General features: G+C 44.3%; 1 long non-coding RNA gene and 1 pseudogene across 1 annotated transcript; one reads left to right on the top strand and one right to left on the bottom strand.

Moving 5' to 3' along the window:
* Nucleotides 1-41181: 41181 nt before the first annotated feature.
* LOC106824910 (follitropin subunit beta-like) lies at nt 41182-43343 on the bottom strand (annotated as a pseudogene).
* A 4553-nt stretch (nt 43344-47896) lies between these two features.
* On the top strand, nt 47897-63328 carry LOC139041164 (uncharacterized). Its single transcript, XR_011495972.1, has 3 exons — nt 47897-50028; nt 50352-50594; nt 54322-63328. It is a non-coding gene; the product is annotated as an uncharacterized lncRNA (long non-coding RNA).
* Nucleotides 63329-72089: the final 8761 nt, after the last annotated feature.

The raw sequence follows: 72089 nt of genomic DNA, 5'->3' as shown, positions 1-72089 counted from the left end.
TGTGCAGGGAGGTTGGAGAGCGAGAGGGAGGAAGTCGGAGTATTTCTCTCCTTACACTCTTCTTTCCTGAGCAGTAGCTGCATCTTCTCCCTGGGTCCAGGTCGCAGCAGACAGCACCTCCCTCCGTGTTCCCAGCTTTGGTGAGGAAACCTGTGGCGGCTTGAACTTCTGCCGGGTGGTCTCACCTCTGGCTCTGGAAACCCCCCACGTGTCCCTCCAAGCCTGACGTAAATGGGGCTCCCCGCTGTTGCTGGTCCATGGCTTGCCTCGCTTCCCTGTCTGGCTTCTCAGCAATCCTAACACTTGGGTCATCAATTCCCTGGATTAGATTCCCTCTGTTTTACGAATAGGAGAGGCTTCTGTTTCCCTGGTTGGAGTCTGACAGATCACACTGAGCTTTATTTCTAGCTGTCTATTGTGCCGTTTAGTGTGGTAATACTAACTCAATATTTAACAAACTGTTGAATGTTATCCGGGGGGACCCTATGTCAAATTCTCATTTTACTGGCTTGAAGCACCTCCCCACTTCCCAAAATCACATGCGTTGTTTCCCTCCTCCTTGTGGGGAAAAAGTTCTCTTCCCTAGGCCTGAGGTATGTTTCTCACCTCCTTTCCATCTGGGCTACGCCTACAAGCGAGTCTACAGGCCTCCTGTCCGCGAAGGCGCTCCCCGCTCCGCTGTGCACAGGCTCCCCCACTCACCCTCGGCCCAGGCCCTGCATTCTCTGTCCTGGGCGTCCCCAGTTCCCAGAGCCCGCCTCAGCGTGAGCGCTCCTCACAGTGTGTTTGACGTGCACACGGACTTTTCTCAAGAATTCTGTGACCCACCATCGTCAACTGCGTGCAGACCCCTAGAATTTCCACCTGGATATACACTTAATGACCTCCTTTCATTCATAAAGAATTTTTTCCAAATCATTCCTTTATGTTCAGGTTTAAAAATAGGAAATTTAATACCTGTGCTCATGTCTTGATGAATTACCTGCCCCTTCCGTGGTCTGGTCTCCTTTCTTCTTTTTATTTTGCCCATGTGATGTTTGTAATGTAAATTTAAAAAAATGTTTAATGCATTTAATTTTCTTTTTAATTTAAATTTATCCATTTGAGTCACTTAAATTTATTTTATTTAGATTTATTTCCTTTTTTAAATTACAAAGTAATACATAAAATATATGCTATACTATTTCCATAGAAAGGGCTAAATTGTTATTAAGTTTTTACCCTATATTACCCAATGGTTGTTTACAGCTGCACCGTCCAGTGTGGTAGCCACTGGCCACGTGTGGCTATCAGGCACTTCAAATGCAACTAGTCCGCAGTCAGATGCACTGTGAGTGTAAAATACACACTGGATTTCAAAGGCAAAACAAGAGAGCATGGGAACTGAGGGCTGCCCCGTGGCTGAGCGGTTAAGTTCACGCTGTGCTTCGGGAGCCCACGGCAGCCCAGGGTTTTGCAGGTTCGGATCCTGGGCACAGACCTAGTACTGCTCATCAAGCCACGCTGAGGCGACGTCCCACATGCCACAACCAGAAGGACCCACAACTAAAAACTATACCACTATGTACTGGGGGGCTTTGGGGAGAAGGAGGAAAAATAAAATCTTTAAAAAAAAAAAGAAAGCATGAAAACTCTCTCAATGATTTTTGTATTGATTACATTGAAATGAAATTATTTTGGATATATTAGGCCAAATAAAATATGTTATTAAGTCTCACCTATTCCTTTTACTTTAAAAATACTTTAAAATGATTGCTAGAAATTTTTCTTTTTTTTTGAGGAAGATTAGCCCTGAGCTAACATCTGCTGCCAATCTTCCTCTTTTTGCTGAGGAAGATTGGCCCTGAGCTAACATCCGTGCCCATCTTCCTCTCCTTTATATGTGGGACGCCTACACAGCATGGCTTGCCAAGCAGTGCCATGCCCGCACCTGGGATCCGAACCAGCGAACCCTGGGTGGCCGAAGCGGAACGTGCTAACTTAACTGCTGTGCTACTGGGTCGGCCCCTGCTAGAAAATTTTAAATCACATGAGTGGCTTGCATTATATTTCTGTTGGACAGCGCTAGTTAGAACTTGCCAGCTAATGAGTAAATTTGCAGAGGCCACAAGACCTGCTTACTGGTCCAATGTCTGGCCCTTGTGGATTACACGCCTGGCTGGGTCAACTGATACAACCGTGAAAAATAATAAGCTGAAGAGCCCACTGGTTGCCAATGTCGACTAGTATGAAGACAGTGATGTACTTTCTATTTCTTAGCGAGGGGGTCAGGAGGGTCAGTCTTTGTCTTAGCAGGTCAACTTCTTGTTCTCATCCACTGGGGCAGTCAGATGGAACTTTATTTCATCAGATGAGACAGTAACACACTGTGAACAACAAAACGAAATCTAATGCTCATCTGTTGCATTTGCTTTTCCTCAGAGCAAGATGGAGCAAAGTAGCACAGAGTTCTCCTGATAGGAACTCGTTGAAAAGGAGAAATGGCACTCAGAATATTCCATGTAGTGTTCCAGTAAGAAGTCAGTACGTCTGGTGTCAGTCAACTGATAATGCATGAAGCTAAAAATATTTCCTGGGCTTTACAGCAATTACATCTCCAATGGAGTAGCATTCAGTAAATACTTATGGATTTGATTTTTGTTTTGATGCTGGTTGGCACGTTTCTAGAAACTAAAGCATAACGCACTAAGAATGGGCTGCACATCCAAGTAACTGACAATTATGGATGCTTGATGGGGGCTGTGCTGAAAAGATAGTGATCTACTGACGGGCTGGCAGTTATCCCCAGCACAAAGTGCAGACTGCAGTTCTTTTTACATCTTTTTGTTTTAGGAAGGAGCACCTCATATATATGTACACACGTATACAAAGAGACGTAGGTAGAAAACATGATGTAACTGTTTATGGAAATGGTTTGCTTTCACAGCCTCCTTAAGCTCAGGCGTGTCCTTTAGGAAAGTGGTGTCGTCGTCATTTCACAGAGCACAAACCTTTCCTGAGCACTTACTCTGCATCAGTCACTGTGCTCAGTGTGCACATGCATGACACCACCGAGTGTTCTCAACAGCCTTATGAGGAACATGCATTGCTATCCACACATTACAAATAAAGGAATGAGGGTCAGAGTGGTGCATTAAGATGCACAGTGTCACAGTAAGCAAGTAGCAGGGCATCAACTCCAGACCATGCAAGGAGACTCCAGAGCCCCTGGTACTTTTCCTTCAGTCACAAAGCTATTTGCTAGACAGACTGGACTAGTGGAGGAGAAGTCTTAGAATCTTAGGATGGGAGAAGGAAAAGGTAAGGAAACTCTATGATGAATCATTAATCCAAGCAGGCTTGTTAGAAAGCCAGATATGAAATTGAGGCAATAGGGTAAAACCCCAGGACACCAAAGAATGAGTTAACTGTCATTGGACATGTCAGTGCTAAGCTTAGTGCTAAGTACTTCATATGTACCATTTTAATTAACTGGATCTGCACAGGAACCATAAAGTAAGTGCTATAATTATGTCTGTTGTAGAGACGAGGAAACTGTAGCATGTTGGGGCCTTGTGACTATTTCTGGCCAGTGGGCTATGAGCAGAAGTGAAGCGTATTATTTGTGGGCTGAGTGGTAAAAACCTCTCACGTGACTCTCCAGCGCTCTCACTCTTTTCTGTGGCTTCTGCAGAGGCTGTGTCTTCCAGGTGGCACAGCTAGACATTGGTAGAGACTCTGACAGCTATGGCCTTGGGTGTAGGTACAGAGCAGTCTCCTCTGACTCATCTTAGACGTGTAGCATGGGAAAGAAACGAACATTTATTGTGTTAGGTCATTGAGAGTGTGAGGTTCTTTTGTTACTGCACCGTAACCCAGCCTAGTCTGACTAATAAGTCTCTGCCAGGTCACCTGGAGGGAATGTCAACAGTCTGCTTGACTTTGTGTGACACCAAACCACAGGGAGAGGAAAAAATTACACCAAAATCCGGGGATCTGCTCCAAGATGATTTTCAGAACTGTCCTCTTTGCTGTTCCAAAGCTGTCAATCCCCACCACACCTTCGGCTCACTCTGTGCTCTCTGTGCCACCAGCAGAGCAGGGCAGAACCGTAGCATCTATACAAGTTGCCTTTGACGAGACTCCCTTTGCCGGATTTTCTTCCTCCCTTGATGCAGTTTAGCATTACTAGGTGCTTTCCAGGCATTCCGTCTTTCCACTGGTTTTCAACAAACAACAACAGAAGCAACAATAATGGCAGCAAGACTAAACACTCCAGAAAATTACAAAAAACACCAACTGATTTTATAGCTGCTCTGCTTGTCTTAAATGGCCAGGGTAGCTTCCTTTGCAAAACAGAATGGCTAGAACCGAGAATTTTGCTTAAGGAATAATAACTTCTGTTATGAAGATCTAATCGATATCTAATAATAACAATTAAATACAGGAAGAAGGTTGAGAGATGAGTTGATGGTGTGAGTCTTCATCAGTATTGGCAATTTCTAGAGAAACTAATGACCCTGTCTGAATCATCTAATACCGGACCACGCACCTTTGTTTCTGGTCCTTTTTCCTTTTGACGTCCACCTGCCACATTTTCTTAAGGAACCTAAAAGGAGAGTGGAGATAATTTGAATGAGAGACACATATGTTTAAAGGAGACAAAAGATGATTTATTGCTTTACCTCAGCTTTGCCTTGAGAGTTATTCCTATCACACTTCAAAAATTACTTTCACCTTCACTATCTCAGTTTATTTCCAGCCGATCCTTAGAACAATCTTTTAAGGTGGCAGGACCGACATCACTAACACAATAAGGCAGGGAGTTAAGCCCCTGAGTGACTCACCTACAGTTCTACTGAGTGACAGGATTTTGACTCGTACCTCAACTTTTTATAAAAACATGGAATTTGAAGCATTCTAATTTAGGTGACTCCAGAGTTTATTCTTAGCACAGAAAAAGGTAGTGATTTCAGGAGTACCTTGTGACAGAGACTGCTAGTTGTCCCCTGATATCCCTTCTCCCATAGGAATAGACTTTTTAGCCGGGGATATGGCTGCCCAGAACAAAGAGTTAAATGTCCCTACCACCTACAGCCAGGGATGGCCATGTTCTGAACAAAAAGATGTACTTAAAATGTTGTGTGACAGCCTTCAGGGACTTCGGGAGACAGGTGGTAAGCACCTTTTGCCCCTTTTCCTTCTTCTTTTTCATGCTTCCTCCGTCCTGCTCCTTGTAAGGAGGATGCGTCATCTTTGCACAGAGGATGAGGGCCACGCTCTAGCGTTGGCGGTGCAGTGACCTGGAAAGCCCAGGAGCTGCCCGTCCCACCGCACACGGCACAGCTTCAGAATTGCACGTGCAAGGGAAGGCAATCCCTCTCTTGTCTAGGGGCTGTTGTTTTGGGTCTCCATGACTGGAAGCTGAATGAATTTAAGTGACACATGTGGTCAGAGCCATGCCCTCAGGGAATAGCTCCCATTCTAGGGTCAAATGCTTGGGATGACCAGCTGTCGTCAAGTCTGTGGAGGGCAGGGGGTGCCTGTTGTACTTGAGATGAGCCTGAGGTTGAGTCTTGGCCCCACGATCTTGGAAACAACAAAACTAGGGAACTTGCTACTTTAAACCTGCAAATTTCGTCTTCTACAAGATGGAGATTTTGATCATCTTTGGTGCAGTTAGACAAACATGCATGTGACAGGAGGGATTTTCTGTGTCCACTTCTTTCATTCTTTTCCCTTCTTGCACTGGCAGAAAAGAGGTCTTTTGTTAAAATGCAGCAAACGGAATGTTTGGCTTATAGATGCTCAGCTATGAAGAATTTGAAAAACCCAATCTACAACAATTGAGGAGCTAGAAAGAAAGGTATATAAGGCCTTGGTCTGGGAGAGAGCATGGAAACTAGCAGGCCGGGGCCGGAAGGGTGGGAAAGAGAAGCCAGAGGGAGATGAAGGAGAGAGAAGATTCCCAGATGCTCCTTGAGCTGACGCGGTGTGAAGAAGTGATCAGGATGCGTGAGGGGATGGATAGAAGCCTCTCCGAGGACTCCTGAGAGACTAATAAGATCGTTGTTTCCAATAATACATCCATTCACCTTTGCGTCTGCCCATGCTGTGGGTCATAGGAGAAGAGGTTACATAAAGCCAAATATTTCCTGTGATAGGGACATGTTTGTGGAGGTGTGATGGGGAATGATTGGGAGGAAAATACTGTGTTGGTAAAATGAGAACATGGGGAAATCTATTTTTAAATGACTAGGTTTAGACTGTCCCAATGAGGAAGAACTGTTGCATATTGTCCGAGAAAGATGTGTGAGTTCTTGTTTGGGGAATTGCTCCCAGAAGATAAAAGAAATGTTGTCTTTGGGGCCCGAGTGACTAAGTGTGGCACAGAGCTGAAGGGAGAGGAACGTTTTCCTACCTCTGCATGGCAGCCAGCATCCCTCTCTTTCCCCGCTGAGTGGTCTCAGCAGCAACGTCCTTGGCAAGAACTTTGGCGTTCATTCGACTGGCATCGTGTCCAGTGGAGACGGCTCTTGAGTCCTGGACAGGGAGAGCCAGGGCTGAGAGGAGCAGGCAGACACGGGCAGAGAGTGAAATTGGACGACTGGTTTACGGCAGGTGAGGCATCCCTTGGTGGACCTCCTAAAGAGTCGGTACCACTTTGTGGAGGAGGCGAGGATCCTCCCTGAGATGGTGGGAAAGGGAGGGGGTGAAGGGTCATTAAAATCTGGGCGGACGGTGAATCATGGGGCAGTGGAATGGGAATCCATCAGAACAGCGGACTTGGGGCAAAGGGAGGAGTCTGTGCAAAGCCAGCGCCTCCTAAGAGCTCTAATGTGAGCGCTCTGAGGGGCCCCTGGGGGACTGACTTCATATGGGACTCTCGACTATCATAAATGCCAGCTAATCAGCAATGGGTTAGCCCTCAGCTCCTCTTCGGGACCAGCATTCTGCAGAGACTCTGACGGGGTTATTATTTTTAAAAACAAAAAGAAACTGGCTACAGTCAACAGAGAATCTTCTTACTTAGATTTTAAAATATGAGTTGGGATTTTTATAGCAAAAAAAATCTCCCTTTTGTCCCACAGTGTTTTTATTCAGTATCAGTCCTTTTTCCACTCTCACACCAGCAAATTTCTCCCAAAAAACTAATAAAACAGTTTCAGTTGAGTACTTCTACCTCTGAGCAATTTCTTTTGATGTGACATTTTTGCAGATATTGCTATTTTAAAAAGGCAGAAGCCTGAAAGTATAGTTAGAAAAAAAAAAAGACAGTGCTTCTATGTGGATTGGCACATTTGAAGATTTAAAAAAGAAAATGGGTCACAGGGCTTTTGAAGAGGGTGAAAAGAGCATATATGACAGTGTCGTGTACCATTCTGGAGGACGACAGGCAGCGTAATTTTCATAAACTCAGTTGATCCTAGAATGATGAAAGACGTGAAAGCCCACTTTGATCTGTAACTCGAGCCGAGAGGCGTGAGAAACCTCCCCTCTGTTTCTCACTCTTCCGGATAAACTGAAATAACGCCAACCTTCACATAAAAAGTTCTTTGAAATTTCTTACTGCTTCATGAGGATCTTTCCAGACGCATCTTTCCACACGAGACTACGATAAGCAACCATATGGAGGCAGGGCTGGAAATGACCTCTGAGGCTGCATGGTCTCCACGGTAGGCTAATAATGCCCCCCACCCACCCCCGTGTCTACGTCCTAATTCCCTTAGCTTGCCATATTGCCTACGTGACAAAGGGACTTTGAAGATGTGATTAAAGGCCTTGAGCCGGGGCGACTGTCCTGGATTTTCTGGATGGGTCTCCTGTAGTCATCAGGGCTCTTACAAAAGTGAGGCATGAGGGTCATAACAGGAACATAGTAGGTGAGGCCATGTGACCACAGAGGTAGAAGCAGAGAGAATGTGATGATGAAGCAGAGGTTGGAGTGATGCCAGAGCTGGAAGGGGCCACAAGCCAAGGAATGCAGGTGCCTCTTAGAAGCTGGAGAAGGCAGGGGAATGCATTCTCCCCTAAAGCCTCCAGAAGGAACGTGTCTCTGCCGACACCTTGATGTTGACACAGTGAGACTCATTTCATTTCATTCTTCATTTCTAGCCTCCAGAATTATAAGACAGTAAATTTCTGTGGCTTTAAATCACTAAGCTTATAATTCTTTTTAAGCTTGGAATTGCTTTTATTGGGGGCAAGAGCTGCAGAGCCCCCAGTTACGATTGAGTTAGTGTTCTGCCCTCATGGAAGCAGCTGGAAGCCTGGTACCTCTACCCACTGTGTGCCCTGCTTAGTGGACCACGCAAAGCTCAGTCGGAGGTGGAGGCAGGGGTGGAAGCCACCAAGGCCAAGGGCTGGGTGGAGCAGGAGGGTGGAGTGGCACTGGGCTGGGGTGCCTGGGTCAGTGCAGACAGCCCAGCCAGCATCCCTGGGCCATGAAGGGGCTGAGGCTGTTCTGGGGGCTGAGGATCCCTGGGAGAGATGGGCAGGCAGCACCCCAGGGTGGGTTCACAGGCTCCAAGGGGCCATCAAGCCCCCAGAGGAGGATAGCTCTGCAGAAGTCCCGCAGCCGTACCCAGCCTGGCCCTGGGCTGGCACACCTGAGAGTGTGGGATAATTGGTTATAGCAGCCACGAGAAACCAATACAGTCACTCTCCTGACTCCTTTCTTCTCATGCCTGCTCCTCCGCTTCTCTCTTCATGGGCTCTCACTGTCATTTATCCTGTATTTGACTCTGTATACCATCAGCTTCCAGTCTGTATCCTGATCTTTTAGCTCCACCTTCTTCCAATTCCTGGAACTTTCCTATTTTATTCAGATTTCCAGGTGAGAAAAATTTTGATTGAATCAGATCATTTTATGAATGAACCTCCTCTAGGGTCAGTTAACCTGCTGCCATCAGCTCTGCTCCAGGATTAGGTTCACCCGGTTAGTGTCAGATTGGCAGAAGCTGAGAATGGGTCAGGCAATTATAAATATGTTTAGCATGCAGGAAATGGGAAAGAAAAGATTATGGTCTAATATTTGGTAGTTACTGTGCTAGACTCTTTACAGGGATTATGCCCATTCTACAGGTGAGAAAACTGAGGATCAAAGCTGAAGTAATCTATCCAATGTCTCATATGTGGTGGAGTCAAGACTTAAACCCACGTCCAGCCCCACTGTGCGCTTTCCTCTGCATCTAACTCTCAGAGAACCCGGGAGCTGGTTAAACACTCAGAAAAGCAACTGTCTGTTTCTAAAGGTGTAGACAAAGAAAAAATACTTTTGCCAAGGATAAGTCTGACCTCCTAAATGCCAAATTGATAAACTATTCACTTCTTAGACTTTATCTTGTATGACTTTTGTATATTATTTGTACTATTGACTACTTTCTTCTTTTTTAAAAAATAATTTTTATTTTTTCCTGCATTTTTCCTCTCAACACTTTGTCGTGAACTTTCATTCGACATGCTAATCGTTCTTATAAAACTTGTTTTCAATTGTCGTGTGTACTTTGGTTGATCTAACAACCACTTTCCTACAATTAGACGAGTTGTTTTCATTTTTTTCACTATTACAAGGAATATTGCAAACATATTGCGCATGGCTCTTCATCTGCGTCTCTGATTTTTTCCTTAGGTCAGATGTCTAGAGGTAGGAATATGGGATATACGGATGCGGGATGCGGGCGCTCGAGCACACAGACATTCGCACCCACACACACACTTAAAGTTGATGAGGATAATTATAGCAACGCCCCCCTTCCCCTGCTGGCAATTTACATTGAAAAGAAGATGTATATATATCTGTGTGTGTGGAGTATTTGCCAGTTTGCCACTCAAAAAATTGTAACTTGTTTGTATTTTCTTTCTGAACTACTAGTAAGGTTGAATGTTTTCTCATTTATTTGTGGTTTTTTGGTGATTTGCTAGTTGATCTAATTTGCTTGTTTTTAAAATATGAGTAAAAGGATTATATCTTTATTTTAATAAAGAATCTTTAAATTTTAGTATAGTTGAATATAGCAATATTTTCCTTCATAGTTTCCTTCTAATGCTTCAATGCAAATCAGTCACAATTCAAGTCACTAGCTTACTGTATCCTAGGTTGAGATGGGCAGTTCATGGTCCCCACCCTTAGGGATCGCGCACCCTGTGGAGGTGGACAGATATGTGGATAAGGGCAATACTGCAATAAGGTCACAGGAAAGGGAGCAGCTACTCCCAGTTAAGGTCAGATAGGTCTTCTCAGAAGATGTTCGCAGGTATTTTCTGATGGGACATGGGAGTATTTCTTAGAGAAATATCTGTGGGGCGTGATCGGAGCATCACAGAGCAAGAGGACAGTCAGGTACTAAAGCGGGAGGCCTTAGAAGCCCAATTTCCTGAGATCAAAATTTGCCCAAGGCCAACCATGGGTTTCCTCAGGAGGTGCTTCAGAGCTGTGACTGTAGCTTTCATTTCTCCTGGCGCTCGACTATGCAAAAAGCTCTGTCAAATAAATGAGAGCAGACAGAGCACACCTGTGCAGCCTGCAGAGCTCAGGTGCCCTCGGACCAGCTGCTGAGGATAAGCCACAGAGTAGTCCTTGGTGCTTTGTGGCCTGGAAATGGGAAAGGTGTCCCTGGCCATGGCTGTGGCATTTTGGAGGAATCCTATTAGCAGTCTAGTTGGAACTGTCCCAAGGTTCACCTCTTGGTCACTTACATTCTTGACCTTTAAGTGAGTTGCAGTCTAAATTTCCAAGGTGAGGTGAGGGGTGGGAAGCTGACACCAGGGGCCTGAATGGTCTCTGCTGATCTCCGCTGTGATCAGAGGCTGTTGCGAACAAGGATCAGGGACAGGCATCCTAAAGAGAAGTTGATGACATTAGGGAGGTGCGGGCTCTGGGTAAGTGGGAGAAGAGTCATGGTGATTGCACGATTTGGAATCACAGAGAAGACAGGAGGACCAACATATAGTGTACGAGGGATGTTGGACTGAAACTTGATAAATCTACCTCACGAACTTCATGGATGGAGGCCAGCTTTGCCTTGTTCTTTCCTGAAGAGTCAGTAAGCATTTACGGAACCGAGAAACCATCTCCATTCTAGGCACTGTTCACGACCAACAATTATGCTTCATGAAGAAATACTTTCAAAACGTAAACACGTTTAAATCTGAAATGCAGATATCAACATCAGAGGTTGTTTTAGTTCCTTTCCGCACTTGGAGTTTGGAGGTTTAAGACTTGAAACTTGCAATCGAGACTTAGTTTCTTCCTAGGAGATTTACCTCCTGCAGGTGGCTGCCACCGGGTGAGAGATGGAGCTGGATGTTGCCATAAGCTGTCGAGGCTTCCTGCTGTCTGGCAGGTGCATCTGAACACACGCCTGCCACAGCCTGGATCCTGCTGTACTGGCCTGTAAGTGAAACATGGGCAGCAAAAGTGAGCCCTATTCCTGAATCACAGATGCCCCCGCCGGAAGGCCCCTTGCAAAACAACAAGAATGTTCTTAAGTGTTAGATGATCTGTCACCTGTCTGAGCGGATGACTCTCACTATGTCCCTGATAGCATCTTACTCTTTCCCAAAGCCTCTTTCCATGGAAACTTTCCCCACAGTTGTCCTCTGTCTACATTTTGTTGGTTTCCCCACTAGCACATCATTAATTTAGATAAAAGCCCTTATGAGAAGAACTGGACTAGTTACGTTGTTTTTGGAGATTCTCTAAGTCCATGTTGGAGTAAGGTGAGGTGTAAATAGTGATGCTCTGCCAGAGGCAAGCTATCCTTCTTCCAGGCCTGGACTGACACTCTGGGTGCACCTGAGACATTCTGGGCCTTGGAGGAGGTTCTGGGAAGGACGGATGGAGCCACAGCTGAGGCAACGCTCTATGAGTCTGTCAATCTGGAGCTTCTGGAGCATCGACAGCTTTCCTCCCTTGTAGACGAGTGTGGTATATACAGAACTAGCTTTAGGAAGCAGCGGGGTCCTGGGGTCCTGGCCCTCCAGCCAGCCTTGAGGTCTGAGGGAAACCACTGCAGAAGGAATAAAGAGCTGGGTTTGTAGGAGGTGGAGGAGTTTTGGGACATTCTGCTGGAGTAGGGCAAATTCTCAGCAGGCGGGCATCTCCACCTTGCTCAAGCCCCATGGCTGATGTCTTAGCCAATCATGATGTCTCCACTTGCCTTTGCCCACGGAGTTCCAACACTTCTTCAGAATCCTACCGTCCAGCACCCCAGCCAGTGACTGCTGTGCCCACCACGGAGATGCCACTCAGGCCCCCTTGCAGGGAAGGAATCGCTGTCAGTCTCTGCCGGCAAGAGTGTGGTTGGTTAACGGCCCTCAGCTGTTAAATCCCTCAGCGTCTGTCTCAGCTTTGAGCTGAGGGTGTACCTTTCTCTGGGTCCTATCATCTTCATAACATCTACTGAGCACCTATCATGTGCCAGGAATCGTTCTGCATTGGCTCCTTTCCAATCCCCGAGCAGGGCTGTGGCATGAGGGCCCAGCCATTTCTGCCCAATGCAGGACACCTCTAAGGGGCAACCTCTGCTCCTGAGCCGCTAGATGGGCTGGCAGAGAGAGCTCCCGCTGTCTACCCCGCTTCCTCTCCATGTCCTTTACAGAGATTCCTCCTTAAGAAACCTTGTGCATTCCTAACTCTGCAGCATGTCTGCACCCAAGTAACCCCAGCCAGTATAACTAGTAATCAGCTTAGCAAGAAAGACACACTGACATCTACTGAGCACCTATCATGTGCCAGGAATCGTTCTGCATAATCAATATGTATTCTTTTTATTTATTTATTATTATTTTTATTTTATTTTATTTTATTTTATTTTTGAGGAAGATTAGCCCTGAGCTAACATCTGCCGCCAATCCTCCTCTTTTTGCTGAGGAAGACTGGCCCTGAGCTAACAGCTGTGCCCATCTTCCTCTACCTTATATGTGGGACGCCTACCACAGCATGGCTTGACAAGCAGTGAGTAGGTCCATGCCCAGGATCCGAACCGTTGAACCCCGGGCCGCCAAAACGGAACGTGTGAACTTAATCACTGTGCCACTGGGCCAGCTCCAATATGTATTCTTTGTAAATCTTCACACAACCTTCTGTGCTAGGAACTATTTTAACTGTCTTTATTTTGAAAATGGAGAAACTGAGGGACAGAAAACAAAGGACTTGCTCAAGCTCAAACAACTAGTTGGATTCGACTTGAGGCTCAACAGGCTGACTCGAGTGTTCCTAACTGTTTACCTCAGCTAGCTTATTTGCCATTCCCAGGCCGAATCAACCACTTTAGCCAACTCTCAATACCACCATTTAAGCAGGCAGATTTGCCCAGGTGGCAGATGGTTATTATGTGAGTGGGAGAAGATGGGCCTCTTCATTCTCTTTCTGGGACTTCCAGCCCATAGTGTGTTTCCTGGCACATAATAGGAACCCAATAAAGTTTTGCTGTTGAATAGACAAAGGAGAATTGAACATCCTAGCACCCTACCTGGGATAAGGAACACGACACAAATGAGAGCGATTACTGTGGGAGGAGATGATGACTGTGTGGGGCAGGTGTGATGTGGAAAGAGAGAATCTGGAGGCTGAAAATTATCTGTGCGCTTTTGTAATTTTGAGCTGACTCTAGTTTGAACATAGCTTTAGCTCCCATTAGTCTGGCCGGTGTGCTGATGTGGGAGGGACCAGAAAGCAGTGAACTCAAATATGTTTGACCGTGTTGTGTGGATCCGTACTCTCCCCTAACCAAAACAGAACAGTGTCCTTTAAAATTCAGCGGGGATATTGACAGGGAAGTTTCTCCGAGAGGGAAGCTGAATTCATGTTTTAAGATGTAGTTTGGAGTCATCCAACTACCTTCTTTCTCCTTCTTCTCATTCTCCTGCTGAAATCCACACGGGGTGGGGACTCTGGAGGTACTGGTTAAGATGCAGACACCTCCCTAGACACCAACCCTGGGTGTCTGCTTAGGGATAGGATGGCTGGGGCCCTGCCAGCGAACCTAAACCATGGTGTGTTCACAGTTTGTGTGCTCGTCAGTCTGAATGTGCCGTCGGTGCATCTCTGAAAAGACCACCCCCTCCAGACCTGTGATGAGCGCGGGTCTGAGTCGTGGCCCCTCCTTTGCGCTTCCTTTCTTCACTTCTCTTCCTGCTTTCTGAGCACAGTTGTTTGTCTCTCCTCCAGGGCTGTAAATTCCCAGCGGATAGGAACTATATCTCAATCACCACTGTTTCTCTGGCTGATTCCTAATCAATTTAAAATGATGTGCTTCTGTAAATTTTTGTTGAGTAAATGAAAAATAGCAGCTTGTGACAGCAAAGGGGCTTGGGCTCTGGGTCTTGAATCTGCCTTTGTATTTCACTAGCTGTGTGACCACAGTCTTATTCACTTTTTTCTGAGTCTCTGCACCATTTTAGGTTAATAAGGAATAATATTCTTGGTGATAAGGTTGTGTGAAGAGTAACTGATAGGAGATACATATATGTGGATTGGGACTTAATATTCACCCCTTCAGTCTTTGACGGAACTATTGCCTTTGAGCTTTCCTTTCACAGTATTCTTAGTAGCCAGAGGAGTGGTTTCCCTCTCTGAGAGCACACAGGAAGCCCGCTCCATCCCTGTCCTGTCCCGTCCCTGTCCTGTCTTCTGTGGATTGTCAGTTTCCGTCACTGATGGTGAAACTCTCGTGCTCGTGCTCTTCTCCCTACAACACAAATCCCGGGAAACGCTGCAACCAAATCCAGAGGGAGTTAACCCAAAAGGAGACTTTCTGATCTGAAATGTGACACCCATTTCAGCTGATAGTAAGGTTTGTAAATGTTTACATGGATTACACTTCTTGAAAGGACTTCTATTGAATTTAAAAAGAAAGCTCAAAGCCTTGAGGTTTAAATTCTGATTCTACATGTTTTCTACTTGTAGCAAAATCCTTTGAATCTTCTTCTCCTGTGGGAAAGGTTTAGCAAACCCTTGATGGACCATTTCCAGTAGGGAATTGTCTTTATAGCCGTGAGGAGACTGGATATTTTAATTGATGCTTGAATTCTGGTTCCTAGGCATCTGAATGCTCTGTCTTCTAGAATGTGAATGATCAATTGGCTAACTCTATTTCATGACCCTGATTTATATACAGTTCACATAGAGAAGACATTTAACGAGTTTATCCTTAGTATCCTTAGAACATAGTTCTAAAAGCACAAATATATCCTAGAACGTAAGAATGATGATAATAATAATAGCAGTCACATTAGTTACGGCAACTAATATTTATTTAGTGCTTAATATATCCTAGGTAATTTTCTAAGGAGTTGACATATATTATTTCATCTAAGCTTCATAACAACCCTGGAAAGTAGGTGCTATTATTACCCCCAAATTACAGATGAGAAAGCTGAAAGGTTGTGTAACTTGCCTAAGGCAATATTATAATTGGCCTGACTGTAATGTTATGATTCTGGTTCCCTTCGGATCACGACAGCTTAAGCACGACAGCTCGTAGAAAATAGGGGCTGGTGTGTGAAGGTCTGTTGGAAGGAATATGTTCCTCTGCGGACTCAGAATCTCAGCATTAGAAGAGACCAGAGAGGCCATTGAACCTCATCACTGATCATTTGTGGAATGCGGTTTCTGGAGCAAAGGTCTTGGTAAGACCCTGGCGTTGATGGAGGAGACCTGGTCTTGTCATGGATCGGACAACTTCCTACGTCTTCTTAAATAATCTCTTTGTGTCTAAGTTTTTTTAAACGCTTAAAATGGCAGTAATAACATTAGCCAAACTATCTCAAGGCAGTGTCACATGAGCTGATAGATATGGAAAGGTTTCAAAAAGCATCATATACAAGGTATTACCGTAATGAACGCCTTCACATCCTAACGCTACAGTAACGTTCCGGTTTGACTTCGATGCCAGTCTTGAAGGGAGCAGTACCCTAGCTTGTCTGTACATAGAATTACAAAAAAAATTGTAGAGAAATTTTGTATACAATCCTACAACCTAAGGTATATATTACCCTCAATATTCAGAGACTAACAACATGTTAAGAAGAATATTAACATGTTAAGAAGATTAAAATATTAATAATGATTAAATATTAATACATTTGGAAAATATTTATAGTGTCAAAATTAAAAAAACATATCATTCTTAAGACTTAAAAGACCAGTGTGTGCAGGCTCTAATCCTCCTGTTAAGTGATTGGATTCAACACGAATAGAGAGTGAGAATGGTTACATTTCTACTGACCCTGAATTGAATATCAAAGGACACAGCAATATTAAATTCCAGACATCGTAATCCCACTGTACAAAAGTACCTGAATCCTGAGTAACTGTCTCTCCTTGTAATGAGGGGCCACATTAAAGAGGATCTACGTGTCTGGCAGATGTGAGAATCACTAAGTTGTCAAAGGAAACTCCTCCTTCCCCCAAACAGCTGAGTCAGTAGCATCGACATTTTCAAATGTCAGCTGCTGGATTCTTATTTAATCCTGCTTGGTACAAAACAACATTAGTTCATTCGTTCAAAAGCCATTTTTTGAGCACCTGCCATATCCCAGGCACCATGGCAGGCTTCAGGAGGAGCCAGAGATAAACAATAGACGGGATTTTTCCTGAAGAATCCACAGCCCGGTGCAACAGAAAGACACACACAGAACTGAACTTCAGATAGAGAAATTGCTAAGAGGGGTGCTGTCCTCGAAGGGAGTTGGGTCAGGATGAGCAGGATAAATGGGAGGGCATTCCTGCATGAGGAGGTAGCGCGCACAAAGGGACAGGGGCCACAGCACTCTGGGCAAGGGTGTGGGAACGCCTGTCACTAATGCTGAAGGGTTTTGAAAGGCACTAAAGGGATAAAGTTCAAAAGGAGTCAGAACCATCCCATGGAGGGCCTTGGGTGATGGGCTGATTGTTTTATTCTCAGGGGGAGCCCAGGTGGCAGCCTCGAGCTGAGGATGGAGGTGTGGCCCAAGAGGGGCCCTGGAAGGTCTGTCTGTAGGGTGCTTTTCACTTCCTACAGTTTGACACCGTTGACCATTCTCCTTCTTGACACGTGTGTGTCCAGCTTCTCTTCTAGTCTTCCTCCTACTTCTGGGTCATGCCTTTTCTGTCTCCTTCGTGGGCTCTTTCCTTCCGTCTCCCTCTGTCATTTTCGCTCCTCATGCTACAGGCTTCCCTAGGTAGAGCTCCCTCGTACTCACACAGGAAAGACTCCCAAGTCTTTCCCTCCAGGCCCCGTGCGCTGCGCTCAGCTGCAGAGCCACATGCCTAACATCTTCCGAAAATCTCCCTCTGGATGCACATCCTTAGAGGCTGAATTGTGTCATTCACTCCCCACATTGTATGTCGGAGTCCTAATCCCCAGTACCTTTGAATGTCACTGTATTTGGGATAGGTTCGTTAAAGGTGCTTAAATTAAAGTGAGGTATTAGGGCAAGCCCTAATCCAGTACCTCTGTGTCCTTGTAAGAGGAGGGGATTAGGACACAGACACACACAAAGGGAAGACCCTGTGAAGATGCAAGAGAAACGGTCATTTACAAGCCGAGGAGAGGCCTCAGAAGAAACCAACTCTGCTGGCACCTTGATCTCAGACTTTCAGTCTCCAAAATTGTGAGAAAATTAATTTCTACTGTTTTAGCCGCTCAATTGGTGGTATTTTGTTATGGCTGTCCGAACTAATATGGACGTCTCGGACTTGACATATCTAAGGTGAAACCCTACCATCATCACCTCCCTCCCAGGCACTGAAAATCAGACCCTTTTAGGGGGCGAAGTTCAGTGTTAGTCTGAGGGCCATTGGAGCGCTTTCCAACATCTATCGGGACAGCCAGATATGGGAGGTGTGTTCTGATTCACTGGAAATAGTACTGGATTGGAAGTCAGGATTAATGTCTGGGCCACAAAAGGAAGGTAACAACACATAGATAAGCAACTAGAAAAGATAATAAAGTCACCTGAAATCTCACCACATTCAGATATATGTTTCCCAACTTTCTGTCATGCAAACAATGCATTTTTGGGGCAAACATGGTGTGTTACTATCATACTGTTCTTTAATCTGCTTTTTCCACTTGTCAATACCCTTGAATATATTTTTCAGTATGTATGTCAGATAGACAGGGTTTGTCTCCAAGCCAATATCATCTCTTGCTTGAATTACTGCTGTAAGCCATTACCAGGTTTCTCTATTATTTTTCTTGCTTTCCTGCTGTCATCACCCATTTAGCAATCAGGGTGCTGTTAGAAACTGATGATAATATAAGGTTGCACTGGGTCATCTTGTCCTCTTGAACCCTCTCCTTCAGCCCTCCATCCCTTGGCTGCCCTGTGCACTTCAAATACAATCTACTCTACTCGCCGAGACCACAGAGCCTCACCCACGCCTTTCGGACCCAGTCTCACCCCGCCTGCTCACCGTGCCTCAGCAACGGTGACGTCTCGGTTCCCAGAGTGTTGTCAGGCTTCAGGGCCTGTGCATTTTCTGATAGCTCTTCATAGACTCCTCTTCTCTTTACTCTTTGAACGACTTTTTACTCTTCAGGTCTCAGTCTGCCTTATGAGGAACAGCATCTTCTGGGTCACTGTTACATTCCTCTCTTTACTTCTTTAGAGCTGGTGACACTCGCTGCGATGGCTGTGTCTGACTCTGGTCTGTCCTGACGAGCACGGCGTCTCCACAAGGGCAGTGACTCTGTGGGTCTTGCTCGTTGCGTCCAGAGGCGTGCCAGCATACAGCCAGCACTTACTGCGCATGTGGTTACCCAGTAAATGAAGAAGACCCACTCTTCATTGTCAAGTTGAGATTATAACTTTTTTATAGTTTTTAATTGGGAGATATTTCATGCATTTAGAGAAGAGGACACACTCTTAACAAATGCCTCTATACCCATCAGCTGGTTTTATACTTCTTGATACTGTGCCATTTTGTTTTGTCTTTAGACCTTGTGTGTTGCTGAGAGCTTAAACACTGAAGTTTTAGGTGACCGCCCTGTGAGCCTCTTTCCATCGCATCCCCTTCCTTTCCTTTGTAGGGGTAACGCTACCCTGAAATTACTCATTGTCACAGGATCAGGGAAGGGTTTTTTTAATAACTAAGAATATGAGTAACCCACAATTTCTGAAGAGTTTGCAATTATGTAAAGCTTAATTTCTTGTGGCAGAAGAAGAATCATGCCCTGATTCTAGAGTTCCAGAGGTAAATAGGCAAAAAATCCCTGAGCCGCCTTCCATGCTTCCCTTCCTCGTTGCTCAGAACCAGCCTCACTGGGCGGCCTCCTGGTAGTAACAGCCAGGCTACCCTCCTTCGTATGCCCTCCCAGGGAAGTGCATAACTACCAGCGTCTGACTAGCACCGATCACTCCACTTACTCTTCCAACCAGTGAAGGCAGAATGAGCTCGTGGACTTGGCTCTCTACTCACAAGGTGGGTTTGGCTGCATCACTTCACCTCTTTTAGCTAAGAGACTGTTTCCTTGTCTCTTACACGGGAATGGTGGTTTTCACCCTCTATACCTGTTGAAAGTATTAATTCTCACACATAATTAGTGCCCACTAGCCCCTCCCTTTGTATGTTATATGCCTCTGATTGTGTGCATCTGGTTATAAGGGCCTTATTTGGGTTCTTGGAATTTATAGAAATGAATAATTGTCCCGACACCCTGTGAAGTGTAAGCTTCTTCGAGTCAGGCAGGTGTAGATCATGTCTTTGCCACATGGAGTTCACCTCCCCAGTACCGTCTTCCCTGCATCCTTGCCAGTTTGTTTCAGGGCAGCAACACACCCAGCCCCAAGCAATGAATCACGACTTGGCTGAGCTAGTCTTGACAATGCCGTTCCCTATACCAGATACGAGATTTCACACGTTCCCTTGCAACTAGGTATAGCTATGGAGGCCAGCTTGGACCAGTAAGGCACACGGTGAAGTCTGATTGGCAGACAGGTGGGGAGGCTCCTGAGAAGAGGGAACTGAGGCCTTCGCAATCTCACGGAGCAGCTGAGCCACCCTGCCGCTGCCACTGCAAACTTCTTGCTATTGAGGCCATAAACCCATATTTATTGAGGCTACTATTTTTTAAATTTGCAGCTAAAAGCGTTCCTGTCTGTAATAAGGGCTTAGAGTAGAGATTTTTCCCCAAAGCGTCTATATTAGTTTTCCATTGCTACTAGGGTTAGGGAGAACAGATTGTCCTTCAGAATTCCCAGAAGGGTCCAACCCTGCCAACACCTTGATTTCAACCTTCCAGCCTCCAGAACTGGGAGAGAATAAGTTTCTGTTGTTTAAGCTGCCCAGCTTGTGCCGCTCGTTACTCAGCTCTGGGAACCTGATACAGCCGTGAGACGTTGCTGTGCCCTCCCACTCTGACGCTGGGCTCAGCCACGTGACCTGCTGTGGCCAGTTGGATGCTGGCAGATGTGGTGCAAGCAGAGTCTTGAAGAAAGCACCTGCATGCAACTGAAATTGCCTTTGCTTTTGTGCATCTTCCTTTGCTTAGAAACATGCCAGACTGGGCTGCTGGAGGATAAGGAACATGGAGCAGGGCCAAGTTGCCTGGTCATCCTAGGTGGGCCAACAGCCATACCTCTCCCAAGCATGCGAATGAGCCCCACCAATATCAGTAGAAGTACCGGGCCAAAAGCCAGTTGATTTCAGACACGTGGTCAGCACACTTTTTACTCCACTGGGGCTTTGTCATGATTTGCTACTCAGTGTTGTTGTGGAGGCAAATAATTGATACAGAGAATGATAGCAGCATGGTGGTGGAACAACAGAGCCACCTCTGTGCAACCCAGGCTGCACCCCTGCACTACCTGGGGTACTGCAACGCAGTTTATTCAGCAGACTCTTTTGAAGGCCATGTCTTTAGGAGCCCACTTTTGGACCCAGACAAATTTAGGCTAGAATCATGGCTCCACCATTTACTGACTATAAACTGTGCACAGGTGATTCAACCTCACAGAACCTCAGTTCTCTCGTCCCTGAAATGGGGGAAATAACATCCAAGTCAGAGACCTGTTGCAGGAACTAAAGAAGATGATGAACCTGCCCTTAGCCCAGTTCTTCTCTCCCCACAGCGCACACCATAGACGGAAGAGCACATATTGCTCTTAGCAGAGGAAGACACTGAAAGTGGCTTTATCCCCTTGTCCTTGACACGTAGACATGCTGCAAATCTCCATTTACTGACTGTGAAAGTGCCTATATACATATACACACATATATACACACACATAATACAATAATGTGTGTGTGTGTATTTACCTATATACGTGTGTACAGTCGTGCGCCGCATAATGATGTTTCGGTCAACGACGACCGCATATAGATGGTGGTCCCATAAGATCAGTACCACACAGCCCAGGTGTGTAGAAGGCTGTGCCATCCAGGTTTGTGGAAGTGAGTGCTATGATGTTTGCATAGCAACGAGATGGTCTAATGAGCCATTTCTCAGAATGTATCCCCATTGTTAAGTGACGCATGACTGTACATGTATTTGTGTGGACACAAAAAACATTCACCATTTTTTACAACATCCCTGTAATACATAATATTTCCTCAGTTTAAAGTGAATAAATAGAGCCTCTAAGAGAGGCAGTGACTTGCTCATAGTCGCTCATCTTTGAACTGCCAATCCAGCTCTGTTTAGATAAAGTCCAGGAGCTTTCTGCTAGAAGGTTTGCCTCTTCTCGATTTTCAAGTGAAAGATAATCTCGAGGTGCTTACTGGTAGATGTCTTTGAAATAAAGCTGAAGATGTGGTATGTTACTCCGTCTTGCATGACTTGGAGAATTTCATCCCCTTCAAGTCTCAGTAATCAGGACTCTGGTGACAAAGGGCTGAGGAAGGAGAGTGTGCTTTGGGCAGGCAGCCACTAGGTGACAGTGGCGCACACCCACAGCCCAGGTCACCGTGCTGGCAGCCAGCTGGGTCCAGCCGCGTGGCTGGAGGTGATGGATAACCTTGTACACCACTGGCCTCTCATCAGCATCAGATCACACCGAAAGAGCAAGGCTCTGGTGTTTTGATGCAGAACGTTAATAACATAAGTGGATGGGAAACCTGAGAACTGAAAATGCCATCTTAGCCTCAAGCCCCAGGCATGGGACAGACTCACTGATTCCAAAAGGCTCTATCACCAAATGAACCACCAAGATTAACTGTTCTGGGCCATCTGAAGATCACTTTCCCACTCCAGCTTGTGAATTCTTTTTATTTTGAAATAAAAAGAAGCCATGCAGAAAAACAAGGGTTTGTACCGTTGGGAACGTCGTCTCCCTTTGAGCAGGTGTCTCTCTGTTTCCCCATCCTTCCCTTCCTTCGATGCACTCAGACCTGTCATTCTCTGCCAGGGACAGCTGTTAGCACAGCTGCAGTAGGGACCTGCACACTCCATGCAGACTGTGCATGCCGGGGTCTGGTCGGATGCCTCCTCCTTCCCCCTCTCGTTACCTCACAGGAATGAGTTTCCTCTACGAACCTCTGAGGGGAGGCACATGTACCAGTGGAACCTGTCAACACAGCCGGACTGCTTCATGCTTCTCCCTGAAGGCCACCCATCCTGAGGCTAAGACCTTAGCATCAAAATGCGATTCTCTTCCAGTCGGCCAGTGTTTAGGATTATTTGCTTTGGCAAGTTTAAGTTACTGTAACCCAGTGTTTCAGACTATTCTACCAGCAGCATTTTTTTGGGTGATGTTTTGTGTGTGATGATGAAAGGAGTCCATTGTCAAATCTGTTTGTGGAATGCCATATTTGACAGTAGCAGGTGCTTTGTGCTGTTGCTCCTGGACTTCTTAAAACCACTAACTTGCATTAACGCAATGGAATCTTTAAGGAGGAGACACAGTGTAAGTGACCACCGAATTACCACTCCCACCCCTGCCTTTACTTTTATCTCAGAAAATTTAGTGGTATCTCCCAAGACACGAGGGTTTCTCTTAGAGTGGTGTAAGAAATATTGGCCTATCTTATTGCTTATTGTATCGTTTTTCTATTGCTGTATAACAAACCACCCCAAATTTGGTGGCATAAAAAAACAATCATTACCTTACACTCAAGATTCTGTGGATCAGGAATTTGTAAAGGGCGCAGTAGGGATGGGTTTTTTCTATTCCGTGGTGTCGGAATGTTCAGCTGGAAAGACTCCAAGGCTCGGGGTAACTAGAATGCTGGAATCGTCTGCAGCCTCTTTAGTGTGTCGCAGGGGCAGGCATTCAGCTGTGGCTGTTGGCAGGAGCACTTACACATGGGGCTCCATGTGGCTGTTGGGGTTCCTCACAGGATGGTGGCTGCTTTCCATGCATGAGCATCCCATGAATCCCACACAGAAGTTATGGCACCTTTGATGGCCTTGCTTTGGAAATCATATGGTGGCTTCTTCCATAGTCACAAGCCCACCCAGATTCCACATGTCTCACCCCTCAAATGGGCAGAGTCAACATCATTGCAAGAAGACCATGGGGGACGGGAGGTAGCGTTGTGGCAATTTTTGATATCCACAATCTGGCACACATCTACACTTTCTCTTCAGAAAGCCATTGATGAACAAGTGGAGGGATGACGGGACTCCCGTCTCCGCAATATCCAGCATTCCTTCTGTGGGTGGGGTCTTGAAGGATATTACGTCACAGAATGTTGGAACAGAAGGAGGGTTATGTAGTCCCCTCTCCAGGGAATGTAACTTTCACTTCTGACAGGAAGCTTTGTAGCCAGCACCTCAGGATATCAAAATACATAAAGAAAATAAGGTTTCAAAGACGTAGTGAAGTACAGACTGGGATTCGAGGGCTCAGAGAGCTTAAGGGTCAGCATGGAGCGGGGAGGCGTCCTGTCTGCAGAGACTGTGAGGGCAGGGCTGTTGGGGTGGGGCGAGTGCACCATGTTTCAGGAGGTTGAAGTGACTGATCAGTAAAGAAAGTGCAAAGTGGAGACTAAAAGGAATAACTGAGGCATATTTGTGCATCGTCGTGCTGAGGAATTTGAACTTTGTCCTCTGGCCCACAGGAAACCATGCAAGGATTTTGAACAGAGAAGTGACAAGGTCAGGCTTCTGTTTTAGAAAGGTCCTCTCTCCCAATGCGGAGGATAGACCAGAGGTCTGGGGTGGCCAGAGTGGGAGACACCTTTTAAGAGGCACCTGTGATCCAGAGAGAGGACGAGCCCCTGAGTTAGGAAGCTGGCGGGAGCATGGAGTGGAAGGGGAGGGTTTGAGTAGTGCGTAGGCCATGCATGAGTTAACGGCTGTGAAGCACCGGGGTGCGGACTGGCGCCGAGAAGCCCTCAAAAAGTGTAAGGCACTGTGAGCGTTGGTATTAGTTCTCTTTGTAAGAACTGGATTTTCTGAGGCACTGGCTGTAAGGATGAGGAAGACAATGTCTAAGATGACGCACATTCCTGATTTGGTGACGGGGAGCCGTTGGTGCCACTTCCCAGCAGAGGAAACGAGGAGGAACAGCAGCTTTGGGGAGGTACACAATGAGTGCGTTAGGGAGACGGGGATTTTTAGGTGTTTCTGTAATCCTGCAGACAGAATTTTTAGTAGTTTGTTGGAAATATGGGTCTGGAGTGCAGGAGCAAGGTCTTGGCTTGGTGACCGTTATTGAACGTCCGTGGAAATTGTAACGAAGCACATTTCATTAATCCGATGTTTCAGGACACTTGTCGTTTCCCCCGCCATTGTTTGCACCATTCCTCAGGGGCTGCAATGGCACTTTATTTATCCATATCCTTTTTAAAACACACTTTTAATATACCTCTTAAAATATGATAATATTCAGAAGGTACCTTGGCATAATTTTAACCTTAATAGACTTGAATGTGAAGAATCATAAACTCTGTTTTGATAGAATCCCACTGCTCTTTGCAAAAAACGAAAAAACCCGATGTTTCCTGTTTTCATGATTTATTTTGGTTCCAGGTTCTGATGATTTTGATTTCATTGCTTTGGTTTTTAGGCAATTTTGTTAAACTATTGCTTTTGCTTTGTTAATATAAACTGTGCTTTGCCAGAGAAATTCTATCCTGGCTAATCAATGAAACACGGTAGGCATTAATGCTAGTGGTGAATAGATTAGGTGGAACCTAAGAGGTTCTAAAATTATCTTTGATCCAAAAACGTCTGCACAGCCTGCCACTGGATCAGGTAGAAGGAAGAGAATTAGTCTCTGCTTTGGGCTAAGGCCAGACTGGCAGACGTGTGACAACATACTGCAACTCCTCCCTTCCGCATCTCTGGGAAATCCCACGGGGCCCAGAGGTGGTCCCAGACCTATCCTGGAGCATGCCCCTGCAGCACCGATCGACCAGCAGGTACTTGTAACGAAACCAGCTGTCCACTCCATCAAAGGTAATGTCTTCATCAGGCTCCTGGAAGAGTATTTTATTTTAATATTTGTCCCACCAACACATTAGTAAGGATGATTCTGAGCGTGGTTAGATATCACTGGCACAGAAGACCAGAAAACAACCCAGCACAGACTTGCCCCATCCTGAGCATGTTCTCCTGGATATCTTTGCCCAATGTGTGGAGGAAGACAAAATAAAACCAAGCTAATCAATTTTCTGGGAGATGAATCTGGAATGTATACTTAATCATGAGATTCTCCTCAAATCTTGATAAGGTAGAATAAAGACGAAGGCTGACAAGATAAGATAAAACTGGTTAGAAAGAAGGTAAGGTTCTGCCAAAAGTTTCAACAAATCGATAATCCAAGCACAGACGGGGTGAGGGGAGGAGGCTAAGGATGTTTCTGAGGGGAAGCACAGCTCACGGTCGTTTCACAGACACTGTGCGAATAGGCGGCGGCTTTGCCCAAAGCCTGCTCCGTAGGAGAGACTATTCAACGAAAATGTCGGAATCTGTTAATTTTGGAAATGCTTGGTTAAGTTAAAGTCAGCAAGTGTCTTTATTGCAGGACTTCTCAGAACCCTAGATATGTTGATGTGCATTCTAATTCTAGAAGAGGAGCAACATTTTCCAAACTGATCTTATCAAAACCCATTCTCCCTACAGAGAAAGTGTGCCAGCCGTGTGGCGCCTTCTGGAGAGGCTGCTCCAGGTGTTTTGGTTGGCTCAAGTTCAGTTTTAGCTAATGGTGGGGTCCGCTGGACTTGCTGGGCTCGCACCCCGCCAAAGGCACCATGTGTGGGTGAAGGCGGAAGACAGTCCCACTACATTCCACACTGATTAGGCCGTTTACTTATCGAATACTTACAAGATGCTTAATATGTGCTAACGTCTAGTAACAATACTATTAATTATCTCACGTTATGGATGTGGAAACTGGAACAAGAAAGGCTCGGTAACACGGCAAAGGTCACCCAGCTAACAAGTGGCAGAGCCGGGACCCAAGCTCTGGTGGTCTGTTTCCAGAGTCTGGGTGCTTTCCTACCACTGCTGGAAACCAAGTGCTTCCAGAGCTTTCCGTGTTGAGAGCCACACTCAGCACCCCAGTGAAACTGAATTGGTAACAGTATCACACACCATGTGGCAGGAGACTAAATAGAGAATGAGGACACACCAATGGCAAAACCCACCTTTAGTTAGCCCAAGTTTGGTGTCAAATTGCCATTGAGAAAGACCCCGAGCGTCTCTCAGAGAAGGCCTTGTTCTCACGGTTTAGGGGACGCTGGAATACTCCTGGAGTGTGGTCTTTCAAACAGCTTTCTGCAGAGTGGCATTCCGAATTATTCTGCATTTCTTTCAGACCAGTAGGCAGGCTGGACATATATTCCAAGCCAGGGCACCTTTCTGACTGCTGCTGCGTCTCAGAGGTGTGACTGTGAGTCATCCAAAGAATTCAAGACAGTTTGAAGATATATTTAAGAGTATTTGGTGTATTACTGGCTGTAATAAAAAGTTCGGAAAAAAGTCCATGTCCAACATCTGGTTACAGAAACTGTAGTAAAGAAATCAATACAGAAAAATACTTGGCAGCCACCAAAAATATTATCAAAGGATGGATTTTATATATGTATTTAATATGGAAGGCCATATTAAATCTCAAATTTTCTCTAGAGCACCCTATCCAGTAGAATTTCCTATGATGATGGAGGTGTTCTATCCGTTTGTTGCCTGAGAAAGCAGCCACTAGCCGTGTGTAGCTGTTGAGCACTTGAAACGTAGCTAGCGTGACTGTGAAACTGGCTTTTTATTTAATTCAATTCTAATTAATTTAAAGGCAAATTTAAATTTAAGTAGCCATGTAGGGCAAATGTCTACCTCATTGGACTGCACAGTTAGGGTGGAAGAACAAGTAATGTTAACATTTCTTCCTTTTTTGTACATTTATATTTTTTTAAATTTTATAGTAATTTTTAAAGATAAAAATGCTGGCTGTCTATAAAAATGAATTCTCAATCTGACGGGAGTAGGAAGAGAGAAACAAGGCTCTAGAAGGTCCGAGGGATAGAGTTAAGAAGCCCACAGGATAGAAGTTTGGGGGTGTTCCAGCAAATTACAGTCTTCCCCGTCTGAGTTCTGAGCCAAACGAGAAACCAGAGAGAAGATTGAGCAAGTAGAGGCAACATATTACCTATATTATGCATAAAGCTGCCATTGCAGAATGTGGTTTATATCGTGCTCATGGGCTTCCCAATAATAACCCCTGGGTAGAGAGGGACCACTGAGTCACAGGCAGCGCTGGCCCCTGCAGCCCCATTCCCATGGCAGGGCCTTGATGATGACCGTGTTTCCTCCATGGCTCAGGGTGGCGGGGAGCACATATTCTCTGCATGTGGGCCACTCCCCAGGTGAAGGAGGAGATGGAGCAGTGCCACAAGAGTACAAATGATGCCTCTCTCTTCTTCCCTGGGGGACAGTGATGGGGCAAAAGGCTTCAGAGACCTTGAACTAGTGGACCTCCCATTGCATGGAAGGAAGTATCAGGAATGGGAAGAACATTCTACCTGCTGCCCCCACCCCACAAACTCCACAAAGATTTAGGGTGGAGGTGTGAGGAAGTTGAAGCTGCATTTCATAGAGTAAATGTGGCCACGACCAGGGAACGTGGCGGAGACGCAGTCACTAAAAGAGCCCTCCTTTTCCAGACTACCTGTTATTTGTTTGAGTTAGAAAGCCAATTGTAACCTACCACATTTAAGCTCCTTAAAATAAGCTGACTTGCTCCCAAAATGTGATCTGGCAGCACATAAAATTTTGTCAAAGAAATAGATAACAGACCCAAATATGATAGCTAGGACTATAAAATTTCTAGAAGAAAATATAGAGGAAAATTTTTGTGGTCTTGTGTTAGGCAAAGATTTTTTACATAGGACACAAAAGCAAGCTATAAAAGAAAAAAAAATTAGGAAATTAGATTTCACCAAAATTGAAAATATTTGCTCTTCAACAGATTCTATTAAGAAAATAAAAAAAGGCAAGCCACAGATTGGGAGAAAATATTTTCAAAACATATATTTGATAAAGAATATGTCTTCAGAGTATATGAAGAATTCTTATAACTTAATAATAAAAAAGATGGGCAAAAGATTTGAATTGCTACTTCTCCAAAGCAGCACGTTAAAGCAAATGTGCATGTAGGTCATTAGTTAACAGGGAAATGCAACTTATAGCCACAGTGATATACCACAGCGCGCCTACTCGAGTGGCTGAAATGAAGAAAACGGATAGGATAATACTAAGTGTTGATGAGAATGTGGAGACACTGGAGTTCTCATTCACTGCCACTAAGAATGTGAAGTGGTACAGTCACTTTGAAAAACAGTTCGACAGTTTCTTAAAAAGTTAAATATACTCTTCCATAAGCATACACTCACCTAGAAATTTATCCAGGAGAAATGAAAACATATGTCCACACAAAGGCTTTGTATGCAGATATTCACAGCAGAATTACCCATATTATTCAAAAACTGGAAAGCTCCAGATCCCCATCAACTGGTGACTGGATAAACAAAATGTGACATTTACGTATAATAGAATACTATCAAGGAATAAATTAGTGATGCACACAACAATATACACGAATCTCAGAAGCATCACGCTAAGTGAGGGAAGCCAGCCTCAAAGGACTGACATTTGGAGTGATTGCTTTTGTATGAAATTGCCAGGAAAGGCAAAGCTATAGTTAGACAAACTTTCACCGAAAGTAAATTACAGTCATTGCTTTGGGCTGGGGTGGAAATGAAGTTTGACTGAAAAGGAGCATTAGATAATAAACTTTTAGGGTTGATGCGAGTATGCTAAAATTCTGTTGTGGGGAGGGTTGCATGACTATATAAATTTACAAAAACCCATTGACTTGTTCATTTAAAATGGGTGGATTTTATGGTATCCTCAATACTGCTCCTTTTGTGAGCTAGCATGAGGCTTTGGTGTTCTCTCTGCAGAGTGCTAGCAGGAGTTTCCCCTTGCTGCCCCAGTCTATTGTCTACACAGCATGCACAGAAACCAGAATGATCTTTTTAAAATGTAAATCCATTTGTATCATGCTTTGCTTAAAAACCTCCAGGGATTTTCCTCTGGCGTGATAGTTCATCTGACTCCTTACTATGGCTTTCTAGCCCCTCCCTCACTCTCTGACTCAACTTCTCTGATTACCTTCCCTGAAATCAGGCTTTGAATTGTTTTTCAAGCACACCAAGCTAATCCCCACCTCAGGCCTCACACTTGTTATTTCTTCCGCCTGGAATGCTCAGCCACCAGGGAGTCTCACGGCTGGTCCCTTTTCATTCAGTTCCAACAAACACCTTCTCATGACACCTTCCCTGACCATCACTCTAAATGATTTTCCCCACAAAATTGGTCTCTGTTTTAGGCATCAACTTCTGTGTAACCAACCGCCCCAAATGTAGTGGCTTACAACAACACCCCATGACTGTGGGTTTCCCGGGCTCACTGGTGATTCTCCTTATTGTGTAGGCAGCCGTGTTCAGTGAGGAGCTGCTTGGAGCAGGAATGTCCAGGCTGGTTTCTTGTTTGCTGGCCCTCCCTCCATGTGGCCTCTCTCACTCTGGAGTTCGGCCTGAGATTCTTCACGGGATGGCAGCTGGATTCCAAGAGAGAGAGGGTCTTCTTAAGGCCTGGTGGGAAAATCTTAGAATGCCACTTCTGCTGCGTTCTGTTGGTCAAAGTAAGTCACAAGGCCTGCCCAGATTTAAGGGGGGAGGAAATAGATGTGCTTCTGCTCGGAGGAGCGATCTGTATGTACTTGGATGTGACGAATTATTAGCCGCCATATTTTCAATCAACCTAGCATAGTCTCTAACACAGCATGTTCCCCATAACACCTGGTTTTATGTTGTCTGTTTACGTGTTAAATGTTTTATCATCTTCTCCCACTGCAGTTGGTGGCTATATATAAATTACCTTATCACTCACAACTATTGCATGACCACCAATGTGTGTCGCATTGTGTAGTGTGGTGACCCACAATCTGTTGGAGAAAGACACAACTGACTCATTACATTTCCTTTCTTTCTATTCCTTGGCTTGACTCCTGCAGTACTGCATAAAAACCAAAAGTTAAAAGATAAACCAATATACTATTGTCCTTTGTATTCAGAACTTGGGCAGCTTGGCTCATTAATGCTGGTTAACTTAATATTGGTCCCTGAGTCTCACAAAGATGGCTGAATCTCCTTTATGTGACTCATAAGCCTTTAGTATTGTAATTACGAAAATCAGTTACTTTTAATTTGAGTGGATACCATGAAAACTGATTCTCTCGTCAACTTCATTAGCCAATCTTTGTATGGTATTTCTCCCCAAAAAGGAAAATAAAGTAAGTTTTGACTCTCTGTTTGGTTGGATCCCAGAGGAATAGAGTTTACAGCAGGTTTTAATCCTATTATTACCATTTTATGTTGTATTTTTCTTCTGCTCTTCAGTGAATTAATCACCTCAGGCACAAGTCACTGAAGTTCTTAATTCGTATTAGAGCTGCTTCTTTTCTAAATGCCAGTCCGTGAATAGCTGAATGAGGAGACACGCTTGCCTGCTTTATCGTAGAATGCTTGGTGAGAGCGAGGTGCACCTCGATCTGCTCACCAGAGCACAAAGGTGGGCGACTTTCTTCTATGGAGAAGAAAAGGTGGGATTACTACGTTGATCCGTTTGGAGCTACTCTGAACTTCTTTGATTTGGTTTGGGAGCAGGATTGGCCAGACTTTTTCTATAAAAGGACAGATGGTAAGTATTTTGGTCTTTGTGGGCAGCCTGGTCCCTGTTGCAACTCCTTAACTCTGTCATTGTTGCATGGAAGCGTGTGGGCAATATCTAAACAAACAGGCATGACTCTGTTCCAATAGAAGTTTACTTACAAAAACGGGCTGCGGACTAGCTTTGGTCTCTGGGTGGTAGTTTTCTGACTCTTATTCTAGGGTCAGTCTCAGGATGGTAGGGGTGGGAGGGGAGACGCTGTCTAGTGTAATGGAAAGAACACCAGCAACCAGAGTCGGGAGACTCGGTGTTCTGCCCTGGGTCTGCCAGTTTGGTTTGACTCTGAACGTTCATAGAGCATTTACTGTAGGTGTGGAAACACTGAGCACCGTGCTGTCCCGCTCCTCTCCCGAACCTGTCGGCAGGCAGCACTGTTTAACCACAGCTCTTATCTACGCAGAGTCCAGAGGGTCTCAGAATCCTTCTCAACACTGCTCTTCAGGCAGCACTATCAGTGGGTTGGAGTTGCTGTGGGCGATGAGCTGACCTGTCACCCTGGAAACACTATGTGCCAGTTGCTGTGCAGGGTGATCAGCATGTCAGGATTAGTTAGACCCAGCACTTACCTTCAGGGGCTCAGAATCTGGGGCTGTTTCCCTAGGTCGGATCACTCCACACCTCTGAAGTCTGTAAAATGGGGGTACAGGGTGCTACCCATCTCTCCCACTGGACTGTTGTGAGGATCAAACGAGGCACGGTGAGTGAAAGCATTCTGTGAATGGCAAAACATGGAGTCACCTGTCTTTGCGTAATTTCAATAGTTGTTAGTGAGTGAAAGCCCCAGACAGGCCTCCGCCAGGCCTCACATCATTCCTTCAAATGTGGACAGTGCCCGAAGGAGGACCATCCCTGCAAACTTCCAAGGTTTACCTGAAACTGCTCAGCAACTGGCACGCGAGAAATTTAACCACCCATAAAAATGATGTTATTTTGAGAAATTAGGCCAAACATTTCGCTTCTGCAAAAGTGACGTGTGAATTGTGTTGCCTAAGGTGTCCTCTGTTCTCAAGTCTTACAAGCGCCAGGTGCCAAATTCTTCCAAAATAGTTCCTAAAGGACAGGGATCCGAGTGCAGTAACAGTAGAAGACGTTCTTAGTGGAGACAGCCATGGATGGGAGCCCTTCAGGGGCAGCTCTTTGAGACTTGCAAAGGACTGTAATACTTTTGAGTTCCGGGTAACAGAAGCCAACTTGCTCTCACCTAACAAAAGATAGGGAATTTATTTTAAAGAAACAGGGCTTTCTCTTAGAACTCAAGAGCAGCCAAACCAAATAATGCAGCCGGGAAGTGCCTGGAAGCAGAAACAGAAAAGCCGTGAAGCTGGTCTGGATGTCACTTGAGTCTCATGTGTGATTGTTTCAGGCCTTGCTTGCGCTCTCTTTGTGTGGTTCTCTCTACACCCCTGGTCTGTGATGGAGAAAGATGGTCATACTTCACCTTCCAAATTTTGTTAGAGGCCTCAACTAAGTCGACTCTTGGTTGTAATTCCAAATGCCCAGGGATGGAACCGTATGCATCAAATGCCTTCTGGTTCAATCAAATCCAGTCAACAATTGCAAAGATATGACAAGAAGACATTTTGGTGAGTTGGAGGGATATATATTTTGCTGAGAAAGTGGGTAGGGTCATTTACTGATGTGTGGGGCAGACACTCCAAAGATGCCCTCTTCAGACTTCCAATGATAAGATGCCCTTCCTGCCTAGTAGTTTATGGCTGTAGTATTTGGTATAAAGTTGAGTTAGGGGGAAAAAGTGGCCCTGGCCATGTCACCTCCAAGAGTTTCATCTCAGAGAGCTTGGCTTTGCTCATCCCCTTCATCCTGGACCTGTATTGTCACAGCCTGTGTCCTAGTGTGGATTATCGAGGGTCCTATGTGGAAATGGTGACTAATGAGTGTTCCACCAAGTGTCAGTAAATGGGTAATATGGTTCATACTTCTGTAATATTCTGCCGTTCAAGAAAAGGGTGTATAGCCAACTTTTTCTCCTAGATCTAATGAGAATCTTTCTAGTGAAGTGAGTTCTCAGAGCACTGCACCTTCTGTAAATTCTCGTCCTTTCATAAGTGCATCAGAAATCTCTGGAAGAGAAGAAAATATTTGTTCTTTTATATTTTCTCTTCCCCTCTGTTGCTGAAACACTACTGGGCACATGGCGGCTGCCCCACAAATATTCGCCAAGTTTGCTTCTCTGATGGGAGGCCAAGAAGATGGAACCGTAAGGAAGACTCGTGTGGCTGGGAGTGATCCAGGAGAGAATCCTTTAATATAGAAGCTGGAAAGGAATTTAGCTTCTAAACTAATGTGGCAGACTGTGTAATGACTCCCGTGTATGTCCGCTTCCTAATCTTTCGGAACCTGTGAATGTTACCTCATATGGCAAAAGGGGATTTTCGAATTTGATTGAGTTAGGGATCTTGAGGTGGGGACATTATCCTGGATTATCTGTGTGGGCCCAATGTAATCATCATGCTTCTTACAAGAAGGATGCGGAGCACTCAGAGTCCTAAGAGAAGGTGACATGATGACAGAAGCAGAGTTGGAGCCATGTGCTTCGGAGATGGAGCAAAGAGCAAGGGGCCACAAGCCCAGGAAAGCAGGAGGCCACTGGAAGCTGAAAAGGTAGAGACACAGACTCTCCCCTCAGAACCCCTGGAAGGGACCAGCCCTGTTTACACCTTGACTTTAGCCCGGGGAAACTAACACAACCAGCAATCTCAAAGTGAAAGTCACGGGCCACATCCAGCTAGCAGAGTTTTATTCGGCCAGCATTGTATTTTGAGAAAGGAAAAGAAATAAGCTAACCTTTAATAATGGACATGTTTCACATAAAAATCTGTATTTCTGCCCTATCTGAAAACAAAAACAAAAATAAAATGCAGAGATCTAGAAATACAGGCTCTGCATTCCTGTGTGGTCGCCATCCACACGGTGGGTCTGTGCTGCAGCTCCTCGCACCGCTGGATTTGTGCCTGTCAGCTGCTTCTGCTCCACTCCTTAAGCGTCTCTAACTGGGGCTGAATGATCAAGACAAGATTGCACTCTGTTCTTCTTTAGTAGAGAACTATAACTCTGTTCTCCTATCTCTAGATAGGCTGAGAGGACTGCATATTTTAAGAAAAAAGAGTTGTGATAAATGTATAATACTAATATAAGATGTTAACAGGCGAGGAAGCTGGGTGTGGGGTGCTATTTTTGCCACTTTTTTGGAAATCTTAAATTTTCTAAAATTAAAAGTTTACTAAATGAAAGTGAACATATTTCTTTCTGAAACTGGACAGTATTATTATGCATTAAACATGCAAGCAAAGCTTTCTTCTGTTGAAAGAATGGTCCCTCGTCATTACTCTCTGGGCCTCTTTGAGCATGAATTTGCAACCTGCAGCCATCTTCATTTAACAGATGAGAATTCTGAGGCCCAGAGAGATCAAGTAACTTGTCCAGAATCACAGAGCTAGTCAGGGAGGAGCCGTGAGTGGGACCCAGGCCTCCTGACTCCCTTCCGGCCAATGTTCTCTTTTCTGCTGCTGAGAGGGCTGATGGCAATAGGGAGGGCACACTAAGGTCAGCATTTCGGAATGCAGAGGAGTCTCACTTACCTTTCTAGAACCCTCTGTTAGAGAAGGAAGCAACACGAGACTCAGAGCAGCCTGCTTGCTTGCCTTTTTCGTTTTTTTTTTTAAAGTCCCTCACTTATATTTCCTATCTGGTGTGTACGGGAAACATTCGACATTTGTCCAAATATCAAACGTACCTTGGATTTCTTCACTTAAACGCATCAGCAAACTCCAGCCACGCAGGAGAACGTTGCCTCTGAAGATGGGGGCCTCAGGGTTTGAGGATGTCGGAGCCCAGCCTCGTGATCAGAGCAGAGTGGCTGCGAGGGGCTCAGGTCTTTGCTGATGCTGTTGGGTAGAAGCCGAGGCCGGCATTCTGTGTGGGCTCCTGCGGCGCCAGGAGGCAGGAATTAAGGGATTAAGTGGATTTGGGAGGCTATGACTGCTTCCAGAGCACTGTGCGTTCCTGGCCTTGGGTCTAAAGAGCCTTTGGTGTGGCAGGCTCAGAGCTGGCCAGAAGGCCAAGTTCAGCTGTTGGGAGACTAAACAGGCTCAGAAACAGGCTGGCCGCTGGCCTTCCTCCGCAAGGCCATTTCCATGCTAGCAGCTTTCTCTGGGGCCTGAAGTGGTGAGAGTTACTGAGAGAGGTAGCTTTTCTAACTTTTCCTGCGGTTGAAAACTCTGGAGGAGTCTGGGGAAAAAGGGACAGGGAGAAGTAAATGATGGCAGCTGCAGCTTTATTGAATGCCCCCGTGTGCTCACGTGCTGTATGTGCTGTGTGTGCAAGCAAAGCGTTTCTCTATGGAAAGAGTACGCCTTAGTCTGTTTCATTCATTGCGCTACACTTTGGGCATCTCCAAGCATGAATTCATGACCCCTGGACATTTTCATTTCACAGATGAGGATTCTGAGGCCCAGAGAGATCAAGTAACTTGCTCAGTTTCACACAGCTGGTCAGGGAGGAGCTGAGAGTAGGACCCAGGCCCCCTGACTCACTCCTAGCCCAGTGCTCTCTTTTCTTTCTGCAGCTGAGGGGAGTGATGGCAATATGAGAGGCATAATCTTCAGCTCAACCCTCGAGTTCATGCTTCCACTAGTAAGGCAGGATAGTGCCATGGCTGTAAGCAGAAACTCTGGAGCTCATTCTCTGTGTTTAGACCCCAACTCTACCACTTAACAGCTATATGACTTGCGCAAATTATTAAACTTTTCTGAACCTCTGTTACTTCTCCTATAAAATGGAGATAGTGATAGTACTCACTTCAAAGGGTGATATGAGGATTATGTAAGTTAAGAAATAAATAGTCCCCAGCTCATAGTAGCTGCCATATAAATGTTAGCTCTTACTGTGACATGGTTATAAATATTATCCCTGTTTTGAAAATGAGGACACAAGCTCAGAGAGGTAACCAGCAGCACACAGAAAGGAGTCAAGCTGGGATTTTTCACTCACATCTCTGCTCTAAATCATCTCCTTTGCTACCTATTAGCAATGAGGGTTTTCTCAGACCAGTATTCCTTGGCCACTTCTCTGGGCAGCCTGTGGTATGTAAGCAAAGTTTCTGTGTTCATATTGGTAAAATATCGGTAATTTGATAGGTCTTAGATCTTTCACCTTCTCCCTTTAAGTTCTTGTCTTGAATATTTTTTTCCTGTTTTCTATGTGAAAAGAAATGCAAGGAATAAATGATATAAAGTCCAAACTCAGTAAGCTGACTGAGTTTCGTTGGTAGGTAGTAACACCAGGTGCAAAGAAGAATGCTTATCTTTGAAATGGGCAAAAGGCTTTGCCTTAACGGTTCAAACTTCAGTAAGTAAAAACAATCACTTCAAGTTCACTTGAAAAGGAGTGGTGTTTGACCACAGGCTGACTACACAGGCCCGTAGTGCTCAGAGAATAGTAAGACAGAGTGCTGACCAGGTCATTAGAGCCTCGTACCCATCAGGCATCCAGCCAGGAGCTCAGGACTTCATCGTCATGTATCCACGGTCTTCGAAGACCTTCCATTCACATCTGTTGTTTGTGGTTATTTACTGTCTTCTGTCTGGGTCTATTTTGCCCTTTATGAATCCCCACACTTTACACAAGTCCTTAACATACAAAAGAATATTGATCAGGACCATGGAAGGGCCTGTCTGGACACTGGATTATTCAAAGAACAATCGAATGAACTGCTAATCTTCAGGCTGACAATGAGAACATAGTTGCCCTCCTTATGTGAATGGTGTTCAAGCAGAAAAGAGATTAATCTTGTTTTGGATGGTTCCAGAAGACAAAACTGGATAGAAATTGCAGGGGAAAAGATTCTCAGTTCAGTTTGAATCAATCCAATTAGACCACGAAAATGCCAAGGGTTTACACAGGAGGGAGTGAGGCAGACAGGATCCCTGCATCCAGGGAGCTGCTAACTCGTTATTTTGATGACCAGAGCTGCAGCGTGGTTTGGCATAAAAGTGTTGTAGAAATATAGATGTGCGTGGTGGTCTACACTTTACAGTTAGCCACACCTGAATCAGCTAGTTTGGTTGACAAAGTGTTTGGCATAGTGAGAAATATTCCAAAGAGAGTCTAAAAATGAGGAGTGCAGAGTTGTAGTTCTGATCATCTTACGGCCTTTGTGATCTCGGGCCCCAGTGTTAACAGCCAGTAAATGGCAGCTTTGAGCTGGAGGCTTCTATTCTCTCTCATTCCACAATTCTATTCAACTCTCATTTTGTCCTTACGTCTTTGTTCCATCAAAAAAATATAATCACATCTCTTCTTGAACAACAAGGAAGATGATTATTATGAGAGACCCACCAATTTAATATGTACTCAATTTGAGAATTTCAAATTGGATGGAAAAAAAACATTTGGAAAGAATAATCCTTTTTTTAAAATAATTTATTTTAAGTTCTTTTCCAGCTTTATTGGGGTATAATTGACATCCAACACTGTGTAGGTTTAAGGTGTGCAATGTGATGATTTGATATGCGTATTATATCGTGAAATGATTACCACAAATAAGGTTAATCAACATCCACCACCTCACATAGTTACCTTTTTGTTTGTTTATTTCTGTGGTGAGAACTTTTAAGATCTCTCTTAGCAACTTTCAAGTATACAACACATTTAACTATAGTCACCATGCCGTATATCGGACCCTCAGAACTTACTCATCTTATAACTGGAAGTTTGTACCCTTTGACCACCTTACCCATTCCCTCTGTCCCCCAGCTCTTGGCAACGACCAATCTACTCTTTGTTTCTATGAGTTCAATTTTTTTTTTAAATTCCACATATAAGTGAGATTATACAGTATTTGTCTTACTCTGTGTCTCTAGTTTCACTTAGCCTAATGCCTACAGGTCCATCCATGTCGTCTCAAATGGCAGGATTTCCTTCTTTTTATGGCTGAATAATATTCCATTGCATATGTATATATATACACACATCTTATTTATCCATTCATCGGTCTACAGAAAAGTTGTTTCTATGTCTTGGCTATTATAAATAATGCTGCAATGAACATGAGAGTTCAGATATCTCTTTGAGATAATGATTCTATTTCCTTCTGATATATACCCAGAAGTGGGATTGCTGGATCATATGGTAGCTCTGTCTTTAATTTTTTGAGGAACCACTATACTGTTTTCCATGGTGGCTGTACCGATTTAAATCCCACCAACAGTGCACAAGAGTTTCCTTTTCTCCCCATCCTCACTAGCACTCTTTGGTCTTGCCTTTTTGATAATAGCCATTCTGACAGGTGTGAGGGGATATTTATTGTGGTTTTGATTTGCATCTCTCTGATGAGTAGTGGTGTTCAACACCTTTCATATACCTGTTGGCCATTTATATCTTGTTTGAAAAAATATCTGTTTAGGTCCTTTGCCCATTTTCTAATCAGATTATTTGTGTCTTTGCTATTGAGTCTTGTGAGTTCCTCATATATTTTGGATATTACCCTCTTATCAGATATGTGGTTTGCAAATATTTTCTTCCATTCTGTAGGTTGCCTCTTTATTCTATTGATAATTTCTTTTGCTGTGCAGAAACTTTTTAGTTTGATATAGTCCCACTTATTTACTTTTGCTTTTGTTGTTATGTGTTATATGTTGTGGTGACATATCCAAAGTATTCTATTGTTTTTGATGCTATTATGAATGAGATTGTTTTATTTTTATATTTTTTGCTGAGGAAGATTTATCCTGAGCTAACATCTGTGCCAGTCTTCCTCTGTTTTGTATGTGGGTCACCGCCACAGCATGGCTGACAGGTGGTGTATGTCCATGCCCAGGATCTGAACCCATAAACCTGGGCTGCCGAAGTGGAGTGCACTGGACTTAACCACTATGTCATGGGGCCAGCCTCTGAGATTGTTTTATTTTTTTTCAGATAGTTTGTTATTAGTCTATAGAAACACAACTGACTTTTACATGTTGATTTTGTATCCTGAAACTTTACTGTATTCGTTTATTAGTTCTAACAGTTTTGGGGTGCAGTCTTTAGGGTTTTCTTACGTGAGATCATGTCATCTGTAAACTGAGACAATTTCCCTTCATCTTTCCTGATTTGGATGACTTTTATATCTTTTTCTTGCCTGATTGCTCTGGTTAGGACTTCCAGTACTGTGTCGAATAGGAGTGGTGAGAGTGGACATCCTTGTCTTGTTCCTGATCTTAGAGGAAAAGCTTTCAACCTTTCACCATTGAGTATGATGTTGAGCTGTAAACTTGTCATATATGGCCTTTATTATGTTGAGGTGCATTCCTTCTATACCCAATTTGTTGAAAGTTTTTTTTTTTTAATCAAAAAAGAGTGTTGAATTTTGTCAAATGATTTTTATGCATCTATTGAGAAGAATAATCCTTGATATTCATGTGCTCAAAAGTATATTAGCTTGAGCTTTTAACTAGATTCCAAAAAAGACTTCCCACTGAATCTGAGCTACAGACAAATAAGATATGCTAAGAGTTTCCGATAATAAATCAATTTTAATGTAGACTGAGGGGTGAGGAACAATAGGGATAAATTAAGAAAGTGATGACTTCAGAAAATGACAGAGAGTTTCACTGAAGCAATTTTGGTGGGTATATTTTAGGGGGAAAAGGCCACTAAAATCCATTGGAATTCTTATTGATATTTCCAAGGGAATGATGAGCACAGGTAATATTTACAGAAGCATTTTAAAAGATTTTATTTTTTCCTTCTTCTCCCCAAAGCCCCCCGATACATAGTTGTATATTCTTCATTGTGAGTCCTTCTAGTTGTGGCATGTGGGACGCTGCCTCAGCGTGGTTTGATGAGCAGTGCCATGTCCACGCCCAGGATTCGAACCAACGAAACACTGGGCCGCCTGCAGCGGAGCACGCAAACTTAACCACTCGGCCATGGGGCTAGCCCCTACAGAAGCATTTTAACATACAGTTCTAATAATTTCCCACTAATATTATGAAAATACACATGTATGTGTCACGTGTGAGTAGTTCAAGAACGTGAAAAAATCTAACGTGCCTTTGGTAGATCACATTGTTGAGATTTAAGTATGTTTCAAAGTGGAGATCCTAAGAGTTAATATCTTTAAAAGCAATTTAATTCATGAAGCATTTTCAGTGTGTAGCCTTTTGAAAAGAATAGATTTGAGAGAACATATAGTCAAGTGACAAAGCAAATGCAGAGAGCCCAAAAAACACAGCTTTTCTCTCTAGACTGCCAACACTTTTTGAGAACTATTTCTGTGAAAAGTTAATTGACAAGTAATTTAAGGTACCTTGTTAAGTTGCTTGATGTGCTGTCACATGGACTTTAAGGTTCCCATCCCACAAAAGGAGGAGGATTCTGGTCGAGATGGCACAGCAACTAGTGACAGGTGATGTCTGATTGCCTGAGAGGGAGTTTTGTGGCAGACTAGAAATTCTTGATCAAACTTTTTTAAGCAATAGACTATGTACGGGATAACAATTCTGGAAAAGATATTTAGTGGTTTTACCATTGAATTTCCACAGGCCCAAATTAATAGTTCTTGCCTTAGCTTTTAATTCAAATCTGAAATAAAAATTAAGATTTGGTATTTCAGACTGCAAATCCTGAATGGTTGCCCTGTTCCTGGCTTACCATTCTCCTCCCCTGCTCCCACCTGCACAGGTCAACAACAGCTTCTCTGCCAGGAAAACACAGACAAGGTGGAACTGATGCCGCCACCTCTGTGGATCAGCAGAAAAGTGGGCAGTCTTGGCTCAGTCGCCGCAGCTTCCTCACTATCCCCTCAGTAATCTACAACTGGACATAGAGCTAGGTACCTGCTGTATGATGCTATCGCAGCACTGGCCGTGCTCCTGCAGGCCATGCATCTACTAGGAGACTGTGTTCCATTTAGTTCTCCTACCTAATCATCTTGAGACCTCCTTCTCGCAAGTCTAGGTTTCTCATCTGTAAAATCATGAGCATGCTCCAAAGGACCTCTAAGTCTATTCACAACGGGAAACAACTTAATTCCAGTTGCATGAAACTGACAGAGCCCAGCCCTAGGACACAGGGTTGAGTGGTGACAGGCTCCCGCTCCTGCCCTCAGTTCCTGCAGCTCCCGCTCTGCCAGGAGAGCAGAGGTCAGCAGGAGCTCCCACAGCTGTTTGCAGCCTGAGCACATGGGACACACAGACATTTTGGGTAACTTGGTCCTTCAGGACAAGGGCAGGCAGCCCACAGTGTCAGCGCTCTTTATTCCTTCATGTCACCGAAGGAGCAGTAGCTGGGCCCCAGACCTCGCACGGTGCAGTCAGTGCTGTCGCTGTTACATTTGCCACAGTGACATGCAGTGGCCACCGGGTACGTGTACAGGGAGTCCGCGTGGTGAGCACAGCCAGGCACTTTCACTGTCTCGTACACCAGCTCCTTGAAGGTGCATGTTTTCTGGATGTTGGGCCGGGCTGGGTCCTTGTACACCAGGTCCTGAGGAGTTTAGGAAGGAGAGCCTTAGGTTACAATATTCTGGAAGTTTCTGTTTGGCTTAATCAAAATGTGACAGGGATAGAACTGCTTGCTGTAATATTTGCTCTCTGAAGACCAGCTTCTAGGATCCATAAGCATAGGAACCTTGACCTCATAAAGGAGCTCTTCTGGTACCCCACTTTTCTAAACTGTCCTGGAAGTCACAGAAAGTGTAACTGCATCCTTTTGGCCACAGAAAATAAACTGCATCCTTCCTCCCCACTGTGATAGTGCTTACATATTTAATATTTCTTGTAAAGCTTTGAATTTGTACAGTATAAAAGAATATAAAGATGAAGGTATGACTTTTAGAATTTTAAGATGGCTTTTTCTTTGGTTCTTACTAACCTGAAACTATATTAATGATAGAAAAAAACACATAAGACTTGGGTTTAATTGCTCAGAAAAATACTTCCAAGTGTTCTTTTCCATGTATATTTGAAGGAGGAGTAAGAGTCATAAGCTGACTTATTGATACTTGGCCTAAAGTGTTAAGGAAGTCTCATATCGGATTCTGGACATTCTATTGCCTTTTGGGTTCTTCATTGCCACTGCCTTAAATTCTGTATATTTGCAGGGTTCTTAACCCAAAAGTACATGATACAGTTTCAGTATCAAAACATTTAATTCAGGCCAAATCTTTTTCACTCTTTGACTTGCCCAATGAGAAAATAATTGGTTTTAAGGGAGAGAAGGGACTGCTGTTTAACTCATTTTCCTAACTGGCCACCAGGTCTATATGCCACCAAAAGTGCAGTAAGGTGAGTTTTATTGATCAAATTAATTTAATATCAAATAAAGCATATTCCTTAAAATGCAGGCTCTTTCAGTTTCAGTTTGTCAAACTCCTGCACAGCCAGATGCCACAGAAAAATGGCAAAGGAGACACACTTTCCCCTTTAACCGGCCTGTTGTGAAGAGGCTGCGAGAGTGTACACACGCGGCTGGACGCCTCCATGCCTGGGTTTTCTGAAGAGCGTGAAGAAGGAAGTGGGTTTGCTGGTTCGTTCTGGTTCTAGTCTACAGGGATTGGCTGTTCACAGGCTGCTGGTTGGCATTGGTATTACAGTGGACCAATAAAATAAATTTTATAATTGGCTGCTGGCATTTTTATTTGGTTTTAAATGAATTTTTGTGCTATCATACTGCAGAGGCATGCCTTTTATTATTGCAATTGGCTTTTTGAGGCTATTGACAGCATTCCATGATTAAATATAGATATGTACTCATGCCCATGTTTATCCCTCAATAGGTAAAGCTAGCAGAAAAATACTTTTAAAATGCAAAATTGGCGCATTACTGAAGCATTCATTTACATCCATCTGAGCTGCCCCAAATTTTGTTTTACCTAAATTAAATCCAAACCCAAACGAATATCGTGGTAATTAACCTCAATCACAACACAGACAGTGTTGGCTAAGGGATTCACGGCTGTTACTTGGGAAACTTAAAATATTGGTAAAGTAGAAATTAAGGCAAGTTGCCTCATCTGGACTCTCAGCACCCTCGCTTCAGCAAGGCCAAGCAACGGCCCGCACACCAGGTGGTGTTGACGCTTATGCAGAGGCTGCATTCCTCCTTCTCCATGGCGATGGGGATAGTGGTCAGCTCACAGCTATTGCAGCAGACTGCTTTCCAGCAACAGGAGAGCAAGCAAACCTAGACTGACTTCATCCTGGGCTGGAAGCGAACAATTAGAAACTCAAAGGATTTTAACTGCCATGGCCTTTGACCCAGTCAAAGTGAACTGAAATAAATCTGCTCCCCAAGCTGCACAGTCACGGGCAGCTTCAGCAGGCACTTTCAGACAAAGGGAGACACATCACTGGTCAGAATTCCCCATGGAATTCTTGAAGCGGAGGTGTGGTTTTTTTTTAGGGTTACCTTAAAATGGGGATTACCTTAAAATGGAAGTGATTAGTTTGGAGCAAGGCAATTTTTGTCATAAGAGGTCCCTTTAATCTCAGTTTAATGACCATTTCAATTTTAATAAAGAAAATTTTGTACATGAGAATTCTTTTTTTGGTTGGTTTTTTGGGTTAACCTAAACATGGGCACATAATTTTGTTCAGATTTGATTACTAGAAGAATATTTCAAAGGCCGGGTTAATTGGTCTATAAAATTAGTTACTTGCCATCCCCGTTTTTAATAGATATACAAATTTTGAGAAAGCAGGCGGGCATGCCTGAACTCCCTACAGGACAGTAATGAAAACCTCTTCACTGAGAATCTCAATTTGTTTTTTATCAATAATTTCAAAAATAACTATCCCCACTTGATGACTATAGAAGCAGAGGCCTGTCGTCTCCTGGGTTGGCTGAGGAATGCCATAGACAGAGGCAGGTGTCAAGTTCACCATTTATACTAAATACATGATTCTATTTTTGTATTTTTTTCTTTTTAGATTGGCACCTGAGCTAACATCTGTTGCCAATTTTTTTTTCTTCTCCCCAAAGCTCCCCAGTCCATAGCCGCATATTCTAGTTGTACGTCAGTCTGGCTATGCTACGTGGGATGCTGCCTCAGCACGGCCTGAGGAGCAGTGGTAGGTCCACGCCCAGAATCGGAACCGGCGAAACCCTGGGCTGCTAAAGCAGAACACATGAAATTAACCACTCGGCTATGGGGCTGGTTCTTATATTTGTAGTTTTTTTGCTTTTGTTTTTGTTTTCAGGAAGATTAGCCCTGAGCTAACATCTGCCGCCAATCCTCCTCTTTTTGCTGAGGAAGACTGGCCCTGAGCTAACAGCCGTGCCCATCTTCTTCTACTTCTATGTGGGATGCCTACCACAGCATGGCCTGCCAAGTGGTACCATGTCCACACCCGGGATTCGAACCGGCAAACCCCCAGCCACCAAAGTGGAACATGCGAACTTAACCGCTGCGCCACCTGCCGGCCCCATTGTATTTGTAGTTTTATTCAATTATATTGGGTTTAATTTACTCTTCTTTTTCTACCTTCCTAAGATTGAAGCTTAGATAATTTATTTTGCACTTATCTTCTTTTATAATATAAGCATTTAAAACTACAAATTTCCCTGTACGTATGGCTTTAGGTTCACCCCCAAATCTTAATTCATGTTGAGTTGTCATCATCATTCAGTTAAAAATATTTTCTAATTTCTCTCTTTGACCCGTGGATCACTTGGAAACATATTGCTTAATTTCCAAATTTGGGGGGATTTTCAATATTTTTTTTTGTTATTGACTGATTATTTAATTCCATTATGTTTAGAAAATATACTTTATATAATTTTTATCATTTAAATTCTTTGAGATATATTTTTTATCAGCCTATGGATTATTTTGCTGAGCATTTGTGTGCATTTGTAGAGAATGTGCATTCTTCTGTTTTGGGGTGGAATGTTCTGTAGATGTTAATTAGCTTGACTTGACTGATGGTGCTGTTTGACTCTTCTATATGCCCTCTCATTTGCTATCTGCTTGTTCTATTAGTTACTGAGAGAGGAATGTTGAAATTTTCAACTATAATTTTGTCTATTTCTTCTTGAAGTCTATCAGTTTTTCCTTCATGCATTTTGAAGTTCTGTTATTAAGGGCATACACATTTTGGACTTTTACGTATTATTGATGAATTGACCATCTTATCTTATGAAATGTTCCTTTTTATGCATGGCACTATTCCTTCTCCTGAGCTATACTTCTCCTGATGTTAATATGGTCACTACAACCGTATGATCAGTGTCTGCAAAATATATCTTTTTTCATTCTGAGTCTTTATATTTAAAGTGCTTTCATCTAGGCAGCAAATAGTTGAGTCTTGCTTTCTAAAAACATCTGGCCTTGTAATCCTTGCCTTTTAATTGGAGTCCCCGGAATCTTCACATTTAATATAATTTTGATATTCTTGGGTTTATGTTCACTATGTTGTTATTTGTCTCATCTATTCTTTGTTCATTTTTTTCATTTTGCTTATTTCCTTTTGATCTGGTTATTTTTTAGTGTTTGTTTTATCTCTACTATTGGCTTATCATTTGAACAACAAGACAAAAATCATGACTACAGAAGAACTACACAACTTTAATGTAGACAATGAAGACGTTGAAATTGTTAAAGGTTTTGTTTACCTTGGTTCAGTCATCAATGTAAATAGAGACTGCAGACAAGAAACCAAGAAAGGGGTTGGCCCCATGGCCGAGTGGTTAGGTTTGTGCGCTCCACTGCAGGCGACCCAGTGTTTCGTTGGTTCGAATCCTGGGCGCGGACATGGCACTGCTCATCAGGCCATGCTGAGGCGGCGTCCCACATACCACAACTAGAAGGACCCAAAACGAAGAATATACAACTTTGTACCAGGGGGCTTTGTGGAGAAAAAGGAAAAAAATAAAATCTAAAAAAAAAAAAAGAAACCAAGAGAAGACTGAGACTCGGAAGGGCAGCAATGAAAGAATTGGGACAGACAATCAAGCATAAGGAAGTGTCATTAGAGGCCAAGGCCAAGATTATCCACACCCTCGTAATCCCAATTACTGTGTACAGGTGCAAAAGCTGCATGGTGAAGGCTGACAGGAAAAAAATGGACTCATTTGAGATATGATGCTGGAGGAGAGCTCTGCGGATACCCTGGGCTGCCAGAAAGGTGAACGTGTGGGTGCTAGAGCAAATTACGCCTGAACTATCGCTGGAGGGAAAATGATGCAATTGAGGCTGTCCTACTTTGGCCACATCATGAGAAGGCTGGATTGTTTGGAAAAGACAGTAATGCTGGGAAAAGTAGAAGGCAGCAGGAAAAGAGGAAGACCAAATATGAAATGGATTGATTCCATAAAGGCAGCCATAGGCATGAGTCTATAGGAGCTGAGGGGGGCTGCTGAGGACGGGACATTGTGGACATCACTCATTCACATGGCTACCAGGAGTCAGAGCTGACTTGATGGCACATAACAACCAATTGGCTTATCAGCTTGCTATATTACTTCTTTGTTTGTTTCTTTGTTTATTTGGTTGCTCTCAAGTTTAAAATGCATATCTTTACTCAAATAATATTATTCCACTTCACACATAATGAAAGTATCTTATAAACCTTCTACTTCCATTTTCCTCCACTCTCATCCTTTGTGCAATGTTGTCGTTTATTTTACTTTGACATTGTTCTAATCCCTCAATAAGTTGTTATATTTGTCCTAAATAGTTAATTATATTCTTTAAAAGCTTAAAAAATGAGAAGTCTTTTATATTTATATGCATATTACCTTTTTCAACACATCTTATATTGTTTTCCTTCTGCCTAAAGAACATCCTTTAAAATTATTGTCACACACATTTTCTGGCAATACATTCTCTCAATCTTAACTTCATTAAATATGTCTAATTCAATTTAATTTTTGAAGGATCTTTTTGCTGGTTATAGAATTCTAGGTTAGCAAGTTTATTTGTTTGTTGATTGTTTTGTTTCCACACTTCATCTTCTTTGTTTGTGTTGTTTCTGATGAGAATTCTGCAGTCTTACCTATTTACTCCCTCTATGCAATGTGTCTTGTTTCTGACTGCTTTTAAGATTTTATCTTTATCACTAATTTTCAGGATGCTTTGCTGAATTTATGCTAATTTACGGCCTGCCTTGGTATAGTTTTCTTTGGGTTTATTCTGCATTGGTTTCAGTAGCTTCTTATACAGGTTTATAGTTTTGCTAAATTTGAGAACTGTACAGATAATTGCCAGATTCTGTTTATCATTGCCTTGAATGCAGAGTCAGGAAAATCATTCACTATTTCTTTGGCTTCTGTCTTCTGATGTTTCAAAATATCTTATTGTTTATTTTAAAAACTGTCAAAGTAAGCCTTAGAATAAAGACGAGAATCAGTCTCAATTTTGGTAGGGTCCTAAGACAAGCATTTTGAATCTACTTCTCATAATTCTAGGTGTAATAATTTTCTTAACACCACGTTCCTCTGCTAGACTGTAAACTCCATGAAAGATTAGTAGGAACAGAGAAGGCACTCAGTAAGGTTTTTTCTCCAGTAAATGAATGAATAACACATGGCCTGCTAACTCAAAGCATGGGGGCAATGTGGATTTCTCAGAAACCAAGACAGGTGGGGAGCTCGTCAAGCAGGGGAAGGTGAGGTTTCAGGTGGGGAAACCACACTAGACATGTTGTCAGAGGTGCCTCCACAGTCTCAATCCAAACTCCGATAAAGGTTGGTGCCAGGCAGTCTAGCCAGGTGGGTGGGCTCAAGAGCAGCTAGAGACTCTGCCCATCTAGACTACATGACCCAACAGAAAGGCACAGATGTTTGGAACCCAACTATATTAGTTTGCTGGAGCTCTCATAATAAAGTACCACAAACCAGGCCTCTGAACAATAGAAATTTATTGTCTCACAGTTCTGGAGCTAGAAGTCCAAAATCAAGGTGTCAACAGGGTTGGTTCCTTCTGAGGTCTGTGAGCAAGAATCTGCTCCACTCTTCTGCCCTAGCTTCTGGTGGTTTGCTGGTAACCTTTGGAGTTATTGGCTTGTAGAGTATCACCTGATCTCTGCCTTCATCTTCATGTAGCATTTCTTCTGTGTGCACGTCTATGTCCAAATCTCCCCTTTTAAAAGGATGTCAGTCGTATTGAATTAGGAATCCACCCTACTCCAGTGTGATCTCACCTTAACTTCACCAACTGTATTTCCAATGACCTTATTTCCAAATATGGTCACATTTTGAGGTGCGGGGAGTTAACACTTCAATATAAGAATTTTGGGGGAACACAGTTCAACCCATAACACCAACAGATTTGGATTTGAATGCTAGCTCTTTCTCTTACTGACTTGACATGTTTTCACATCTGAAAATGGGGATAATAGTGACTACCTTGCAGGGAAACTGTAAAGATTAAATGAGATAATGTCGCCAAAGCACTTAGCTGGAACCTGACACGTCGTAAGCACTCAATCCATGGTGGCTCTTACTGTTCTAAGCTAAATGCCCATTGATTGATTGAAGATATTGTGCTCCTCTGGAATATAATTGAGAAAGAGGTCCATTTTCCATTGGATCCTCTTATCCATTAGAAATAGATCTGGCCTCTGTGAAACCTTTGCCAGTTTCCCTCTCAGTTGGTTTCTGGGGAGGCAGGAAGACTACAGAATCATAAGTGCTTAAATAATTAAGCCAAAGTGAGAGAAAGTTGATAATAAACACTTTTCTGTGCATTATCATTATAGAGCAATATCGCCTAGATAGTTGACCCAGGAAGCTTTATTGATTTAACTGAAACTTAATCAATTAACAACTCAGAAATACTGTTGGAAGTGCCTCTCCAGAGAGCATGGTAATTAGCGGCTGGCCCCCTTCTGGGCAGTGGCGCTGCCACCTTGCTTGAGTTTGGTCAAGTAATTTTTCAGCTGAGTGATCATCCCAGAGGACATCGTGTCCCTTAATACCACTCCCTCCGTTTCACCGGCTACAGCAAATGAGCCCAGCTTTGCTCCTCAATGGTCAGGACTCTAACCTGAGCCTCCCTTCTCTTGGGAGTGAAGGACACACATCCATAAATCCAGAGAGTTTGGAGGGAGATCTGACGGTCCTGCCTGCTTCTGTGTGGGCAGCTCAGGGCTTCAGCTGCCTGGACGTTCTTCCACATTTTCTCCCTAGTGTAACTGGGACTGGTTTTTAGTTTGTGTGTTCCTTTATTCCTTCTATAATCTTCCTGGTGGACTGTCTTTCATGAACAAGGAGCGTGCCTTTTTCCCCACTCCTGGTTTCCCATAGGAGCTGTCCTAACCTCTCTCGAAATCTTTACTGCTCCCCACTCGGGATGATGGTTCTACCTGATTGTCAACTTGGAAAGAAATGCTGAGTCTGCTGGGCCTCACTCTGCCCTCCTTCTCTTAGACGTGGACTTGCCTACAGAGAGTATTCCTCCACTGCTCCTGTTCCTTTGTAGAGGAAGACCGGCTTCTCCCTCAGCGGGTGTCCGCCTAATTTTGGGGAGGAGTTGGCAGGCCAATATTGCTTCTCACACCACGCTATGTTCCAGCTTAGCCTCCAACAGTAATAAGGGGGTTACGTGGGATCCCGTCTGATATTCTCATGGCTCTGTTTCTCAAAATTTTGGGGACTTGTGAAGGGATGTGCAGTGCTATTTGTTTGCGTCTTGTAGGAGACAACGTGGGCCAGCCACTGAGGGTCATCAATAGAGTTGGTCTCCTTAGCCGAGTGGAGATCTCTGACCGGGAACCATTTCCACGTATCTCCTGTTATCACTTCAACCAGCGATTAGAGAATCTCTGCTTGGAAAGGAAAGTCCAAGATGGAATTTGAATATTAGACACCCAAGACACTTAGAGAAAGAGAAGGAAGAAGTAATATTCATGGAGCAGCCATTTTTTCGGTTCCAGATCCTGTGGTGAGCACGTTATTGACATAATTTCATTTAATATTGAAAAGGGCCAAAAATCAGAGGGGATATCATTTTCCCTGGCAAGTCTTTTCTGGTTTGTGAGAAAACAGTGGAAAACTAATCCTTTGTCATTAAACAGCCTCCTAAAGAATATAATTTCCCTGAGTGGACCATCTCTAGGCAGAGAACCAGGGGTTTTCCTAGTCTCTTTCTCATGTGAGTGATTCTTCTAATACTAATCCCGAATTTGGCCTGGTGAGTAGCTTATGATTGAGAGGTGGAAAGAGTGTCAGAGGTGATGAAGTTCTGGTGCTGGATTCTTTTTGCAGAGGAAGAACACATCCAGAGAGGTTAAGGAGTTGTCCAAGATCACATCGCTACCCGGTAGGAGAACTGGAATGAGAAGCACCGCGTCCGAGACCTAGGCTGACCCTCATCCTGCTCTGTCCTGCTGTCCCCTAACCTGGCAGCAACTGACAGCAGTCAGCCACCTCCACCACCAGTTCTGTTTTTAAGACCATCCTCTGCTGGTGAATGAGAAAACAGTCAGAACCCAAGAGCAGCGCTCGAAGGTGAGCCCTTCACTTCGTAATGACTGATGTCAGTAGCTTGTGCCATTCTTGCCATTCCCAAGAATTAGCATCTACTGCCTTTCCTCCAGGATGCCAGGCAGCACACAGCTACCTGATGGCAGCTACAACTTGTCTTTTTGACAAGACGGACAGTATTTCAGCAGAATTATATTCTGTAGCATCGATCACCATGACAGGATATATGATAATAATCAGGACACTCACCATGCACCCCATTACACTTCGAAGTTGGTCACTGAAATTTACATTTTTACTCTTAGCCAGTCTTGTCGGCAATTTGTTGAAATTCTCCAATGGTATAATCATTTCTTAGGTGCTTTGCCTCTGATATTTAAGGAAATTAGTCAGGGTATGTAGTTGCTGACTTAGTTTTTTGGGAATGAGTTGAGAATCATTTGGGATTAAGCCCACCTTAAATGCCGCCTTCTTTGGGGTGTGCGGGGAAGCTGTTCCTGATGTTGCCAGACTGGACCGCGGCTCAGCTCTGGGCTCCTGTGCACCTTGCATCTCTCTCTATCAGAGCCCCTATCACCCTGCACTGTCGTGGTTTCTTCGTGAGTTTTTCTCCTTTCTTAGAAGGTGGGTTCCTTTAAGGCGGGGTTTTTAGAGTCAAATGACCTGGATTCAAGGCCTGGTTCTGCCATTTACCAGTAGTGCATTTTTGGGCAAGTTACTTAAACCGTCTAAATCTCAGCTCATCTAAAGGATGGGTGAAATAATATCCTTCAGTGAGAAGTTTTGAATATTAAACAAAGACACGTGTGTCAAGTGCACAGCACTAGAACTGTACAAAGGAAGCATTTGATAAATGCAAGCAAACATTTACTTTTATTTTAATTATTATCATCCCAGGGCAAAGCATGATACTTGTCACACAGTACGAGCTAAAAATGAATGCATGTTGAATAAACGAAAGACCTTGAATATTGCTTAAGCTCTTCTGCTCTGACATTATCCTCATGTTATGCTGGACATTAGAGCTGTGTATGCTTCTCTAGTCTCTTTCCTCCTGGAGCTTCTAGTCCAGAACACGCGGATTTCATCTTTATCAAAGGGGGAGAGATGTGCGATGTGATACAGGTGTGTGTGTGCTTAGTCTGGCCTCTATCCTGGCCTCTCCCCCTGCTCCAAACGATACCAGATGCCTGTCACCAAGTCAGCCAACCACCCCCCACAGATGCTTAATAGTCAGCAGGACCAAGATACACCCAGCAGGGGTTGGAATTAGAGCCAGAGTCTGTTGCTGAGCCTCCTGGGTAGATTGCCCCTTCTGAGAACAGGCTGGGGCTGGTCTGATATTCTCTGGTACAGAGTGGAACGGCTGCCCTGGTTGTTAAAATGCTGAAGCACTCTTTGTCTTGGGGTAGATGGTCCTGCCCCTGGCCCCCTGAGTGACTTTGCACACAGGTACCCAGCCCCTTTAGACCCTCTCCAGGACCTCTCGGACCTCCCCACAGTCGGGGAACTGAAGAGTTGGTGCCTACCATGGCCAAGGGCCCCCAGAACTGCACCCACTCTGATTGCTGGGTGCCCGCTCACCTGCTTTTTAAGATTTAGAGTATCACCACCACCGCCAAGTGCTCCCTGATTTGCTTCTCAGTCCTGCAGGCTTCTCCTTCTCTCCCAGCCTGCTGGTGTTCTGTCTTGGGGTGCCAGCAACAAGTCTGGGATCCGGGACCACCTTCCTCGCTGTGCTCGACCCCCCAGCACTCCTCTGTCCAGCATGTCCCTGGCGCCCTCTGCATACGGCCTGTCTGCCAATGGTTGAAGTCTCCTCCTTTGAGCCAAACTCCTCTCAAACCTCATGTTAATGGGCCAAACTTGGGCTTTGACTACAGGCCCCTCCCCTTGGGGCAGGTTGGCCCAGCATCCTGTGTAGACAAGGGCATGTCCTGTATTTAATGATTTTGACTTGAATCCTATGTTGACTTTGTGGGGACATCCTAAGTGTCCTGATTTCAGCTTTTTTTAAAAAATTGAAAAACTATGACAATTAGAGCTATTTTTCAAATTTAATTGGGTATCTTGCTCGCCTCCCCACCCCCCTCATAAAATCTGGCAACCCTATCTTCCTACCTCGAGGACCACGATTTTACCTTCATTTTCTTGCCTCCCTATTACTTTCTGCTGGTTCTTGTTCTCTCTCTGAGCTAAGGTCTTCCCCTCATCTACAAGGCTGTGTGGCCTACAGGGTAGGTGGGCTGCACCAGTTCCCTGCTAATTAGGACACAATGAGTGAATGGAGATAATAATAAAAGGAAAGAGTTTGCTCCATAGGATTCTCTTTATCTTTAGGATCACAGCTCTCTGTGTTTAATTACCTTTTGTTTCTCCCTTAGCAATTAGTAAAGTGCCAGTCTGTCTCAGATGTGCTAAGGAGAAGCAGGAGAAGATGTTTTTGTCCACACTTGAGCCACTGTGCTAAAGAAACAGTGGTACACCTGGCGTGGGGGCTGTGGGGGAGTGGAGACAGAAAGTAATTAATATTTATTGAGTAACCACCATGTCCTTTTTTAGACATGATCTCATTTTATCCTCACAGTAACCCTGCAAAGTGTATTCTAGATACACAGTCTTGTTGAGCCAGGCTAGGTCACTTGCTCACACCCTAGAATTAGTAAACAGCAGAACTTGAATTTAAACCTAAGTTTTCCCACGCAATGCTGTCCTGCCTCACGGTGGGGGCAGCAGCCGTGATCAAAGCCAGAAAACTCAAGGGGAGGGTAACACTCTAAGACAGAACCAGGCCCACTCATCCTCTTTCTCTTTCACCCTCTTTCTCTTTCTGTCTTCTGCTCATTCTAGAACATTCCTGGCATAGTTCCAGATTCTCAGGATGCTGATGAGCTGATGAACGCAGTCCCTGACCTCAGGCAGTTATATTCTAGGGTAGATTTCAGAGATTGAAAAAGTAATTCCAAGCATGATGTAATCGTGAGAGTTATTTTGGAAGCCTCTAGGGAGATAATGGAGGATGGCAGGTGTTGGAGAGGAGGGGATCAGCAAAGGCCTTGTGAAGACGGAAATGTGAGGGACAAGAATAGTCGAGCTGTGCCAAGAGTCGAGGGGACAGTTGTTTCAGGCAGAAGAGGACAAAGATGCGATGCATTCAAGAAAGTGTGATGAGACTGGCTTGTTCTTCCAAAGAGACCAGTGCAGGGTCCCGCTTTATTTCATTAAGGGAGGCAGGCAGCCTGCCCCAGCAGGGAGAGGTCAGAGTCCTGAGTGCGCAGAGTGGCAGTCACACGGAGAACTACTTGATAGAGAAGGGCAGTCATGCGGGCTGGCTGGATTACAAGTGGTGAAGGAGGCAGAGGCAGAAAGTGGAGACAATGACACACACAAACGAAGGACTGGGGATGGACATTTAAGTTGAATCATTTGATAAAGACAATCTCCAAGTGCAGCGGCAGCACTGACTTGGCTCGTTTTAAATTTCACCTGGAATGAGGAGACAGTAAAATCATAAAAAGCTCCTCTACACTGGCGGAGAAGACAGTGAGTGGCAGCTGGGACTGTGATCAAATCCAGCGTCCCCAGTTCTCTCATTGTAAACCGTTTTCCGAAAGCGCAGGAAGGTCGGCCGACGAAAGTGCACACTCTACGGTAGGCAAGTGCTCCCTCCATGTGCCCCAAATCCAAGCAGGTCCTTCATCACGGAGCACTTTCTGTATTAAATATTAATCAAAATAACTTCATTTTTCAGATTCAATACTTCAAATACCTATTCAGATGATGGATCATGGACTTTAAAGCCGGAGAAAACCTTAAACGCATCTCCCCTCCACTCCCTGCGTTGACAGAGGAAGGAGCTGGGATCCAGAGAGCACGACTGAGTGCCCAGCATCACAAAGCCAACTTATGGGAGTTAAACCAGGCTATTGCATTGTTCCGGGGAAAAGAAAAGAAAATCAGGTTGACACTGAGCTTCAGCTCCACCTGAGCTGTCCACTGCTGGCATACAGAACTTTTCCTGATATTTCGTCCCGTGATAAATATTTATTTTTCTGGCTTTTACCTCTAATGAAATCTCCATGGTAGAGTGCCTGTTGCTGTGAGAAATCTGGAAGGCGTCTCATGAAAAGTGGGGCGAGGGGAGTGTTCATAAAGGTGGCACGTGGAATTAATCATGGATGATGGAACATCCCGGAATCACGGTGCTCTCTGCTGTGTCATGACAATGTGCTTCCTAACCTGCAGAGTCTGCCTCCCCTCTTTTTCATTCAACCCCACTGAGCGCCTGCTTGGACCCCGGTTCTTTCCCGGGTACTAAGTGCTGCCGTGGAGACACACTCTAGTCTTAGGAAGTTTACCATTTAGATGATTTTGATAATGAGTAGGCAAAAATGGACATCTGTATTAAGGGAAAAAGGGGCAAATAAAATTGTTGATAGAGCTGGAATCAATACTCCTGCAGTGCAGTCTTCAGGGTCAAGCAAAACGAGACAACCAACACCTGGCACCTGGAGCCATTTCCCCGTTTGTCAGGGAGGAGAGAGCTGAAAACGGGATGGACGGAGCCGGTCAGGGGATTCCGTTGGGCTCTGACTTGAAGTTAGGAAGGGGCTGGAGGAGCTAATCAGAACTTTTCCTACCTGCAGGGTTCAAGTCACTCCATGTTTCTTTGCTAAGAAAAGACTACGTTATAGGAACAGTGGGATGTATTACCACACAGAGATTATCTGGAACCGATGCCCATGAACCCATTAGTAAGTGCTAAGTCCTTCTCCTTCCACTTGCGCCCACTGGCAGACGCTGACCAATCATGGCGTTCCTTTCCCTTTTGAGACTCAGAATCTTTCTCAACACCGTTTCAGACAAACACTAATATATGATTGGAGTTAGTGCATGAGATGAAACTGAATTCCAATCCTTGTGCCAGGGTGTAAAGTACAGAGTCAAGGGACATCAGTAATGCTTGGAGGATCCTACGTGGCCCAGTAGAAGAGATGGCATGAGTTGGGCTTTGAAAGGTGGGCACATTTTGGGTAAGTGGAGAGCCATCTTGGGAGAGAGTGTCGTGGGACTCGAGTGTAGAGATGGTGACGAGCGTAGCTGTTTGGGGGAGATTGAAGATGCTGACCTGAACCGAGGAAGGGGTATGTGCAAGGACTAGGAGGAAGTGTAGTTGGACAAGAGGGTGTCAGATGCTACCAAACATCCTGAATTTGTTGTGATAGGAAGTAGGGAGCCATGACCGGCTAGAGCGGAATGGTGTATCTCTTTAATGCCTGACTTAGTGGGAGACAGCGGGATTCTTTGATCTTCCGCATTCACTTGGTACATTCAAGAGAAAACAAGTGTGAAGAAGGGGGATACTATCTTAGTGTTATTATGAAAATGGTTTTGACCTCGTGAATCCCCTGAAGTGGTCTCAGGGCACCCAGAGAACTGCTGCTCTAGACCCCGCTGAGGAGATGGAAAGGGGAGCTACTGGGTGGGGTGGTTAAAACAAGAGCGGTGACATAATCTGACATATGTTTAAAGAATTACCTTGGCTACTGTGCTGCAAAAGGATTGTGGGCAGGACGTCACAGAAGTGGAAGCAGGAGACACACCAGGTAGTTGTACCACGGTCCAGGGGTGAGGGGTCCTGGCTTGAATGAGGGTGGCGGTCCAGGGGTGAGGGGTCCTGGCTTGGATGAGGGTGGCGGTCCAGGGGTGAGGTGTCCTGGCTTGGAGGGGGGTGGCGGGGTGGAATGGGGTGGAGGCATGCCTGGTTGAAAGTGAGAAACATTTCAAAGGAGCGATCGTTGGTTCCTGTTGCTTCTCCTTTGTCTCCTGTCTCCTTCTTCCCTTCACTGTTTCTTTCTTCCTTCTCATTCTATGAACGAGGGTGGCCAGGATATAGTGAGGAAAGGAGATTTAAAAAAAGAAGAAAAGTGGGAAACTGGCCTGCTGAATCAAAGTAGGAAGGCTTTTTCCCGAACCAGATACTTCCTCTCTGTTGTTATCGAAAGAATAAAACAAGAATTAACAGCAATGTTTTAAATATCAGGTGACCCATTAGTCTACCATTTTAACACAGTGAATATTTGGGTTTTTTTCTATCAGCTGTCATGTGCATAGATATTTTTACAATATTGCAATCTACATACATTTTACTCTGTAGTATGCTAATTTAACCTATCAAATATGTAATTCTCCATGTGTCTTTATAACTTTAGTTTTAAAGGCTTGTTTTCTTGTGTCTTGTTGCTAAGCCATAATTTATAAAACTCTCTAAGGGTTAACATTTCCATTACTTACATTTTATTCTCTTCTAGATAAACTGTGAGGATTCTCACAAAGATGGTTTTCACTTGTATTAAACCATTCTGCGTTTAGGATCTGAGGTGTGGAACAAGGGAGTCAAAAAGGATTGCTAGCTTTTTGTGAGCTTTCTAACCTGGGGAAACTTTCCTCTGGGTATTAAGGACTATCCACTTCTGCAAGAGAAATAGATTAGTAACTGCCAAGTACTCAGGCCCCAGACCTTGGAGTCCTTCTTAGGGAGAAAGGGTGAAGGGTTTATGGAAGTTCTTGTACTAGCCTTGAAATTTGTCTATAAATTTGAAAATACTTAAAAACCAAAAATAAAGCAAAACTTATCTTTTTCCTTAGAAAGAAAGGAAGGCATAAGCAGAAAGGCCAGACATAAGCACTAAGAACACACAGAGACTCAGAGCCTAGGTGAGCTTCTCTCATTGTGTCGCATCCTACACTCAGTCCATCAGCAATCCTAGCAGTTCAACCGTGAACATAGAACCAGGACCTGCTAGTCCTCCTGCCTTTGCCACTAGCACCCTGGTCCAAGCCATCTGTCCTCTTGCCTGGATTATTTCAGTCGCCTCCCCCTGGTCTCCCTGCTTTAGCCCTTGCATCTGTCCTCTCCCCAGGAGCTGGATGGTTCTTTTAAAGTGTAAGTCAGATCATGTCATCCCTCTGCGTAACCTCCTCTAAAGCTTCCCTTCTTATTCAGAGTCAAAGCTAGAGCTCTCAAAGTCACCTGCAAGGAGGGGACCATAGAATTTATTATCCAAAGTGGGACTGTTTGGGGAGAGAAAGAGGGCTCTGTTAGTAATTGTGTCTAGACGGCAGACATGAACGCAGACTGTCCTGGCGTACAGCCACCCTTCCTGCGAGGCTTCCCTGCACTTCCCTCCACCTCGTGATCTCATCTGTCTCTCTCTCCACCAGTCCTCTTGGGCCACGCAGACCTCCTAACTGATTCTCAAACACGCCTGTCATGATGCCCTTCCTCCAGAAGGCTTCGTGGCTCCTTCCTTCACTTCCTCAGGTCTCTGTACAAAGCCACCTTATTAGAGAAGCCTTTTCCACCCATCCTATATAAAGCAGTGTCTCCTCTTCCACCCACTCCCACACCTCCTAGCCTCCTTAACCCATTCTGTTTTCTTCATAGCACTTACCACCCTCTGATAGGCTTCCTTCTCTGTATATTGTTTTGTCTCTTTCTTCTAGAATGAGTGTCCATGCAGCAGGGAAATTGCTCTGTTCACTGTTGTATTCCCAGCACTTAAACAGGGCCTGGCATGTGGTAGGCGCTCCATAAATACTGGCTGAGTGAATGACAGAATGTGAAAGGATGGTGGTCAGCTGCTTGGATTGACCTGTAGCCAGAAGCGACAAACTCATGGCTCAGCTTCTTTCCTGAGAGTCCTGTTCATAGCCCAGGCTGATGGCATCTCTGGTTCCTTCAGCTCTTCCTGCTCTCTTGGCTGAGGATGCACATATTCCTGTGCTCCAAGAGCAGCTGAGACTAGCCTTTCTCCCAAGCACATCTAATTGAACAGTCTGTGTTCCTACCTGAGCCTTTTCAATATGGAACCTCTCTGGAAAGTCTACTGGAGTAACAAGCAAACCTCTTTTCAGTTCTTCAGTGAATTTTTTCAAATCAAGTCAAGAAGTGTTTCCTAGGAGCCTTGGGAAGCAGCTCAGCCCTGGCCTCCTCTGCCTCCTTCCCCACTGTCCTGCTTCATGCCTCAGGTGCCGTGGAGGAAAGCAGTGCCCTGGTTTTCCGGCCATGGGGTCTTGGCAATATTGTTTCTCTGTCTTGAATACTCCTCCACCTCCTGGTGGTCCTTTGATTCCTTAAAGCTCAACTCAAGCACCTCCAGAAAAAGCCTCCTTTGACTCACATGGGCAGAGTTGATCACTCCTTCCTTTGTGTCATCGACGTTCTTTGTTACACGTCTGATATACTCACCACACGCTACTGCATATGTTTCCTAAAATACCTCCCCCATCAGACACGGTACTCTGTAAGGACAAGGACAAGGACTACATGGCATCTTCTCTACTTGACAGTTCCTGGCACTCAGCAGGCAATAAAAGGGCAGAGAAACTAGAAAGGAAATGCCAGGATGGCTCCACATTCCAGGAACAGCAGAGATGTCTCAGCAAGCCCCGATGCTTATTGATAGCGCTCAGAGTGATGTGCTTGAAATATGCTGTGTCTCTTCGACACTCTTCCAGACCAAGGAGGGAGAATAGAACAAACAAGGGCTTCCTCTTGTATGGTCCCCGATTTCATCAGCACGTAGAAGCCTGGCCCTCACTGGTTAGACATGTTTGTGAGGTGGCTTTATCTTCCGAGAGTTTTTATTTGCTGCTCTTTCTCCTTCATGGTTCAGCAGATGATATTTCAGTTTCTTGGTTGACAGAGTATTTTTACCCTCTAAGTTTTGGAGAAATGGGAACGTACATCTAACCGTGAGACCAGCACAAAGGCTTGGCACGTGTAACGTGGTCCGTAACTGCCAACGTGAGAGGCAGCGGGCCCTATGGGGAAGCAGGGGCTTTACGGCCAGGAGAGTTAGCATCAAGTCCCGACTGCATGATTTTCTTGCTGTGTGACTTTGGGACCCTCTGAGCTTTAGTTTCTTCATCTACAAAACAAAATAATTTCAATCACGTCGGGTGGTCATACGAACTTGGCACAACGCTCCACAGAAGCCGTCCGGTGCATGGCTGTCCCGTTATTTTTGGGGAGCTTGCATTTTAATGACAAGGCAAAGGTCACATCTGAAATATTTGGAAAACAATCACAGCAGTGAGTAACCGAGAAGGTGTGTTTGTGGGCTGGGACAGTCAGGAAAACTTTCCCAAGAGAAAAGAACTGATTTGAGGAGGACCTCCAAGGATGAGTAGGAGTGGACAAGACAGGAGGAGACAGAGCCTTTCAAGGAGCCAATGAATCATTTATGGGGATTGGGTGAATAGTAATACCAAATGTAAAAGTAAGCCGGCTAAGCCTTGTCCAGTGCATGGAAAACACAGCCTGTTGCTGCTGTCACTGCTGTTTCCCTTGGTGAGGACCTCTCAGGCCAGCAGTGAGCCAGGCTCCAGGAGAGAACGTGTGCAGAGGATGTTGGGCTCACAGCCCTCCCTGGGTTCCTCAGGCTACCTTTGGAGCGTCCTGGACCCTGTGCATCAGAGCTGCACACTCTTCTAGCCTATGGGCCCGATGGAAAATACCTGCAGCTAAGGAGCTGTGGGGCTTCCCTTCTGCCTGGCTAGGTTGACACACGGAGCTGGGCTGAGCAAATGCTCTTTGTGGTCAGCTACAGGAAATCCTGTGTCTTGGGGAAAAGCTGACGCATTTTGAGAACATCCTTCAATTCCTGCTCAAAAGCAGCAGAGACAAACTCATGCTCGCATGCGGAAAGGTACAGCATTGAACTGCTCCCTGCAAGGCTGACAAGAAGAGCAGGAAAGCAATTTCACACATTGCAACATCGTAGTTCAGGAGGTTTATCCACAGTTCTGCGATTTCCGACAGTAAATTCTAGAGTTAGTTTGACTGGAGGTTCACCCACTCAGGGTGACCATGTACATATCAACCCTTTGTGATCTACTTCCATGGCAGCCTGCTCTCTCCATGGGCGCAGTCAGTCATCTCTAGGTTGAAATTCAGTGACCTTTTCTCAGTTCTCAACCTCCTTGCTTGAGTTGCCTCGGTTTTTTCTCTCCTTTGAATTTTTCCTGTGCAAGATGATCGTTCACCTTGTCTTAAAGCTGTTGGTTGCTTTTCTTGCCCATAACTGGAAGGTAAGGAATATATCTTACTCATCTTCCTAACCTGCCCACCCCAGTGACTTCTCCGCACCAATGTTGGGACTGATGGATAGCTCTGCTCTTTACATATGAATTGATGAGTTCTGCAATGCGTTACGTTATTCTGTCTTTCTAATTTACACTCATCACAGACTTCTGATGGCCTTTTTACTAAGCATGAGCCAGGGCCCTTAACTGCTGTCATCATCAACAGTGCTTACAATCACAAGGTCATCCATGAGTTTGGAAGAGCAGCACTGGATGTAGAAACTCTGAGCCATCTGGAACTATAGTCAGATGAGAATTTTGAAGCAGCTGTGTACCGGGAGTCAACAGAACTGCAACCTCACATCAGCTGAGTGACTTTAGACAAGTCACTTGTTTTCCCTGTTTTTGAGATGAGCAGACAAAGCACAGGGAGATATTCACCTGAGAAGTTTGTCACGAGGGTTCAATGAAGACATATTTGTGAAAACACTATGTGATACATGAAGTGCGATTCATGTCGGTTTGATGATGACAGCGCAGGGGTCCCACCCCGGACTGTGTGTTAAGCTGGAGAAGGTTCAATAGAGAAAATGCAGAAACATAAAGCTGTTCAAAATATGTTTTAACATAAATCAAAATATATCTCACTTTCATTGAATATGGCTTGACCTTTGTGAGGAAACCATATTGTTAGTTCCAATCAACAATGTCGAAAGCATTTTCTGCAGATATGTGAATGATCAGCATTCCTTGGTTGTATAATTTGGAAAACATGGAGTGAAAGTTCATCCAGCTTCTATACTTATAACTTTTTAGACCTTTTAATAAGCCAATTTTATTGAGAAATTTCCAAAACATTTGTGTATGTATGTTTGTGTGTGTATGGTCACGTGTGTGTGTGTTGGATGTATCTTGCTGTATTTCCTAAATATATGTGACTGTGGAGTGCCCTCTCTCTTTTTTTCCACAGAGCATCTTGGGTCTAGAATTCCATAGAATACATTTTAGAAAATGCTTCTGCAGAGGGTGGATGTGTTTGTGACCCACATATTTCGCTGGAAGGTAGGCCTGAAAGAGCAGTTGATAACTACAGGCGTAATCCATCAAAGGGACTATATATTCTTGAGATGTGACCAAGAAGCTTGCTCAAGCCTCCGTTTGATTTGGCAGCAGAAGTCATTACCCTCAAGCAAATGGGCCAGCTGAGAGGGAGGTCCCAGTGGTCAGGCTAGGATGTGGGTGGCACTCATTAGAAAGACTTCCCAGGCTTCTCAGTGATAACTCCAATGCAACTATGGAAGTCAGCCCCGCTCGTTACTCATCGCATCGCTTCTCAGTACTTGACTTTCTCCAATAGACCCAACAGATGATTTAAAAGAAGAACGTAATTTTATAGGATTCTATTTGGGCAATGCTTCCTCGTGATTCATGTTTGCTGTAAGAATCTACAAGGTATTTGGACCGATAAGTCACACGTACAGGGTCCTAAAAGGCCAGGAGTGGAACTTGGGTTGGGGTGGCTGTGGCGTGCCTTTGACAGAAAGGCGTCCCTACCAAGATGAGCTGAGAGCCAAACAATGAGAAAAGGGGTCACAAGCTGGCAGTCACTGGCTGCAGCCAGCTCTCAGGTATTTGCTGCTTAGGCCATGTGGGTTTCAAAAGTGAGGGAATTGTACCACAATTGAGATTTTCACTTTCTCTTAAGAATTCAGAGATTTATCCGTGCAGGACTGCATTGCTGCATGAAAACCATCACTGAGAGCCAAGTAGCCCTGCCCGATTTAGACAGGCCGTGTGCTTCCAGTTTGCCACAGTCCCCACCTGTTTCTGTTTTTGGACATGAGCCTCTTCACTCATTTTTTTTTTCCTGCCTACGTGGCCCTGTAGGACTTTGTAGGTGGCGACCCTGCACTGGAAGTACTTCTTTAGAGCTAATGGGCACTGATACTTTTTCTGACCACTCTGTTTAGGAATACAATGAGCAGTAAAACGAAGGAAGCGTGGAGTTCACCCATCAACATGCAGTGAGCCTGCCCACCAGGCTGTAAGCTTGGAAGGGTGAGGGCTTGCTCTCTTATTTCCTCTCATAGCGACTGCTGAGCACAAGCCCGCTACGTAGTGGGCACTCAGATGTGTGCTGAACGACAAAAGAAGTAGGGAAAGTAAGAGAGAATAAAAGCGAGACTGAATGAAAGAAGGAAGGAAAGACACAATAAAAGACAGAAGGAAAGAAAGAGTGAAGGATTTAAGGAAAGGAAAACAGCAAGAAAAAGCGAAAAAGAAAGAAAGGAAGGGAAGGAGAAAAGGAGAGGGAGGGAGAGAGAGAGAGAAACTGTTAGGGTCTGATCTGGGCGTTGCAGATTCAAAGATGCATATATTTTTGTTCCCTACTCTTGAGTTTATGACAATATTTTCTCTCTCACATTGCTACTGAGGTGGAGATTTCTGGATATTTACTTACCTGCAAAGACAACATGGAGATAGTGTGACAAAAGAACTCCTTTTGCTGTTAAAAAACTATTGTTAGCTGGTCTGGGAGTAGAGCCGGGGAGGCAGGAATGAGGAGGGTGCCCTGAGAACTGGGCGCAGCTGTGGCTGATTTGTGCAGTCTTTTGCGTTCTTCTGCGTTGTTAAGAGCGTATGTGGCTCCTTCTGAATTTCTATATTTACGCAAGACTTAAAGCTCTTTAATAATAACAATAATATATGAAAATAATAAAAGATGTTGTTGAAGACTTTTTTTTGGATCCCCTATTGAACTTCTACCCATGTAATTGCCACTTCTGGCAACGATGAATCAATCATGAATTATACAAAAATGTTTAAGCTCAAATCTATTGGCATGTGTATCCAGGGACCTGGGTCGGCCCCTGGACTAAGCCTGCTCATACAATTTCTCTAGGGCAGAATAAAAAACAACAATCCTCAAGCCGCACGGGCCTGGCTGTGGCTGAAAAATACAACCACAGCAAGCCGCTTGCAAACCACCTTGAACTTTATGGAGCCCATGAAATTAAAGAAGCATGAACATAAAATAGCTGAAGTCACAAGGATGTTAAAGACCAAAAAAGAGAAATCTACTGAGGTTTAATATGAGTGGTAAGCATGGCTTGTGAGTGGTGTCTCATGGAGTTGTGCAATGCCTGCAACCTATGTGGCCATTCACTATGGCACTGGTGGTAACTATGAAAATACCTTAAAAGTGTTCTATTAGTGCTGCTTGGTGGTCAAGCCAGGAAGGCCACTAGGATTGCCCCCCATAAGCACAGATGTTTGGGAAGCCTGTGGCAGTCTGCTTAGCTGTCTATCTTCTGGCCCCTTCTGCATATTCCAGACTATGCGCTTCCTGATACCCTAGTTGGGCCTTTTGGAAGGCAAAGTTGTGGATGCTTCATGCAGAGCCCACAGACTGGGATGCTGGGAGGGCTGGCTCCTTTGTGGTCCTTTCTGGGAGTTGGAGCTGACAAATCTTTGATAAGCAGTCTTCACTGTATGTCCTGAGAACTCAGACTAGACAGTTATGGGTCAAGATCTCAAAATAGTCATGAAACCACGTTAATAACATCAACAATAACAAAGTGGCAGTATTTTTCTTCTATCCTTTAACTGTAAAGTATGAAAACTCAGGTCCCAGAATTAGGCTTGGTTTAATTTTCAGTTATTTACTAACTGTGTGATACATGACCTATCTGAGCATTGTTTTCCTCGTCTTTGAAATGGAAATCATTTTTTATAAAAATTATTTAGGATAATTCATTTAAATTTCTTAGCAATATGCCTGGCATATATAAAATATTAAGCAGCCATTGTAATAGCTTTTTGAGTTTTGTGTGCCCACACATAAACATAAATGCATAAGTACATACAATACACATATCTATGGAGAAATTTTGAAATGATTATGATCCCAAACTGTCAATGAACCCCTGTCTCAAAGAAGAATGTTTTATTATTAATAATAATGATCGATTCTGACTGAAATACTATTTTCATACTTCTCTGTGTATTTTCATGTGCATTTCAACTATCTATATCACCAAACTCACAAGGCAGTGTTCCACTGCTTGCCTTAAGCAGTTCAATGTTAAGAAATTGAGAGAAAATAGTTTTTAAAAAGTGTTTGCCAAGATATTTACTATTTCTGATACTCTTCGTTCCTTCTTAAATATCTACAATTCCAACCAGTGTCACTTCCTTTCAGCCTGAAGAACTTTCTTTAGCATCTCTTGGAATGCTTATCTGCTGGTGGCAAATTCTATTAGTTACCAATTATCTGAAGAGGACAGTTTTTCTGACACTTTACAGGTGTTATTCCACTGTCTTCGGCAGTAATATTTTTGGTTTTTGTGTTTTTTTTAATGAGAACTTGAGTCGTTTAAATTGTTATTCCCCTGAACGTAATGTGACCTTTTTCCTCTGGCTCCTCTAAATATTTTCTCTTTATCTTTTGCTTCCAGAGTTTGTTCTTCTCTAAACTCTCTCTTCTTGTTCTCCGAATCAGAAAGGTTGAGCTTTACTCCTCTATAAGGTTTCCTCTACAGGATTCACTCTCCAGACCTTCACTCATTTTTTAAATTTTGTTGAGAGTTTTAGTTATTGACCACAGGAAGATCAGTCCTGTGGGAGCTTTCTTGCCTGAGTTGGAAGTGGAAATTTTCCCTTTATATTTCCATTCCCAGGCAGTCATGACATCCTGAGGCTGGCCACCCATTGAATCAGTAAAATGCCCTGCTCCCATGGGAGGGCAGAGAGACCCTAAAATATAAGAAGCATTGAGCTACAAATTAGGCTTTTGTTTAGTCCATAGCAAGTCAATAGTGTTGAAAGACAGGTGTTATTAAGAGAATAAAAGAACTTACAAAATTCCAAAAGCTTCTATTTACATACATATCAAGCTGGAAAGAGCTGGAGACCTGAGCACAGAGTTTTCCAAAAAGCCATAACGTAGAGAGATGTGGCAGCTGATGACAACGGCTTTCCTAAGACTGTGAAAGGAAATAAAGTAAAGGTAGAGATGAAAATGGAGAAAATCAGAAGGGATTAGACTAGCTTCTTATACAACCTGGGACTGAGAATGGAGATAGAATTCCTACACCACTGAATTCTGCCCATCTTTGCCCTAAAGAAACCAAAGATGGGTAGAGAGAGGATCCACGTTGATGCAGTTGGTGCTTTGCATCCTTGTCCGACGCAGGATAGCACGGCAGCTCTACTCAAGGAGCCTTGGGGGACGATGGCATTCATGTGCATGAGCCTGAGATTTCATCCCCAGTGTGGGCCTGGCATGCAGGAAATTCAGAAGATACTTCATGCCCTAATCAATCAAAGGCATGAAATTGCTGTAGAGGACAAGTGGACTGAAGGAATCTGGGGTTGGGCCAAGAAGGCTAGAGAGACAGGGAATTCATTACCCTAGGCAACAGTAAAGTCCACGTCCTCAGCTGTGGGTCTGCACAGTGCTCCAGGCCCGGTACAGGTGGGTCACGTCTTACCAGGCATCAGTGAAGATTGTCTGGAGTCAAGCCAGACCCGCCTTGCCGCAGTGGCATCAGGGGGTTCCAGGAGGACAACACTTGGACTAGAGGCCTCTCCCATTGATGCGGGCTCCGTGAGCCGAGGAGTCAAAAGAAAGATTTCTTGGACTCTCAAGGTCGGGTAGTAGTGCTCCTTTATTCAGAGAATAGCATGGAGTAGCGTGGGGACAGGACCCATGGGCAATAAAGAGCTGCAGGCATGGCGACAGGACCCATGGGCAGTGAAGAGCTGCAATGGGTTGAGGGTAGGGCTAAACTTATAAGGCATAGGTATGAGTTATTTCTTTACAAGACAAAGGAAAGATCACGAAAAAAAGTCATTAAAATGGTATCAGTGCAAGCGGGGTCTCGTTATCGGGTGGTCCTAAAATTGGATACGAATCAGGTCAGATCAGGTGCTAGGCTTCCCATAGGATGATATAGATCGGTATGCAGGGCAGGTCACCTTGGGCTTCTCTCCCTGGGGTAGCTTTGATCCTCATCACCATCATTATGTTATTGTCAAAGCTCTTCCCTTGCACTTTAGTAGGGAGAAGGCAAGAAGAAGGGGAAATGGGAAATAGCTAAAAAACATAAGATAAAACCCCAAAGAGATTTCTTAAATGGGAGAGAATTTTAAAATGGCAAGATCTGTGTGAGTGCATGCTGCACATGCACATGCATGCTTGTACTGATTTTTATTTCTATCAGCCTCCCAGAAAGACTGGGCAGGATGTAGGAAGGACCCAGAGTCTACTTGTTCATTTGACTTGCAAGCACACCAGCTGGAAAGCTCTGCACCTCTTTGCTACCCTCCTCACCGTGATGAGCCAGCAATCCCACTGCTCAAATGTATCCTCAGTTTTACCCATCCAAAAATACAAAGATATATCTTAAAGGATATTCTTTGAAGCATAGTTTATAACTGTTATTTGCTAAACTTTCTGATAAAATATCAATCAGGCTCTGAGGAAATAAATTTTGATGTATGCATAAATATATATGATTGTAGCCATTTAAAAATTACATAGGTTTATGAATGTTAGTATAAAAAGATCTACAAAATATATGGAAGAAGCAAGGTAATAGGATTTTAGTTATATAATATTTATTAACTTATATACATAAAACTGTATATACAGAGTGCCTAGGGATAAAGGTAGGAGAGTCTTACTTTTCATCTTAAATTCTTCTATACTTTTTATGCTGCTTCTTTTTTGACCAGTATATGGATTGGTTTTATAATGAAAAAGTAAAATTCACGTCTTAAGCCTCTTTCTCAATGTTCTAACAGGAAGAAAGATAAATGTGAAAATGGAATCTTTAATATAGTTTTTAAAAAATACATGTTTCCCTCTCAGTTTCACTAAATTTTACCTACGAAATCATTTTTGTAGAGCTATTGGAGAAAGCTAGAGAGCTATAAGAGTTAGAAAAAATAAGAAAGCATTTAGCTCCTACCTTTGCATGGGTGCCATTGTGTTATTCCAAATCTAGAGTCTTCTGTTGCAAAGGCTTGGGTGACGGGTGTTTTCAGCAAAAAAGACAGATGGAATTTACTTATTTATTTATTTTAAAGTATGCAGGCCTGCACTCTTCTCCGTTATAGAAACCCGCAGCAAACAGACGGCAGGATGATTTGGTGAAGGTGAGCATCCTGAGAAGATAAATAGACTCTAAAATTGTTTTGCCCTGAAAAATCAATTCAGTTGTCTACTGGCTTCACTGGAGGAAAATCACCTTTGCTGAGGAAAATATTATTTTTGCCTCTGAGAGGAACAAACCAACATCAGGGAAGAAAGAAGCCTTTTGAAGTGATGACACATCCCTCCAACTAAGAAGGAACCTTTACAGAGAAATCGGGGACATGCATTTATTTTTCTCAGCATTGAATTAAAACCTTGTCATCCTTTATTGTTCTCCCAGCTACAGGGCATTATTCCTTAGGAAAATAGGATAGAGGGGCCAAAAGCTGTCTCACACCGTGAGGGCAGCAGACTGGTGTCCTGAAGGATAAAGACGAACAACTTGAAGGAGAGGGAAGAAGTACCAGCTGAACACACCATCTTCTGGGTTGAGAGTCAGTTTCTTCTCTCTTCTGTCCTTTTGGTTTCCTTCTGCAGCTTCTTCTCTGTGTGGGGTCACCCGTGGGAAGAACAATTACTACAGATTGTCAGGAGCAGACAGAAGCATGAATAGACTTCTAGAGACTTCTGGGGAAAGACTAGCCGGAGATGTCTGACTTGTGATGGACAACCAGCTTGGAACCAGTTGCTTCCTAGGGGAGAAGAGAGTCGGAATACAAGTCGAGTGGAAGGGGTTAAGAGGATTTGGAACAGCCAAACCCAGTTCAAGAGATCCAGTGGAAATGAGTGAATGAGTGAGCCCCGAAATCAGCTGAAGGCTTGATGGAGCAGGTCGGGGGGGAATCCATATCCATGAGCACCTTCTCTTTGCAAGTGCTGCCGTTGTCTTCTCTTTTCATCTTAAGGATGTCTATGTGCCGTCGGGACATCTATCACCTTTCCACAGCCGAGGGCACAGACTCAGAGAGGGTTAGCCTCTCTCCTGTTGGTACACCACTGTTGGGTAACCGAGCCCCCTTTGACCCACCTCTATCTATTCTGAAGCCTGTGCATTCTCTTCTATGCCTTTGTTACATCCTCTTAGGAAGCTCATGGCCAGCTTAGCTTTACTATTTACCATCTTACTGTTTACCATCTCCAGAATTTCTCTCCTCTTCTGCCTTCATTCTCCATTAAGCAAGTATGACAACTCCAGAGGTTAAAAATACTTTATTTTTATCCACAGAGCAACCCTGAAAAATAGCTGTTGTTTCTCTCCGTAACATTGATAAAGGAGACTTACAGGTCACTGTAATGGCGGTCACAGTGATGTCTGGGGTCACTCACTGGAGGAAGGGGTCCTGCAACTTTAGAGCTGGAACTGGCTTTGGGGCTGGAGCTGGCATCAGAGCGCGAGCCCGCAGGCGTGGGGGCTGCTGTGCAGCAGCTTTGGTCCCCACCAGAGGGACCTATGAAAGGCACTTTGAAGCGTGGCCTCCCGGGGAGAGCTGGCTGTCCTGTGGAGTCAGCCATGCCCTCGGGGAGTCCTGGGGCGCAGCTCTCCCGGGGCCAATGTCCAGCTTTTACTCTGAGCTCTCTGTTCTGACGCATCCCTTCATCCGTGCTTGTCGGGAAGGGGGTCATGAATGATTTATCACTAGTGACTCATCATTGATGAAAATTGCCCATGATTAATCTTTCAAACCTCTGCTCCTTGGGAAGTTTGCTTTCCCTGTAGAGTCTGTCCCCGTGAGAAGCACCCAGCCGTCCTGCGCAGCCCTTCCCGACCCACAGGGCACGCCCAGGAGCTAAGTTCATTCTGGAAATTTGGGAAATCGTCCCACAGGCAGTAACTAGACATCCACCCTGTGTTAAGTAGGCAGAGGGGAGACCCATGAGTGTTACTCTCCAGAGACGCCCTTTGTCCAGGGCACCAAATGCCGAGCTGGACCGACCCTGGCTCCCTTAAAACTGTGGATGCAATTGGGTATAATTAGTGAAGAATTTTTCTAGTTTCCAATTGTGTAGAGATGGTTTGTAGCATGTGTTTTCTATTTTCTGTTATTTGATCTTACCAACAAAATCAGCTTTCTCACCTTGGAGTCTTGGCCTGGAATGTTCTTGTGGTCCCCATTCACCTAGAGGAGGGAACAGAAAATGCAAATTTCTATGCCCTGTTCAGACCTCAGCTTAATTACGGCTTCTTTCGGTACTCCAGTATTAGGGGAGGACCTGCTCTCGTATTCCCCACAACATTCTGTATTCTACCTTCAAAGCACTTTGCACACTAATTAATTATCTGTAATGTTTCAAACACATCTGTGTTCCCAGAAGATCTGAAGGGCTGTTACGGCAAGAATCCCTCTGACTGTTCGCTGCCGGTTCCTTGGAGCCTGGCACGTACCTTACATACGGTGAGCGGGAATGAAGGTTTACGGAAACTGAAGTGAGTGTGCATTTCAGCCTGTCCTGGGCGGCTGTCGGTGAGCAGGTATCACTCAAGGAGGTCTATCGTACATATTTACGAGGTACCTTTTGTCCTGAAAGATCCAGGAGGCCTCACAGAGTTGTGAGAGGAGATAGACATGCTCCTGGTAGACGGAGAGGGAAATTGCTTCTGAGTGATGTGTGGGATCCAAAAGAAAATGCTGATCTTTGTGTTATTTGAACAAAGCACCAAAGGAAGGATAGTTCTTTGGAACTATTAGATTACATTTTCGTCTCCTAGGATTTTGATTACAGCGATGATTAGGCAAATACCTTCCAAATTCTATTTGAACTGCAGTTTTGGTAGAGTAAACTTATAGCTCTCATTCCATCAGAATGATTTTTGCTCTTTTGTTTTTAATCGGTGTCTCACTTGTGATGTCTGCAGGAGAGACCAAATGGAGAGAGTATTGTGCTGATGCGGTAGAGCACGAGGGTGAAAGTCAGGGATGTAGACTGGCTATGTGATCTTCTTTGAGCTGCTGCCATCTCTGAGCCTCAGTTTCCTCCTCTGTGAAATGAGGAGTTTGGTTTACACAAGCAGGGTGGCAGGTGGCTTTGCACGTGGTCCTCAGTCTTCTCCACTGCTGGCATTCACACTCTCTTGTAACCCTCTTGCCTTGAAAGGGGCTGAACCCAGTGACTTGCTTATAACCAATAAAATATGATAACAGTGATGAGATGTCCCCTTCATGATCAGGTCTCAGAAGATTGTGACTTCCATCTTACCAGCACACTCTGTCTACCTCCAACTCTCTTAAAGTATTGGACAGGCCACAGGGCAAGGAACTGAGGGAGGCCTCTGGCCTATAGGCAGTGAGGAACTGTGGCCCTCATCCCAAAAGCCCTGAGGCATTGGATCCTACCAAAAACCATGTAAGTGAACTTGGAAGCAGATCCTTGTCCAGTCAGGTCTTCAGATGAGACCTCAGCCCTGCCCAACGCTTGAACTGCAGCACGTGAGAGAGCCTGAAGCACAGTATCCAGTTGAGCCATGCCTGGACCCCTGAGGCCCAGAAACTGAGATACTAAATGGTGACTGTTTGGGCTTCCAGGGTTAAGGTTTCTGCATCCCACAGCCCAGGGCCTTCCTCCTTTTGGGGGAGTATGACTTAAAAAATAAAAAGAAGTTGGAGGGGTTTTGTTACCCAGCAATCGGTAACTAACATCCATGGTTTTCAAACTGACGGATGACCTGATGCAAGAGTGATCACTTGTGTAGCCCCCATCCAGACTATCGACCCTCCTCTCACTTACCCACGCAGAACATGTGTAACACCTACAGTCCCTATAATACTGCTTCACTTAAGGTTAATAAAGTGGAAATCTCTGTTATGATACGCAGATGTCAGAGAAGGGCAGCAGGGTAATAATCATAGGTGAGGTCAGAAAGCTAATGACTGATGAGTCTTTGGGCAAATCAGTTCAACCTTTTTGAGCCTCAGTTTCTCATTTGTAAAATGAGGAGGCTGGAATGGAGCTGGGTTCTCAGAGTGGGACCCCAGATCAGCAGCATCGACATCATCTGGGAACTTGTGAGAAGTACAAATTCTCAAGCCCCCCACAGAGCTATGGAACCAGAAACTCTGGGGGTGGGGCCCATCACTGGGGGGTTTAACCAACCCTGCAGGTGATTCTGATGCGTGCAGAAGTTTGAGAACGACTGCGCTCAAAGTTCTCCAATCCCTTACAGCTCTACCAACACTGATGATAGTAGTAACAATAAATGGTTATTGATCATGTGCCAGGAATTGCAAAAGGACTTTGTGTTCATTATCTCACTTAATCCTCACAATACCCTGTGAATCAGATTCTTGTTATCCTCATTTCCGGGAAGATCTCTAATGTGTTTGCTTCCTAAGGAC

Source organism: Equus asinus, chromosome 20, assembly GCF_041296235.1.
Source record: "Equus asinus isolate D_3611 breed Donkey chromosome 20, EquAss-T2T_v2, whole genome shotgun sequence".
Classification (NCBI taxonomy): domain Eukaryota; kingdom Metazoa; phylum Chordata; class Mammalia; order Perissodactyla; family Equidae; genus Equus; species Equus asinus.
Note: the sequence above shows the minus strand (reverse complement) of the source record. Positions and strands in the feature narration are given on the sequence as shown.